Source organism: Macaca fascicularis, chromosome 2 (assembly GCF_037993035.2).
Source record: "Macaca fascicularis isolate 582-1 chromosome 2, T2T-MFA8v1.1".
Taxonomy (NCBI): domain Eukaryota; kingdom Metazoa; phylum Chordata; class Mammalia; order Primates; family Cercopithecidae; genus Macaca; species Macaca fascicularis.
The window spans coordinates 47,847,754-47,919,842 of record NC_088376.1 but is presented as its reverse complement, the minus strand read 5'-3'; the positions used below and the strand labels follow the sequence as shown (position 1 = coordinate 47,919,842).

At 35.7% G+C, this 72,089-nt stretch overlaps 1 long non-coding RNA gene across 1 annotated transcript; it reads left to right on the top strand.

Moving 5' to 3' along the window:
• The first annotated feature begins 33,892 nt into the window (after positions 1-33,892).
• On the top strand, positions 33,893-55,847 carry LOC135969499 (uncharacterized). The gene is made up of 2 exons (XR_010584760.1): positions 33,893-34,043; positions 55,133-55,847. It is a non-coding gene; the product is annotated as an uncharacterized lncRNA (long non-coding RNA).
• The last annotated feature ends 16,242 nt before the right edge of the window (positions 55,848-72,089 follow it).

Genomic DNA, 72,089 nt, shown 5'->3' with positions numbered 1-72,089 from the left:
ATTTTGAATCTTCTTTTTATAATAATTTATTTGAGTCATATATTTGCTTCTCTTACTTGACTGAAACCCTGCAGAGTGGATAGAGGCTTACTACCATCCCACCCTTCCATCTTACTTAGTGGCATGCTTTCAATGTGTCCCCTCCAAATTTTCCAGTGTTGAGACTTAATGGCTAACTGTGTTAGTATTAAGAGGTGGGATCTTTAAAAGGTGATTAGGCTGTGGGAGTTCATCCCTTGTGAATGGAATTAAGGCTCTTATAAAAGCGGCCTCACACAGTGTTTGGAGGCTAGCCCTTCCACTTTCTGTCATGTGAGGGCACAGTGTTCCTCCCCTCAGGAAGATGCAGTTATCACCAGACAACTGAACTTGTTGGCACCATGATCTTAAACTTCCCAACCTCCAGAGTTGTGATAAATGCATTTCTTTTATTATAAATTATCGAGCCTGTTGTATTCCAACTGCACAAAATGGGGTAAGACAGTTACTGAGTCTCCAATATAATCCCTGTCTTAGACATTTCATAACTTCTGTCTTTTCTCAAGCTTTGTTTTTTTTTTTTTCTTTATAAAATGAAACTAAAAGCAATCAGAAAGCTGAGGTTACCGGGAAGTCACTCATTTGAAATCTATGTAGAGACAAAGATAAAAGAACTTGACTACTTACCTGCCTGAGGAAGACACTGGATGATGCCATTCACACTAGTAAGAATCATTTCACTAAACTCTTTAACAAATTGTTAACAGCTACATGTGGCCTAGCTTGAGAATATGAAACACTTAGGAATCACTAATAAAAGGGAATCTACAGCTGTTCACAGGCTCTTCTCCAAATAACCCACCAAATACTCATTAGAAGAATAGAGGGAAGGTAAAAGATAAAAGAAAGCCTCCCTGGGAGTGTAGCATTGTCCAGGGGAACAGCAGCCACTGTGCAAAGGAAACAAAGCCTTATTTGGATCTTTCCCTGCTATCTTTCCTACAGAGAGAAAGCCTTAAGCCACTGGGGAAATGACAGAAAACTGTAGTACTCTCAGGGCATAGGTGAGAATACGTTGCATGCAGAGGAAGAAAAAAGGTAAAATAAAAAGATTTGCCTGAGAGGTGTTTTTTTTTTTTTGGAAAATGTCTCAAGACCATTATATTACCCCTATCTATTATAGGGTAGAAGGGATATAAGATCTCTGAGATGGCCCTTCCCGTGAGACCCAGCAGTATAGCAACTTTCTAATATATTAATAGAACAGAACAGGAAGAGAAGATAACACTCTTTTCTTGCCTTGTTCCCCATACCAGTGGGTTGACAAGTCTTAAGAAACAACAGCAATCTACTGATGTGGATAGACAAGAGTGTAAAGTAAGAACCTCTCTGAGATGAAGTCACAAAGGAAAGATCTAAAACAGGATGAAGCAGGCATTGAGTAAAATCTCTTCAGCAAACTAGCTCATACGCTAATGCTAGACTTGAAACATATGGTCCACAGAGATTAAATACAGCAACGACAAAACACAAAGCCAAAGCAAATCCTAAAAGATTCAGTCAACTTCCCACATTAAAGCCAAACAAAAGATATGCCCATTTCAAGGTATAAATAATTTATACCTTAGTCTGCACTGTACTACACAATATGTTTAGGTTTTAACCAAAAATTATGAGATACAAAAAAGTGCCCTTGTCAAGAGATATTTTATAAAATTAGATTTAGATGTAAATCAGAGATTGTAACTATCAAATAGGGAACCTAAAATTAATATAATATGTGTTAAACGTGCAAGAGGGAAAGGTCAACAGCATGCATAGGGAATGTCACACAGGGAATGTCAACAGAAAAATGTAACATCTAAGAAGAATCAAACTAGAATTCCAGAGATGAAAACACGGCAGCAGAGGTAAAAGGATGTTTCTGATCATCCCCAAAGTGTACTTGATAAAACTGAAAAAAGAATCAGTGCCTTAAACAGTAGATCAATGGAAATTTCCCAAACTATAAGGAAAGAGAAAAAATTAAAACAAAAACAAAACAAAAAACTAATGCATCTAGGAGCTGTGGGAAAATGTCAGACAATCTAATATATGTATATTTGGAATGCCAAAAAGGATGAAAATGATAGAGGAAAATTCTAAGAAATAATGGTGGATAATTTTCTCAAATTAATGTAATACAGCAAATTAAAGATCCAAGAAGCTTAGAGAATCTCTAATAGGATAAATACAAAACACAAAACAGACAAACACACACAAATAAACTTGGACACATAATATCAGAGTCGCCAAAATCTAAATACAAAAACAAAATTTTTGAAGGCAACCAGAAAAAAGACACAGACCATAAGAAGTAACAAAGCTAAGAATTACTTATAGAAAACTTCTCAGCAGAAATTATATTAGCCAGAAGACAATGAGGTGTCATCTTTCTAATGCAAAAAAAGGAACAAAAAAGAAAAACAAACAACTGAGAATTCTGAATAGAGCAAAAATATATTTCAAAATGAACAAAAAAACACTTTTCAAGTTAATATGTAACTGAAATAATTTTTACTAGAATAGTACTTAAAGAAATGTTAAAAAAGAAAAGATCTCGAGCTAGAAGAAATTGACACTAGATATTAAATAAAAAATTGTGTCATCTCAAAGAAATGTCATAATTAAGAATGATTATAAATTTCATTTTATTATTTTTAATATATCTAAACCTTAATTCACCTTATAAAGCAACTATTAGCAAAGTAGTACATGTTTACAGATGTAAAAATGTAAAAAGCAATGTGAGGTATGAAGAGGGGGAATTAGTATAATGTCGTAAGGTCTTTACACTCTGTGAAGTAATATCATTTGAAGGTGGACTATGGTTAATGAAAGGTGTATATTGTAAAGTCTGGGACAGTTATCAGAAAACATAATAAAAAATATAGATAATAAACCAATAGTTGGAAATGAAGTGTGAAAGTGATACAAAATTAAACTTTTTAAAAATTAAGAACTTCTTTTCAAAAGTTGCTATTTACAATAGGAGATAAAAAGCCATAAAATGGGAAAAAAAAAAACTTTTCTAATCAAATATTTAATAAAAGATTGTATCAAGAAGATAAAGAATGATAAAACTCCTTAATAAATAATCAAATAAAATATGCAAAAATCTGAAATACTTCAACAAAGAAAAACAATTGGCAAATAAGCACATGAAACCATGCCCTATATCATTATTCATTCGAGAAACACAAATTAAATACCAAAATGAGGTCACTATTTAAATGGCTAACAACAGCTACAGCAAATTTTACAAGGCCAAGTACTGGTGAACGTTGAAAACATGTACATTGCTCATGAGATGCAAAATGTTAACATTTTTGTAAATATTTTGACAGTTTCTCATAAAATTAAACTTCATTAGTATCTGGCTCAGCAATTTGACCCATGGGTATTTGTTCAAGTGAAACGAAATCATGTTAACACCAAAAGTTGTACCTGAGTATGTATAGTGATTTATACTGACCTCAAAGTAGAAACAGTTCAAATATCCTTTGCTGAGGAATGGACAAATTAAAGTCTATCAAATAAGAGAATACTAGTCAACAATAATAAGATACATATGGGATAACAAGGTAAGTTTCAAATGCATTATGGTAAGTGGAAGAAGCTAGACTCAACAGTTTACAGTCTTAACAATTCGTTTTATATGACATTCTGGGTAGAGGAAAATCTGCAGGAACAGAAAACAGATCAGTTGTGGCCAGGAGCTAGTCTGGCAAGAGTGATTGATTATAAAGGGGAGCAAAGTAACTATGTAGGGTAATAGGATTGTTCCGCATCTTGACTATGGTGATAGCTATACTGCCAGAGATATATGCCAAAACTTGCAGAGCTGCATGTAACAAAGGATAAATTTTACTGTATATAAATTATACCTTCTTAAATAAATGATACTCCCTAAAATAAATTTCACTTATCAAATACAGTAATTTTTATTGTTCCAGCCTAATTAATAGCGGTATTTCATCAATATCAATTAGACTATACTAACTAGTTTATGTCAGGCAATATAATGGCATAAAAACATAATGAAAAGAATAGCATGAAGATTTATAAAATTCAAAGCATTCTACTCAATGCTAATGTAATGCATATTTGATTTTCCTTGTTTTCATTATCCTGAAAACTTAAAAAAGAATCTCCATAAAAATTAACACGCTGCAGATCTAAAACATGTTATTCTTGCCCTCCAATAAGGTTCATGTGGGCTTGTGAAAAATACATTCAATTAGTAATTCTAGTCTTCGAATGCAATTATCATGCCAAATCTATTTTACCACTATTACTTTCAACAAAGTATTTCTAAATTATCTTGAATATTGCATTAATTTTAAACTTTCAGAGTGAGAATATTTTAAAACTGATATCATCTTTATACATATTTAAAGATATTCTCTCAGATTTTGTGATACAATGTATGGTTCAACTTCAGATTTTTACAAAGTCAATTTGGATTCTATAGAAAATAATTCTGACTAAGTTAAAGATAAAAGAAATCTACTGAAAGTAGATTGCCTAATTTACAAAACAAAAAAATACTGGAGAACTAGTATGAGACACTGGAATTTGGATCAACAATAGCATTCATGCGTACTATAAAAATCAGATCAGTCAGGGTGTCCTTGCTGCCTTCATTATTCTATTGACACTATACCCAAGGTAGCTCTGAGATTTCTGCCAATAGGCAGTGGATGCTTCCACTGCTGGATTTAACTCCAAAGCATTGTGGGTTTCTCTGCAACACTTCCTTAAAAATCCAGTGTTCTAAATGACTGTTTGATTAAATTATGTGCCTGCAACTTATATTCTAAAGTCTTTTCTCAGCCACCAGATCCAAAGGCATCTCTCTTAAGTAAAACTCTGATTGCAAGAGTCCTATCATTAGAATATTTTATTAGTTTTGAACTTTTTACTAAAAAGACTATAAACTCTTTTGCATATCATTCAAGCACTTCCATGATCTGGACAAAGGCTAGGTCTTGTTTACTAAACGGTCCCTCACATCTCAAGTTATGCTGAACTCCTTGCAGTTACTGTAATGTGCTTTGATATTTCACATCATCATACTTTCACTTATAATGTGTTTTCTACATGAAATGTCATCCTTTGACTCTCCAACCCCACTCTTTTTTATATTAACTGAAGTGTCAACTCAAAATGCATCTTGAAATTTCCTTCAATTCACAACCAGAAAAATTAATCATCATTGTCTTCCTTTCTCTGTATCTTATAAACACTACTGTTATTCTACTCATTTCACACTGTTTATCACTTCTGACTAGTCTTGAATTTCTTGAGGGTGAGTTTTCTGTTCTATTTAAATCCACATTCTTATTACCTAATACAATATTTGGCACATAATAGTGTTGCAAAAGACTCTATTCCAATTTAAAAGTAGGATAGAAGAGAAAAACATACAAACATAGATAACTTTAGGTCTGATTGGACACTTTACATTATTTGAGAATTACAGATAAAATTTTATGGGATTTCAGAAGCAGAAGAGATTAGTTCTGGCTTGGGGGAAGAGATCTTCAAACAGATGTTCAAACTAGTAAACACAACATCAAGGACATGCTCAGATACTTTGAAAGAAGATGTATTAAAAAAACACCAAGTTATAGTTGTGTCTGATGGATTAAGCGGAATAAAATATATATACAGAGGTGAATAAAATTGTTCATTACAACTTTGCAAACGCGAAAAACAGAAATTCTTGGAGTCAAAACCAAATAAATATTGATTTGGAATCAAGAAAGAGTGACTGGGAAAACCATGAGGTAATTGGAAAATGATAATGTCAGATAAAATTTATTGGTTTTTTAAAAATGGCTAATGTTAAAATTCTAGAACTTAAAATTCTATAAGTAAGCTGAAAACACTTTTTTGGCATAATCTAATAAGTTGTTTATTACATAAAGCATAAGCGTCTTTAGACTAAGTTAATGTTTTGATAGAACTTAGGGAGCATGTTATGGTCAAATATAAATTTTGCTAGATTATTTTACATAAATCTATCTTGTTTTGTTTTAAAGACTTAAAGCCTTATAATCAAGTGGAATTTCACAGACATTTAGCTTTATATTTTGTATGTTCCCACCTATAGTCCCCGAAATATTACATAATGAGCTGGTTATAAAGCAAACTATATTTATCTTTCTTTAACTGGCATCTTGTCAGCTTCTGACACTGTAGAGCATGTGAGGAAGAAGAAGTTACTCTTTCCTGTTTGGTCATTTTTTCTGTCAGCATCTCACCTGCAACAGGCAATCACCTTAACAAGGACAATTGATTTCAGTTTCTAGTTTGCTTCTGCTCCCTGCACCATCTCCATGTACCTTCTCAAAGATGCCGGTACAGCAACCCCTTCTGAGATCTCTGTGTCCCCCTCTAAGCTTCCGGGTTTAAAGAGCCCAAAAGTTTTTCATTTTTATCCTACAGCTCAAACATTGGTTTGTGCTTTCTGCAGTTACTGTGTTATTTTTCTACTTTTGCCATTTTAACCCTCTAATACGTCTTTAACCAACTCATTTCATTATTATATTCTCTGTTAGAATAACTGGTATGGTTTCTCTTTTCCTGAATGGTTCCAAACCAAATAAGACATCTTGGATCTTGACTTAATCAATAAAATTTATGAAATGATTCAGGGTTTTAATTAAATAAAATGAAATGTAATGAGTTTGGTCACTTAGAAATAGGCTGAAAAACTTCACTCAGAGATAGAAATTAATGAATATTTAGATAATTGAAATGGTATCTTTAGGGTCATGACCTATGAGTTTATGCCTAGCTTTTTTATTTTTCAAACTTCTAATCTCACATTATTATTGGTTATTTTTAGTATTACTACTAGAAATCAATGAGTAAAATTGGCACTGATTTCATAATTACTGTTCATATTAAACAACCATTGATCCAAGATATTTCAAAAGAATTTCTTTCTAGAGTGGATAGTCTTGATCTTTCTAAAGTCCAGTTAAGCCCATAAATTCCATGAACAATATAAATCTGAATTTGCTTTTTTATTTAAGAGACCACATAATTAGCTTTTAAATTTATGTTAAATAGGCAGCTTAAATAATAAAACAGGTAGCTCACTGGTCTTATATAATCTTGGAAAATAGTTGATATAAATCTTAATATTATGACTATAATTATGAGAAATACGTACAGTATACAATAGTTGATAAATAATATTAAGATTAGTGTTACAGTGGTGTGATTCTGTGTATTTTTTTCTCCATTTTCCTAAACACAAACCTGGATAGAGTTCCCCATTAAATTATCTAAAACATTAGCCCACTACTCTTTCTGGAACTGCAGTCTGCAGAAGAGAAATAAGACATCTATCTATGTTCCTATTAATACTTTCAACTTGAATATATTCCTACCATCCATATGAGTCAACTTATTTCATGATTAAAGTGTCTAAATTTGTAAATATTTCAGAAATATTACAACTGTTATAAACCTTTTATTTGCTTATATACTTTTCTTTCTTCATATCAACATACTGCAATGGAACACTCACCATCTCCATCTAATTTTGATCTTCTGGCATGGATATTATCAGATAAGATCTGGCATGGATCTGGAACTTGAAATCCCTGAATAGGTATAGAAAGAAAGGAAGTGATGAATGGCAGATGTGAGAGTGATTTTATATTTTTTCCTTGATTAAGGCAGCTTGTACATTCCAGAATTATAGGGAGAGTTGGAATGTTTTACTTTTACAATCAACCACAGTGTCCTTACTTGCGGGGCAGTGTATGAATAAGCATCATTGATGTTGCATTTTTACAAAATTTATCTTAGTCCTAAAATGTGTGACAGATACAGCAAACTGTTCAATAAAATTCATTCTCACCCATTATAATGAACCAGTTGGCAAGGAGCTGAGCAGTGTGCATGTTTCAGCCTCCCTGGCATCAGGATGGAGCCGCATGACTAGATTTTGCCAAAAGGATATGAGGCAAGGTGGTATCTGTTATTTCCTAAGGTGACAGAAAAGAGTAAGCACATTTTCCATCTTTTTTTATTTTTTTCTTCTTTCTTCTGAATTTATACAAAGTAGCATAGTGGCCTTGAATCTATTGTGTTGAACATGGCTTAGGCACAGGATGGAGGAAATCTGGTAGTCAGAGACACTACTGCTTGAAGAAGAGTGAGCCTGCCAGTCAGAAACACCTGTCTGGGCCCTATACGAGTGAAATTTAACTTTTGTTGTTTATGAGACGTTAGACAATTTGTAGACTTGGGTTTCTTTGTTAGTGTTATGTCAGCAGTATTGACTTTATAGCCTTACCTCACAACAGTGTTTTTTGCAAATTTCATCTAACGTTATTTTTTAAATATACCGTCATTATTTAATGCATCTTTAGACACATGGAAATAGGAAATTTAGAGAGGCCGTGTGGAATCTCTCTTAAATTAATCTGGACCTAGTCTAAGTACAAGCCCAGAATCCCATAGTCACATTTCTGAAATCCAAAGCCTATGAAAATTATGCTTTTGTTTGTTTTGTTTTGTCTTTTTTTTTTTTTTTTTTTTTTGAAACTCCTTTAGTGGAGAAAGTTGGCTTGACGTGAGCTGAATTGTTACTAACCTTAACTGGTATGAAGTTATATCCCCTATGAATGCTCATAAGATTTTTGTCATAGTAAGTTAATATGTCACATTGCAGGGTGCATCTCTAGTCCATGCTGACAGTGTTACATAATAAAGTACCTTATTTTTAAATAAACACTTTGAATTCCAAACCAATGCTAGGTCCAAGTATTTCAGATAAGATTTTGTGGACATTCATTTCCTTGTTGCCTCATGACAATTTCAGAAGGACATGTATCTCAACACAGAAATAAAGCTAGCTAGATGGATGGATAGATAGATAGATAGATAGATAGATAGATAGATAGATAGATAGATAGATATCCATTCCTAATCTGTGGAACCTGTGAATGCTGTGAATGTAACGTTTATTTAAAAAAAAAAAAGTCTCTGCAGATATGATTAAAAATCTTCCAAGATCTTGAGGAATTATTTGGGTGAGCCCTAAATCTAGTGACAAGTATCCTTCCAAGAGACTTGGAGAAGAGAAGACAGACACAGAGAAAATGATGTAAAAACAGAGGGAGAGATTGTAGTAAGGTGTCTACAAGTCAGAGAATGCCAACAAGTGCCAAGAGCCACCAGAAGCTGAAGGAACAAGGAACAGTTTCTCCCTAGAATTTTCAGAGGAAGCATGGCCCTACAGACAACTTAAATCCAATTTGCTGGTTGTATAGATGGATGAAATTTAACATTATTTTATAGGCTGGTACAGCCAAAAGTCTAAAATTTTCTCCTGTTTTTTTCTATACTTGCTGTATAGCACACAATATTAGCAAAATCTGTCTTCTGAAATAATTTCTGAAGGTAAGATGCTTTGTTTCCTGTTTGAAGATTTATGACAAGTTTACTTAGAAGGCAGTTTTTTGGCTTTTCTTAGAAATGTCTGCTATTATTCTAACGCTTCTAGCTCTACTACTGAAGTGATGATTGCTTAAAAATTCTTTTTAACCTGGCAAAGGTGGAGTAACATTTTCAAAAAACCATCTTCGGAACTTTCACCTAATAATTAGGAAGCAATTTTAATGCAGACTGAAACTTTAAGACAAATGCTCCAGTGTCATCGTTTTTCAAAACAAGGGATCTGAGCATCCTTTGGATATTTTCCAGCTGTGTGTACACCTTATGATTTTATATAAAATACTCTCTCCTGTTTATTTTAAATTTTAATGGGGATCCAAGTTTACATGGCTGCATATAATTCATATTATAAATTAATTATATCCTAAATAAAGTGACTATGTTACATTAAAGTAGGTTTCTATTTCTGTTTAGTTCTTAGGAATGTTTGCAAAACAGTAATGTCTTATAGTTATAATTTTTAAGTCACATATGCAGAATGATATAAATAGTTCATGTTTAATAGAACAAATGCTAATATTATGAAGAGAATGTTAATACATACATAGCAAATATATTTAGCATATAGTAACTTATGATAACATAATCTACTCTTAAAATATTATTCAATTTCCTCTATTCACTGAAGTTCTGACTGACTTCCTACACATTCTTAAGAAAGTCAAATTTCAGCTGGGCATGGTGGCTCACGTCTGTAATCCCAACACTTTGGGAGGCCGAGGCGGGTGGATCACCTGAAGTCAGGAGTTTTAGCCCAACCTAGCCAACACGGTGAAAACCAGTCTCTACTAAAAATACAAAAAAGTAACTAGGCGTGGTGGCAGAGGCCTGTAATCACAGCTACTTGGGAGGCTGAAGCAGGAGAATCACTTGAACGCAAGAGGCGGAGGTTGCAGCGAGCCTAGATCATGCCATTGCACTCCAGCCTACGCAATAAGAGTGATACTCTGTCTGAAAAAATAAATAAATAAATGAAAATTAAAAAAAGAAAGTCAAATAGAAAGTCAAATTTCTAATTTCAACTTGAGCTTAATTAGTTCATTGAGTTTCTCTTAATAAACAGTTGATGGTTCCAAGTATATTTCCTTTCTATATAGCTACCAGACAAGCCTAGATTGCATAGAAGTCTCAGTTGAACAAAGTTGTGAAGTATCTTCAATCTTAACAAAAACAATGGCCTTAATTACCCAGCTCCTGAGTCATGTAGGAATGACATTTGATCCAATACGTAGTATTCAATTAAATTTTATATTTATTCTGAAGGGCATTCTGGGTTTCAACTACTAAATGTTATTCAAACAGACTCCTAAGAAGCTTGCAGTTGGGATTAGTACAATCATATTTAAATGTATAATTGATCCTTGAACTGTATATCTGTAGCAATAAAACCAAATCCAGATGGACAAACAAAATACCTAATGGAAATACCAATTATATTTTGCATACTTAGTAATGGCATATAATGACCAGGGAACTTAAACACAAGAAGAGCCAGCTAACATATTATTTTTCAAGATGTTTGAAACACATTTTAGAGCTAATAATTTATCTTTTTTCTTTCTTTTCCTTTTTTTTTTTTTTGAAATGGAGTATCACTCTGTCACCCAGGCTGGAGTGCAGTGGCATGATCTCGACTCACTGCAACCTCCACCTCCCAGGTTCAAGCAATTCTCCTGCCACAGCCTCCCGAGTAGCTGGGACTACAGGCACATGCTAAAACTCCCAGCTAATTATTGTATTTTTAGTAGAGATTGGGTTTCATCACGTTGGCCAAGATGGTCTCGATCTCTTGACCTCGTGATCTGCCTGCCTCGGCCTCCCAAAGTGCTGGGACTACAGGTGTGAGCCACCTCGCCTAGCCCTAATAATTATTCTTAATAGGAATATCTCTAGTTTACTGTGCATTCTTCATTCCTGTCTTCTCTTCAATAAAGTAGGAGAGAAGGTTTCTATAAGACACAAAATCGAATCACCTAGAGGACCAACAGCATCAGCACCATCTGGTAACTTGTTAGAAGTTAAAATTCTCAAGCCTTGACCAAACCTACTGAATCTGAAATTCTAGAGGCACAGTCTAGCTATCTATGTTTTAGCAAGCCCTCCAAGTGATTCCGATGCATGCTAAGGTTTGAGAAGAACTAGAGTAATGAAACTAAACTAAATCTCCCAGAAAACTACGTGTAGTGAAGACAGTAATGGGTCAATCTCTGGCAAGTGCTCTAGCCTCTACAGGGCTCACAGGAATAGCTAGTAAATATAATTCATTTTTTGGGGGGGTTGTTTGAATAAAGATAGAAAATCCTACTTCTCTTCAGAAATAAAATGAGAAATGGACTCTGGTGAGACAGATACATTAGTCCCCTTTTATCCATGAGGGATGCATTCCACAACCCCCAGTTCCTGAAATCACAGATAGTACTGAGCCTAATTATCATTAATTGGAAAATGCTTCTTTTCAGGTCTTTTCACCACAAATGTAATGCTTTTCCCATCTTAGTTAAGCACTTGTCATGCACTGTGGTCATGACTTTTGTAGTTTCAGGTACAACGGTCAACCTAGCACATTTTTTCCTTCACAATTTCACAGACAGAAGATCCATTCTTACAAAGAATGAGTTAGCAACTTCAGCATACATTTTTCTTTTCTCATTAATGCAAGAACTTTCACCTCATCACTTAAAGGAAGCACTTTTCTTTTTGATATATCCAAATTACCAGCATCATGGCTCTTGTGCTTTGGGGCTGTTAGTAAGTAAAATTAGGGGTTACTTGAACACAGCACTGCAACACAGAAAAAGTCACTCTGAACTGAGTCCAGTCCTAAGTGACAAATGTGTGAGTGATGCCTACATTGTGGATATGCTGAACAGGGCTTAGCAGGACAGAAAAAGATTCCATCACGCTCCTCAGAATGGTGTGTAGTTTAAAATGTATGAGTTGTTTATTTATTTATGATATTTCAGAATTTAATATATTTGGACTATGGTCAACCCATGGTTACTAAAACCTTGAAAAGCAAAAGGGGAGAATACTATATGTGATTGGAGTGCTGAAGGGAAGTATGAATCTATGACAACAATATCTGGATGTGTTACATACAAAACCCAAGTTTCACCACTAAGATTGGCTATCTATAGAACATCATTTTTGCATAAAGATCATTTTGTACATCAATGTGTATATTCTTTATACTTAGAAACAACAGACTCACGAGATTTTCATGTTGTATAGATTTAGCAATTTAGCATCATTTCTGTTTGTGCCTGGCAAAATTGTACTTTTGAAAAGATGGGTCTTATGTTTTCTGAGCTTGTTTCCAAATATCTCCAACATATTATTAAAATATTATTCATGTATTTAAATTAATTATCACTTTCAAAATTTTGGCTTGTAAAATGGTCCTCTTAGTTGAGAAAACATACACACAGCATACTTAAAGATGAGGAACTTGTATTAATTGAAAGCTATCACAAGAATATGCATTGTGTTGCATCATTCAGAGTTTATCATATGATATGGTTTGGTTGTGCTGCCAGCAAAATTTCAACTTGAATTGTATCTCCCAGAATTCCCACATGTTGTAGAAGGGACTGGAGGGCAGGTAATTGAATCATGGGGGCCGGTCTTTCCCATGCTATTCTCATGATACTGAAAAAGTCTCACAAGATCTGATGTGTTTATCAGGGGTTTCCACTTTTGCTTCTCCCTCATTTTCTCTTGTTGCTGCCATGCCTTTTGCCTTCTGCCATGATTGTGAGGCCTCCACAGCCATGTGGAACTGTAAGTCCAATTAAACCTCTTTTAATTCCCAGTCTCGGGTATCTTTGTCAGCAGCATGAAAACAGACTAATACAGTAAATTGGTACCTGCAGAGTGGGGTATTGCTGAAAAGATACCCAAAAATGTGGAAGCGACTTAGCAAGTGGTAACAGGCAGAGGTTGGAACAGTTTGGAGGGCTCAGAAGGATACAAGAAAACGTGGGAAAGTTTGGAACTTCCTAGAGACTTGTTGAATGACTTTGAAGAAAATGCTGATAATGATATGAACAATAAGGTCCATCTGAGGTCCAGCTCAGATGAAGATGAAGAATTTGTTGGGAACTGGAGCAAATGTGACTCTTGTTATGTTTTAGCAAAGAGACTGGCAGCATTTTTGCCCCTGCCATAGAGATTTGTGGAACTTTGAACTTGAGAAGGATGATTTAGGGTATCTGGTGGAAAAAATTTCTAAGCCGCAAAGCATTCAACACATGACTTCAGTGCTATTAAACGCACTCAGTTTTAAAAGAGAAAAAGAGGATAAAAGTTTGGGAAATTTGTAGCCTGACAATGTGATAGAAAAGAAAAACCCATTTTCTGGAGAGAAATTCAAGCTGGCTGCAGAAATTTGCCTAAGTAGCAAGGAGCCTAATGTTAATCCCCGAGACCATGGGGAAAATGTCTCCAGGCCATGTCAGAGAACTTCACAGCAGCCCCTCCCATCACAGGCCTGAAGGCCCAGGAGGAAAAAGTGGTTTCATGGGTCAGGCCCAGGGTCCCCATGCTGTATGCAGCCTAGGGAGTTGGTGCCCTATACCCCAACGGCTTCAGCAGGGGCTGACAGGGTCCAACGTACATCTCTGGCTGTGACTCCAGAGGGTGGAAGCCCCAAGTCTTGGCAGCTTCCACGTGGCATTGAGCCTGTGGGTGCACAGAAGTCAAGAATTGAGGATTGGGAACCTCCACCTAGATTACAAAAGATACATGGAAATGCCTGGATGCACAAGCAAAAGTTTGCTGCAGGGGTGGGGCGCTCATGGAGAACCTCTTCTAGGACTACATGGAAGGGAAATGTGGGGTTGGAGCGCCCACACCGAGTCTCTACTGGGGCACTGCCTGGTGGAGGTATAAGAAGAGGGCCACCGTCCTCCAGACCCCAGAATGGTGGATCTACCGACAGCTTCCACTGTGTGCCTGGAAAAGCCACAGACTCCCAACACCAGCCTGTGAAAGCAACCAGGAGAGAAACTGTACCCTGCAAAGCCACAGGGGCAGAGTTGCCCAAGACCGTAGGAACCCACCTCGTGCATCTACGTTACCTGGATGTGAGACCTGTAGTCAAAGGAGATCCTTTTGGAACTTTCTATTTTAACTGCCCTGCTGGATTTTGGACTTGCATAGGCCCTGTAAGTCCTTTGTTTTGGCCCCTTTATCCCATTTGGGACAGCTGTATTTACCCAATACCTGCACTCCCATTGTATCTAGAAAATAACTAGCTTGCTTTTGATTTTACAGCCTCATAGGTGGAAGGGACTTGACTTGTCTCAGATGAGACTTTGGACTGTGGACCTTTGGGTTAATGCTGAAATGAATTAAGACTTTGGGGGACTGTTGGGAAGGCATGATTCTTTTTGAAACGTGAGAATATGGAGGGACCAGAGGCAGAATGATGTGTTTTGGCTGTGTTCTCACCCAAATCTCAACTTGAATTGTATCTCCCAGAATTCCCACAGGTGGTCAGAGGGACTCAGGGGTAGGTCATTGAATCATGGGGTTAGGTATTTCTTGTGCTATTCTCATGATAGTGAATAAGTCTCACAAGATCTGATGAGTTTATCAGGGGTTTCTGCTTTTACTTCTTCCTCATTTTCTCTGCTGCCATGTAAGAAGTGCCTTTCACCTCCTGCCATGATTCTGAGGCCTCCCCAGCCATGTGGAACTGTAAGTCCAGTTAAACCTCTTTTTTCTTCCCAGTGTCGGGTATGTCTTTGTCAGCAGCATGAAAACACAAAAGTGAAATGAAGAACATAAGTGTCTTGTATACTCTACATGGATTTTGCTTCTTTCTCCATTTATCTAGGAAGAATATTTCCACGGGTAAGTGTTAAATATTGAAAATCAATAGCCGAAAGCATGAACATCAAATACACCTTATTTAAAATGCATTCTATTTCCAATGTCCTGTGAGTGTTTAAGAAATATGTAGTTCAAGAAGGGAAAAGTAAAAGAAAAATCAATCATCCCTACTCCTTACTCATTTTACCTTATAAAGAAATCCACCAGATCAATCTTCATCTTCTATTGATTTTTCATATATTAGCCCCTCATAGGCAAATGGAGCTGAGTTTATGAGCTCATCATTTGTGGATTGCACCAATACTTCAAATTACTTGTGTATTTACATATCCACATTCACATAAACACAATGGGTCTCACAAGCCCCTACAACAAATAGAACTTAGCTTTAATACTTTTATCTCTGCAGTGGTAGCCAAAACCAAGATTTTTCTGTTTGAAAAAACATTACTAAAATTGATTTCCATGTAAAAACACTTCCAACATTCCAAAAAATTGGTAAGTTAAATTGATTTCACAAAAATATGTGAAAGATTCTGAGACAATTATTTCAAAGCATTTAGCTTTATGTGAGCAATTAAATTCATGACGATAATCAGTAGGAAACTGAAGTGATCATAACAGGAGTTGTGGGATTGCTTCAGTGACCAATTACTATTTGCTGGCAGGCACTGCATCTCTTGGACTGGTAAAGATATTACTAAGCATTTTCATGAATGCACTATATTTGGTTAAAAACAGATATTTCTAAATACTAAATAACTTAAAGGGCTCTAGGAGCTTGTCCAATTTACTCATAAAGTTATCAAAAACCTTTTTCTTTAAACAAATGTTTATTATCATTTGTGGTTGTTCTGTCATTTTCACAGAGGTAATATATGGACAAATATATATTTCTCTTGGTTGACACTTTTTAATGGTAAATAGTTTATCAGTCAGAACTGTAATACCTATAGATTTATAAAGCAAACCATAAAAGAACTATATTAGTGAATTGATTTTCACAGAAAACCATCATTTTAGAGCCAAAAAGAAATAGCAGTTTCATGGTGCCAACCTAAATAACAAAGAGGCAGTGAGTCTGTAAAAGGGAAAATGATGTTTATTGGAAAATAGACATTGCAATGGGAAGGCACACGTCATAGTAAACTATGTGCATATTCAGGGAGCTAGAGGAAAACAAAAGTTTTAAATAGAAAGTGGAGAGGATTACATCATTGTTTTCAGATAATTATCTTTAACTACAAGGATCAATAACAAGGGTGGCACCAGTCCAAAGCTGAACAGGCAGTTACTGGCTAGATGTTCTTGCAGAAGTATTTTTTCTGTGTCAGATTGCAATGGCCTTTGTGCAAATTTGTGATTTTGTAGTTTTTTGTAATATTTCCTGTTATCAGGTGTCTGTACATGAGAATCCTTCCTTAATGGCTTTCCCTGACTCAGTTTATCCAGGCTTTTACTGCAAATAAATTCATTTTAATTCTGATAACTTTTACAATGTACAGAATATTGTCCCCTTTGCTCTACCAAGACTCACGTGAATAATGCCAATAGCCAATGACCTGCTGTCATGGTTATACTGATTTAGTCAAAAACTAAACATTCAAACTAAACAAAAATTTTTAAATTAATTATAAGATTAACTGATAAACTTGACAGCAATCAATAGGATACTATTGTGTTCATGATGGGATAAGACTGGAGTAAGTTAAGCAGGGCTTTAACTTTATGTCTTTATTATGCGACAAAGTACAAAAAACAAAAATACCTGAATTTTATTCCTATTCAAACTAATTGAATAGGAATAGACTTTTCAATGAAATTCATAAATATGAGCTAGTCAGTTTATTCTTAAATGTTGGTATCTATATAAGATATATCGTGACATATCACTATATTATCAAGGTATTGCAGAGAGCCACTGATACACTCTAGGTATATAGCTGTACAATTTTTGGATATGTAATTTGGTTTAGGTATCTCACATGTGTTAAGACACTTCATTTTTACAAGAAATTATTGAAGGGACTCTCTAGTGTTCACTCTCCCACATTCATCACATTCATTTCTTTTCTTTTCTTTTCTTTTTTGAGATGGAATCTTGCTCTGTCATCCAGACTGGAGTGCAGTGGTGTAATCTTGGCTCACTGCAACCTCCGCCTCCTGGGTTCAAATGATTCTCCTGCCTCAGCCTCCTGAGTAGCTGGTACTACAGGTGTATGCCACAACATCCAGCTAATTTTTGTACTTTTTTTTTTTTTTTTTAGTAGAGATGGGGTTTCACTATGTTGGCCAAGATGGGCTCGATCTCCTAACCTCTTCATCTGCCTGCTTTGGCCTTCCAAAGTGCTGGGATTACAGGCGTAGGCCACCTTATCCAGCCCATTCATTTTTTTTCTATCAGATGACCACACAGAATTTTATTTGAGAAACCATCCTTTACTATGATTAACCATGTGGTTTGTGTAGGGTTGATCTTATCTCCCACTGGAAGAATAAGTCTAAAGGCAGTTTAACCCAATCAGCTTGCACCACTTTCTGGACATAAGGATTTTTTTTTTTTTTCCAGAGAGATGATCAAAATTAATTAGATGTAAAAAGATGTAAGATTATTAATATAATAATATTATATTAATATTATTATATTCACCTCAAAGAAGGGTGAAGATTGCTCTATTCTTCATATAACTTACTACCAAAACTATGTGAAACGTGGTGCTATCATAAGGGAAGGTAGTTTGAAGATAAAGTTGAAAAAGTCAAAAGTGTAGATGAAACAGAGACTGCATTAATGTCATTTGAATCTATTGGATCAAAGCACATTTAAAGGCAAGTCTGCATAAGGACTATCAGTTTCATAAACCAATAAACTGTTTTTCCTTCCTACATTCCTTATTTCTTTCCTTATTTCCTTCCTTCTTTCCTTCCTTCCTTCTTTTGTGTTTCCTAAACATTAAATGTAGTTTGAATTAAGTATTTTGTCTCTTGCAAATAAAAGATTCCTAAAAATTACAAAATACTTAATGTACATCTTTATCTCCATACTGAAGTTCAAAAAGTTTATATAACTTGCCACAGGTTAGGAGGACAATGGTAGAACTGATTTCAAAAATCTTCTAAAAATGATTCCAAAATGTAGGTTAATTCCTTTACACCACAGGGACTTTTTGCTATTAATTAAGCCTCCCTAGGGCTGAACAGGGGCAGAAACTTGTCTTCTGACAAATAATCCAACTGTTTTCACAACACCAAACATTATAACCAGACGTCATAAAAATTAATAAATATGAGCCACATGTGTAGCCAGTCGAACAGATGTTTATCTTTTATCTCTTCTTCTCCTAATATTTACATCTTAACCCTTTTATTTATGTACATGCCCTGAAGCTATCTCAGGGTTCCTTGATATAATATAATTTTTAAAAATAAAAATATGTCCACATTTAGCACATTAAAATATCAAAGTAGATGCTTGGAAAAATTTAGCCCCTATTACCTTTTATATAAAGCATTCCATTAAAAAATCAATCCCATTTCCCTCTTCTAATTATATAGAATTGAAATAAGACATAGTGGTGACATTTGGCAGAATGTAATATCACAAATCACAGGCATCCATGATAATAATAAAACTTAAGATACTGAAGAAGCAGTTCTCCAAAGTCTACAATAATTAAGCTAGTTCCACTGATTAAAATGTAGCTTAGCTTTGTAATAACACTCTGAGATTAAACTTCTGGTATCTTTAAGGCACCATTGCTTTAAACATGTAGTGCGTTATTTTTATTTATTTATTTTATATAGAGATGGGGACTCATTCTGCCTAGGCTGAAGTGCAGTAGCATGATCATGGTTCACTGCAGTCTTAAACTGTTGAGCTCAAGTGATCTTTCTAGGCTCAGCCCCCCAGTAGCTGAGACTACATGTGTGAGCCACCATGACTAACTTTTATCTATTTTTAATATAGCCAGTATGGAATAAACATAGTGTTTCAGAACAACTTGGCCTGTTGCCTTATGCCAGGATTGATACTTCAAAATTCACCTGGAGACATTTTATTTTATTTTGTTAACTGGTAACATGTAATTGGTAAATTGTGCATCTTATCTTGCAAAGAACAACCAAAACCAACTAGGAATAAACAAATAAAAAGAAGGAATAGCAAAAAAAATCCAGAGGAGATATATATTTTCGTTTTAATGTTATAAAACCATTCATGAACACAAATACAATAAACTTGAGGAGATTTGAGCCAAAGAAGGAAAAATACATTTTACATTTATAACCAGAATTATTTTTAAAAATCTTTAAAAACAAACAGCAGCACCAAAAAAAAGACTATCTCTTCAGTTATTTTGTGATTGACAAATATTCTTTCTCCCTAAATCCCAAAAGTTTCTTAAAATATCTTGACATGTGATACATTTATGGTGTCAAGAATTATTTGTCCCTTATCCTCTAAAACAACAAAATGGAATTGAAGAATGTAAATAAACTAAATACGTATTTTTACATAAAACTGTTTATTTTTATTATTAAAACATTTGACTTGTGCTTCTAGAATCTAGGTCATTATTTACATGAGGAAAATGTCTAAAAATTGTATTTAATTTTTGAATTGTTATCTTTAACCATATTCTACATGATGCCTGGAGACGAATATAACTTTTTACAGAAATATAGAAAATACAACATTATTATACACGTGATTATTTTTCTTTTGACTTCTAGTTTAATTTTGCAATACTGAGTAATTTAAAAATTTTAACCCTATTAAAAGTTGAAATAATATATCTCTGTAAATAAAAGAATCAAACAAAACATTTGAGGATTTGAATTTGAAAATAACAACAGCAATAACAAAAATAATTGGCATTGTTTATTTTTCTAAGATTTTGAAAAGTATTTCTCATGTTACAGTGGCATAGGGCATCCTCAATAGCTTAAATTTTTAAACAGTTGGAATGTCCATGATTCAAATAAATATAGAAAGTTATAGGTAGATCATAGTAATTTCATACAATGTATATGTGAAAACATGGAAAAGTAATTATTCAACTTTGATTCCTCACAAACCAGCTTAAATTGTACTGCAGTTAGACTAGGTCAAATATTTTGTCAACCTGAGTAACTTTTGCTTAAGAGAGGCCAGATTTCAAATCAGCATTTTCACTGACATCTGAACTAGTATACTCATAATTCACAACTTCCCAATATTACATATTAAAGGTTTATTCCAAGATAATATGTAACACCTTTTCAAATTTTTAGTTTTTCTTTACTTCATAACTGTTTTTACTTTTTTGTTACAGTAAGTAATTGGTATACTCTTTGTTTATGAGCAATTAGTCTAGGCATCTATATTAAGAAGAAAAAAAGGATTAAAGTAAGCCTGAAAATTTTGCTTCCATGAAGACCTGACATTAAGAAAAAAAATATATTCTTGTTTCACAAAGGTGCTTCCATTTCTTCAGTCTAAGTTAAAGACCAATGCTTTTGGCTAAGAAGTTGAGCCAAGGCACAGTTCAAATTGAACCAGTCTAACACTGTACCATTCTTCCCCTCAAAACCTGTGCCACCAACAGATTTCTCAGTTACAACTCCATCTCTTCTAGTTGTTTTAAATCCTGATGTTTTTGTCACAACCGAACTGCAATTATTTAGAAAATCCTGCCTCTCCTATCAAAGACACATCCAGATTCTGATAACTGTGCACATTACTTCCGTGGACTATCCCCTATTGGTCCAATCCCCAAGCCTGGAGTGTTGAGCTAACCACCTGTGGGTTTTATTGCTCCCACCAAACCCCTATATGTATTCTCAATACAAAGGACAGAGGGAGCTTTTAAAGTCAAATATCAGATGACGCCTCTGCTCTGCTCAGATTTTTTTTCCAGTGGCTCCCTATTTTATTCAATCTAAAAAGCAAAATCCTTCAAGGTCTTACAAAGTCTTATTTTGCCTCTAACTTACTTTCTTCTAGTCACAGGTGCTTACTTGTATATTATAGAACTGTCCAGAAAACTACTGCTTAAACGCTCTGGTGGTTTCTTCTGACTCAAAGCTATGTCCAAAAATATCCACATGGCTTACCTTCTTAAGAAAAACTCTCTGAAACCTAGAATAAGGAAAAACAAAGTACAATATATATACTTTCAATGTTATCTGGGGGCAATATATAAGAGGTTGACCCAGTGATTGTTTAGAGGAATGCAATTTGTTTGAGTCAATGTGTGCTATTGATTATTGACTATGGACTAATAAAGGTGACAGATTTAGCAATGTTACATATTGACTTGCATATTTTGACCACTAATTGGTGCACATAATTTCTTTTCAATAGAAAAGAAAGTCCTGCAGTTTATGGTTTGTAGTGGAGAGAACATTAAACGGTTTTGTATCTAACCTTGCAAACTTATTCTACATTCTTTACTACATCGTGTATGTAATTTTAAGCTCCCAAAATGATCTTTCATACACTCATCTTATTGATTATTCTATTAATGATTAAAATAAAATTATTGGTACTGGCACATTTTCTACTTGTATGAAGTCATGTTTAAATTTTGAAAAAGTATATTTTTATAAAATCTTATATTTTTCAAATGTTTGTGTGAGTATTACCTGCTCAGTGAGTCCAATACTTATCATCCTATGTTTAAATTGCTGCAAATTTCACCTCTAGTGATTTCTTTCTCCCTTACTATTTTACTTTCTCTTTTGTTATTGTCCTTTGGAGCATTTCTTAGCTTTTGATATACTATATAATTTACAGTTATATAGTCTATTTTCTCTCTCCCTCCTGTTAGAATATTAGTTCCATAAGGGCAACATTTTTTTCCTTTTGCTTACTAATGTATAGCCATTTCTGCAATAATATGGCATATTTATTCTCAAAGGTTATCACACTATGCTAAATTGTACAATAAAAACCACAGAGTTTGTGGGGAAAATGGGGCTAAGGACGTAACACTCAAAATCTGTGTCAATGATGTGTTTTTTAAAACCTGCATATTTACACATGTTAAATGGCTAAGAAACATATAAACAACAAAAAATATAGCACATTACCTTGAAGAGAACTAATGTTTGCTTGTGAAAGTCAGCTTTAGAAGGATTGCAGGAGATACATTATTGTGATGGCAAGTTGTAACATCAGATGTAGATGAGTGTGGCTCATAACATACTTGGTGACTGATATGGTTTGGCTGTGTCCTCACCCAGATCTCATTTAGAATTCCCACGTGTTTGGGAATGACCTAGTGGTAAGTAATGAAATCATAGGAGCAGATCTTTCCCATCCTGTTCTTATGATAGTGAATGGGTCTCATCAGATCCGATGCTTCTAAAAGTGGGAGGTTCTCTGCATAAGCTCTCTCTCTTTGCATACTGCCATCTATGTAAGACATGACTTGCTCTTCCTTGCCTTCCACAATGATTGTGAGGCCTCTCCAGCCATGTGGAACTGTAAGTCCATTAACCTTTTTTTTTTTTTTTTTGTAAATTGCCCAGTCTCAGGTATGTCTTTATCAGCAACAGAAAACAAACTAATACAATAAATTGGTACTGAGAGTGTGGTGCTGCTGAAAAGGTACCCAAAAATGTGGAAGCAACTTCAGAACTGGGTAACAGGCAAAGGTTGGAACAGTTGGGGGGCTCAGAAGAGGACAGGAAAATGTGGGAAAGTTTGGAACTTCCTAGAGACATGTTGAATGGCTTTGACAAAAAATGATGATAGTTATATAAACAGTAAGTTCTAGGCTGAGCTGGTCTCAGATGGAGATGAGAAACTTTTTGGGGATTGGAGCAAAGTTGACTCTTGCTATGTCTTAACAAAGATGTTGGTAGCATTTTGCCCCTGCCATAGAGATTTGTAAAATTTTGAACTTGAGAGATATGATTTAGGGTATCTGGTGGAAGAAATTTCTAAGCAGCCAAGTATTAAAGAGGTGACTTGGGTGTGGTAATGACATTCAGTTTTAAAAGGGAAACAACATAAAAGTTTGGAAAATTTGCACCCTGACAATGCAAAAGAAAAGAAAACTCCATTTTCCGAGGAGAAATCCAATCTGGCTGCAGAAATTTGCATAAGTAACAAGGAGCCCAATTTTAATCCCCAAGACAATGGAGAAAAAGCTGCAGGGCATGTCAGAGGTATTCATGACAGCCCCTCCCTTCATAGGCCCAGAGGCCTAGGAGGAAAAAATGGTTTCAAGGGGTGGGCCCAGGGTCCCCATGCTGTGTGCAGTCTAGGGACTTGGTGCCCTGTGTCCAGCTGCTCCAGCCTTGACTAAAAGGGACCAAGGTATAGCTCAGCTCATGGCTTCAGAGGGTGAAAGCCCTAGGCCTTGGCAGCTTCCATGTGGTGTTCAGCCTACGGGTGCACAGAAGTCAGTAATTGAGGTTTGGGAATCTCTGCCTAGATTTCAGAGGATGTGTGGAAATTCCTGGATGTCCAGGCAGAAGTTTGTTGCATGGGTGGGGCTCTCATGGAGAACCTTTGTTAGGGCAGTGTGGAAGGGAAATGTGGGGTTGGAACCCCCACACAGAGTCCCCACTTGGGCCCTGCCTGGTGGAGCTGTGAGAAGAGGGCCACCATCCTTCAGACCCTGGAATTATAGATCCCCTGACAGACTGCACTGTGCACCTGGAAAAACCACAGACACAATTCTAGCCCATGAAAGCAGCTGGGTGGGAGGCTGAACCTTCCAAAGCCACTGGGGCAGAGCCGCCCCAAGACCATGGGAACCCATCTGTTGCATCACAGTGACCTGGATGTGAGACATGGAGTCAAAGGAGTTCATGTTGGAGCTTTAAGATTTGACTGCTCTGCTGAATTTCAGAATTGCATGGTTCCTGTGGCTCCTTTGTTTTGGCCAATTTCTCTCCTTTGGAACAACTATGTTTACCCAATGCCTGTACTCCCATTGCATCTAGGAAGTAACTAACTTGCTTTTGATTTTACAAGCTCACAGGCAGAAGGGACTTGGCTTGTCTCAGATGAGACTTTGGTCTGTGGACTTTTGAGTTAATATTGAAATGAGTTAGGACTTTGGGGACTGTTGGGAAGGCATGATTAGTTTTGAAATGTAAGGACATGAGATTTGTGAGGGGCCAGAGGCGGAATGATATGCTTTGGCTGTCTCTCCACCTAAATCTCATTTTGTGTTGCCACGTGTTGTGGGAGGGACCCAGTGGAAGGTAATTGAATCATGGGGCAGGGCTTTCTTGTGCTGTTCTTATGATCATAAATGGGTCTCACAAGATCTGATGGTTTTAAAAATCGGAGTTTTCCTGTACAAGTCTCTCTCTTTGCCTATTGCAATCCATTTAAGATATGACTTGAGCCCCCTTGCCTTCTGCCATTATTGTGCAGCTTCTGCAGCCATGTGGAAGTCTAAGTCCATTAAACCTCTTTCTTTTGTAAATTGCCCGGTCTTTTGTATGTCTCTATCAGAAGCATGAAAACAGACTAATACATGACCTGAAGTAGCTGGTAAATGTTTGAGGTATGCATGAATATTTGTGAAGGAATGTATGTGTAATGCCTACTTGCATATTTTTCTACAAAGTTTGGTTTAGTTGAGAGCAGTTTTTGTATTTACCAATTATGTCTCATCAGCTAAACCACGTATAAGCAAGTACAAAGTTGACATAATGCTCAAATTGTTCTCTAATACAGTCAAGGAAATTCACAGTTTCAAAATAAGCATAATAGAAGAATTGACTACGTCCCCACATCCTAGAACACTGCCTAGTACATACTGTGCACTCTATGCATGTGTATTCAAGAAATGCCATGATAAATGATTTGGTACAATTTTTTTTTTTTTTTGTTTGGATCATGGCTTACACTCCCCAGAAAAGGATAGAAAAACAGAAATTTCTCACAGAAAATTTGGTTTCCTCTCAGGTAATGTGGGTATTATGAGCACACAAAATCAAATGAAGATCAATGCCTATATTACATCGATTGAGATATTCTACCTTAGTGATTAGTATTTGATGAGTGACATGGGAGACCTGGAAGTCCAGGATAGGACATATTTGCTTGAAAGAGCATATTCAATGTTATACTAAATTTTTATGTTTTGAAAACAGCAACCAAAACCAACTATAGTTATTTTTAAATCAACTACAAAAAGTTAAATGGAACAAAATTTTTGCAATTTGTGGTGATATTTACATATTACCTTCTTAGTTTCCCTCAAGGCTGCTTATTAGTCCAGATAAAAATGAGATTTTTTTTTCAATTTAACAGAAATGACACACAGTTTTAAAAAATGAAAATAACTCTTCTTAGCATAGGAATATGAAATACCACATTAATTAGAGCTAATTTCCTGTACATAAATGACAGCAGCCAAAATAATGAATAAGTATAAAAATAAATTATTCTGAAATAGATGTAACTACCACAATCACATGTATGAAAGCCAGAGGTTTATTCACTACACTGATCAGGTACTAATATATTAGTCAAGGTTTTGCAGAAAAACAAAATTAATAAGATACATAAGTGTACACACACACACACACACACACACGTGTGTGACAGAGAGAGACAGAGAAAGACTGAGATATATATTTAAGGAATTTGCTCATACAATTATAGAGGCTGAACATTCCCGTGATCTGCAGTTGGCAGACTGGAAATGCAGGAGAGGAGATATGTAGTTTTTATGAGTCCAAGGGCCTGAGAATCTGGACACCCAATAGTGTATGTTCAAGTTTGAGGGCAGGAGAAGAATCATATCCTACTTCTAACAGTTAGGCTAAAGAAGTTCCCTCTTCCTCAGCCTTTTAATAACATTCAGGTCTTGAACTGATTAGATGAGGCCCACCTGCATTAGAGAGGGCAATCTCTTTACTAAATCTACCAATTCAAATATTAATCTCATGTAGAACACCCTCTTGGATGCATTGAGAATAGCGTTTGACCAAATGTTTGGATACCGCATGGCACAGTCAAATTGATACATAAAATTAATAATCACAAGTTAATAATCACCATTTTAATTTGGCACTCATACACATCTCCTTCAACCATAGTTAGTTTACAAGTAAAGACAAGAGCAAGGTCATAATTTCACTGAATATTATACAACTACTCTGTGTATGACCCAAAGCACACTCACCCTTTCCCCAGAAGAGGAAGTTAAGTCCTGAATGATGTTTACTTTTCTGTTCTTCTCTTTGATAGCCCATAACTTAAATAATTATGATATAAAGCAAATACACGTTAGGTTATATGGTAAGAAAAGAGAGAAAAGATCCCAAAGATTATACACACACACACACACACACACACACACAAAACACATCCATCACAAAACAATTATGAAACATTCTTGGTAGTTATCATTCATGTTTCTGTAAGTTGCTACATGGTCACAGCTAGTATTTATAACATTTTCCCACTGTTCGTTCTGTATTCCCTTTGCCTTTAGCAGTCATGTTAGCTGGTTGTGTGTGTGTGTGTGTGTATGTGTGTGTGCGTATTTTATCTGTTTGGCAGACCCAAATCTTCAGACATGAAGAGTCTGAGCTATTGGTACTGCTACCTGTTACTGGTATTGAATTAGGTTGTTATCATTTGCCACTGACCTTAATCACAAGTCATTGTAATGCTGAGAGACACCCTAAAGGATCTCTTGTATTCCAGACATTGTTGTATTTCCTTCTGCTGTAGAGTAGTAGTCCAATTTTTCCATGGTAGTCAAGATCAATCACTGCAGCCAGCCCAGTTACTCCTTTCTTTGCTTGTTGATTTAGAGTCATGAGGACTCCAAAGTGGCCAGGAGATTGTCTTAATGTCCAGTTGAAATGAATCATTATTGTTTCTCCAGGTGGTAACAGTTCTTCCTTTAGAACTAAGACCTCTATGCCAGTAGAACCTAAATTCATGAAAACCAGAAGTAAAAATTTTGCTAGTAGGTTACTAGGGATAATAGTCAGTGTTGCCACTTGCGTTTTCACCTCTTGATTCATGAATCCATGAATCCCGGCTATTAGATGAACAGTATCATATATTAGTGCTGATTAGAACATATGCAGCTTTCTGAAGAACGTTGCCCTAGCTCTGAAAGGTATTTCCATGTAGCTTGCAATGTAACTGAGCATTCAAGAGGACATTCCACTATACTATCAAGCCAACTTTTTATGAATGGTGAGAAACACGGTATGACCAATGAATTGTCTGTACATTAGTCTACTGCTACACTTCATTTCCAGTGAAGTGAATTCCATTGATCAGAAGAAACACTGTGTGGAATATCATGATGGTGGATGATGCATTCTGTAAGTATACGGGTATTTTTGACAGCAGCATCGCACATATAGAGGGTAATCTTGTATTCAGAGTGTCTATTCCAGTAAAGATAAAGCATTGCCCCTTCCATGATGGAAGCAGTCCAATGTAATTAAATAAGCCAAGTAGCTGACTTGTTACCCCAAGTAACTTATTGTTACCCAAGTAACAATAACTCAGTGCTGCATATCTCTGCTCCTGATAGAATGAACACTCAGCTGTTGCTATAGCTAGGTATACCTTAGTAAATAGAGGTCCATGTTTCTGAGCTTATAAATAACCTTCATCTCTGACACCATGTCCACATTTTTTATGAGCCCATTGGGTGATAATAGGGGTGGCTAGGGAAAAAGGCTAACTGGTATCCACACAATGGCTCATTCCATCCTCTTGATTATTAAAATACTAGTCTGGAGAATTTTGGTGAGCATTCACATGAGCTGCATGTATCTTCGCATTGTTTTTCCCACTTAGAAAGGTCTGTCCACATGCCTTTTCCTCCAGGAGTTGGGTAAATTAGCATACATTTTCCAATAATGTTACTTTCAAACCTCTGATCATCCAGCCAAATTATCAACCACAGCCCATGAATCATTATATAATGGCTTGTCTGGCTAATTCTCATTTCAAGCAATGTGAACAACCAGGTGCTCTGCTCGTGGTTATGCCACTAGGAGGATTTCTCATCTCCACTGTCCTTCGGGGATGTCCCAGAATGAAGCTATAGTACAGCAGGTGTCCACTTTTGGGTAATGTCTGTCTATAATACTGACCCATCTGTAAACCAGGTCTGAGTCTTCTCTTCCTCTTTCAGTTGATCATAAAGAACTTCTCATGAGGCCATAGGTTCATGCTGGGAGAGAGAAGACAATGTAGCAAAAGTGGGAACCATGGACATTTGGGCAACTTCCTGTAACTTCTTTGAGCCTTCAGGATTTCTTTGGGCCTGATCATGTATATATGCGTTCTATTTCATGATGGAGTCCTGACATGCATGCTCAAGTTTATGGCTTAGGTCTTTGGGTTCTCCAGTGAGACAGAACCAATAAGATAGATAGCTGGAGAGATATATAGATGATAGATAGATAGATAGATAGATAGATACATACATACATACATACATACATACATACATGCATAAAAATATACGTGAGAGGTGATTTATTAGTGCAACTGGCTCATGCAATTATGCCAGCTAACAGAAGTCCCATGCTGATAGAAGCCAAGCAGAGAAGTCCCATGATAGGTTTTCTATAAGCTGGAGACCCTGGGATGCTAGTAGCATGGCTCAGTTTAAGTATAAAAGCCCCAAAGGATGAAAGTTATGATGTAATTCTCAGTTTGAAGCCAGATATCTGAGAATCCAGGGGGAGAGAACTGATGTAAGTCCAGGAGTCTCAAGATGGGAGAGCCTAAAGTTTTAATTTCCAAGGACAGGAGGAGAAGAAGAGTGCCCAGCTCCAGAATTGACAGAGAAGAAATCCTTTTTTAAAAAAAAAAAATTTTATTATACTTCAAGGTCTAGGGTACTTGCACACAAACTGCAGGTTTGTTATACATGTGTATATGTTCCATGTTGGTGTGCTGCACCCATTAACTCATCATTTACATTAGGTGTATCTCCTAATGCTATCCCTCCTCACCTCCCCCCACCCCACTACAGGCCCCAGTGTGTGATGTTCCCCACGCTGGGCCCAAGTGTTCTCATTGTTCAATTCCCACCTATGAGTGAGAACATGTGGTGTTTGTTTTTCTGTTCTTGCGATAGTTTGCTGAGAATAATGGTTTCCAGCTGCATCCATGTCCCTACAAAGGACATGAACTCATCCTTTTTTATGACTGCATAGAATTCCATGGTGTATATGTGCCATATTTTCTTAATCTAGTCTGTCATTGATGGACTTTTGGGTTGGTTCCAAGTCTTTGCTATTGAGAACAGTGCCGCAATAAACAAACGTGTGCGTGTGTCTTTAGAGCAGCATGATTTATAATCCTTTGGGTATATACCCAGTAATGGGATGACTGGGTCAAATGGTATTTCCAGTTCTAGATCCTTGAGGAATCGCCACACTGTCTTCCACAATGGTTGAACTAGTTTACAGTCCCACCAACAGTGTAAAAGTGTTCCTATTTCTCCACATCCTCTCCAGCACCTGTTGTTTCCTGATTTTTTAATGATTGTCATTCTAACTGGTGTGAGATGTTTTGATTTGCATTTCTCTGATGGCGAGTGATGATGAGCATTTTTTCATGTGTCTGTTGCCTGCATAAATGTCTTCTTTGGAAAAGTGTCTGTTCATATCCTTTGCCCACTTTTTGATGGGGTTGTTTGTTTTTTCTTGGAAATTTGTTTGAGTTCTTTCTAGGTTCTGGATATTAGCCCTTTGTCAGATGAGTAGATTGCAAAAATTTTCTCCCATTCTGTAGGTTGCCTGTTGACTCTGGCGGTAGTTTCTTTTGCTGTGCAGAAGCCCTTTAGTTTAATTAGATCCCATTTGTCAATTTTGGCTTTTGTTGCCATTGCTATTGGTGTTTCGACATGAAGTCCTTGCCCATGCCTATGTCCTAAATGGTTTTGCCTAGGTTTTCTTCTAGGGTTTTTATGATTTTAGGTCTAACATGTAAGTCTCTAATCCATCTTGAATTAATTTTCATATAAGGTGTAAGGAAGGGATCCAGTTTCAGCTTTCTACTTATGTCTAGCCAGTTTTCCCAGCACCATTTATTAAATAGGGAATCCTTTCCCCATTTCTTGTTTTTGTCAGGTTTGTCAAAGATCAGATGGTTGTAGATGTGTGGAATTATTTCTGAAGGCTCTGTTCTGTTCCATTGGTCTATATCTCTGTTTTGGTACCAGTACCATGCTTTTTTGGTTACTGTAGCCTTGTAGTATAGTTCAAAGTCAGGTAGCATGATGCCTCCAGCTTTGTTCTTTTGGCTTAGGATTGTCTTGGCAATGTGGGCTCTTTTTTGGTTCCATATGAACTTTAAAGTAGTTTTTTCCAATTCTGTGAAGAAAGTCATTAGTAGGTTAATGGGGATGGCATTGAATCTATAAATTACCTTGGGCAGAATGGCCATTTTCACAATATTGATTCTTCCTATCCATGAGCATGGTATGTTCTTCCATTTGTTTATGTCGTCTTTTATTTCATTGTGCAGTGGTTTGTAGTTCTCCTCGAAGAGCTCCTTCACAACCCTTGTATGTTGGATTCCTAGGTATTTTATTCTATCTGAAGCAATTGTGAATTGGAGTTCACTCATGATTTGGCTCTCTGTTTGACTGTTATTGGTGTCTAAAAATGCTTGTGATTTTTGCACAATTGATTTTGTTTCCTGAGACTTTGCTGAAGTTGCTTATCACCTTAAGGAGATTTTGAGATTTTGGACTGAGATGATGATGTTTTCTAAATATACAATCATGTCATCTGCAAACAGAGACAATTTGACTTCCTATTTTCCTAAATGAATACCCTTTATTTCTTTCTTCTGCCTCATTGCCCCAGCCAGAACTTCCAACACTATGTTGAGTAGGAGCGGTGAGAGAGGACATCCCTGTCTAAATTCGGTATCGATGGAATGTATCTCAAAATAATAAGAGCTATTTTTTGACAAACCCACAGCCAATGTCATACTGAATGGGCAAACACTGGAAGCATCCCCTTTGAAAACTGGCGCAAGACAGGGAAATCCTTTTGTCTCCTTTCTTTTTGTTCTAATTGGGCCCCCAGCTGTTTGGATGGTACCTGCCTGCATTGACGGCAGATCTTCTCCTTTCAGTCTACTGACACATGCCAATCTTCTCCGGAAAGTCCCTCATAGACACATCCAAAGTATTGCTTTACCAGTTCTCTAGATATTCTTTAATCCAGTCAAGTTAGCACCTAAAATTAACCATCACAGTGGGTCAGATAACACCCAGTTTATAATGGGAAACTCAGGTCTCACAGTACCTTGGTGTACCCATCTTTAAGCATTTACTTTTTACTAATCCTTAGTAGCAGGTAAAAAGCTGTTTCTCAAAAGAGTAGTTTTCTGCAGCAAATGGCAAGGCTTTGCTCCAAATAGTATCCGTATCTATGACTGGAACTTCAAGCAGCATTGGATCTAAAGGATCATGTGGCCCAAGTGGCAGGGCAGCTTGCACAGCAGCCTGGAACTGTTGTAAAGCTTTATCCTGCTTGAAACCTCACTCAGAACTAGCACCTTTTGAGTCACGCAGTAAATGAGCTGAAGTAAAGTACCAAGATATTGCCTCCAAAATCCAAATGGGGCCACTTGGCATTGTGACTCATTTTTGAATGTGGGATGAGCCAGATATAGTAACTTATTCCTCACCATGGAAGGGATATCCTAGCATTTCCTATACCACTGCACCCTTAGAAATATCAGTGAGGTAAAAGACCCCTGAATACTTTTCCAATTTATTTCCCACCCTCTGATATGTTAATGTCTTACCAATAAGTTTAATCATTGCCACTTCTTGCTTACTAAGACAAATCAGCATAATGTCATTAATATAATGGGCAAGTATAATATCTTGTGGAAAGGTAAGGTGATCTATGTCCTTGCAAACTAAGTGATGACACAGGACTGGAAAATTGATGTATCCCTGAGGCAAGGAAGTGAAAATGTATTGCTGGCTCTGACAGCTGAAAGAAAACTGCTTCTGGTGTTGCTTATGCACAGAGAAAGAAAAAAAGTAATATTTGCCAGATCAATAGCTGTGTATCAGCTACCAGAGAATGTTTTAATTTGTTCAAGCAATAAAACCACATATAGTACACCAGTTACAATTAAAGTCACCGGGAATTGAGTTAAGCTTACAATGATTTACTGTCATTTTCCCAGATCCACCTATCTTCTGCATAGGCCAAATACATTAGTTGAGTAAAATTATGGTGGGAATCACCATCCCTGCATCTTTCAAGTCTTTGATTATGACACTAATCTCTGTAGTCTCTCCAGGAATGTGATATTTTTTTTGCTTACTATTTTTTTTTTAAATACAGACAATTCTAGTGGCTTCCACTTTGTCTTTCCCAACTTAGTTACCCTCACTACACATTTGTCCTTTCCAAAACTCACTGAAATTTAATTTCCAAAGTGACACTACTGAGAGTCAGAACTTTCAAAAAGTCATTGCATTGGGTCAGCTGGGCGCGGTGACTTATGCCTGTAATCCCAGAACCTTGGGAGGCCGAGGTGGGTGGATCACCTGGGGTCAGGAGTTCAAGACCAGCCTAACCAAAATGGAGACACCCAATTTCTACTAAAAATACAAAATTAGCTGTTCATAGTGGCACATGCTTGTAATCTCAGCTACTCAGGAGGCTGAGGCAGGAGAATCACTGAACCCGGGAGGCAGAGGTTGTGGTGAGCCAAGATCACGCCATTGCACTCCAGCCTGAGCAACAAGAGTGAGACTCTATTTCAATAAATACATAAATAAATACATAAATAAATAAATACATAAAATTAAAAAGTGATTGGGTCATGAGGGCTTTTCTCTCATGAATGAATTGATCCATCCATAGATTAATGAACTATTGGGGCCGGGTACAGGGGCTCAAGCCTGTAATCCCAGCACTTTGGAAGGCCGAGGGGGGTGGATCACAAGGGCAGAAGTTGGAGACCATCCTGGCTAAACACGGTGAAATCCTGTCTCTACTAAAAATAAAAAAAATCAGCCGGGCATGGTGGTGGGTGTCTGTAGTCCCAGCTACTTGGGAGGCTGAGGCAGAAGAATGGCGCAAACCTGGGAGGCCGAGCTTGCAGTGAGCCGAGATGGCGCCACTGCACTCCAGCCTGGGTGACGGAGCGAGACTCCGTCTCAAAAAGAAAAAAAAAAAAAAAATTAATGAACTATTGTGTTAATGGATTAGTGAGTTATCCCCTAGAAGTGAAACTAGTGGTTTTATTAAAAGAAAAAGAGAAAACTGAGCTAACATACTCAGCTCCCTCACCATGTGATGCCCTGTGACAGCTTGGGACTCTGCCCAGGATCTCCACCAGCAAGAAGATCCTCACCAGATATGACCCTGTGATGGTTAATACTGAGTGTTTACTTGATTGTATTGAACGATACAAAGTATTAATCCTGAGTGTGTCTGTGAGAGTGTTGCCAAAAGAGATTAACATTTGAGTCAGTGGGCTGGGGAAGGCAGATTCACCCTTAATCTTGTGGTCACAATCTAATCAGCTGCCAGTGAATACAAAGCAGGCAGACAAACGTGAAAAGGAGAGAGGAGTCCAGCCTCCCAGCCTACAACTTTCTCCCACGCAGGATGCTTCCTGCCCTCAAATATCAGACTCCAAGTTTTCCAGTTTTGGGACTCAGACTGGCTCTCCTTGCTCCTCAACTTGCAGACAGCCTATTGTGGGACCTTGTGATCATGTAAGTTAATACTTAATAAACACCCCTTTATATATATAGGTATCGATCCTATTAGTTCTGTCCCTGTAAGGGAACCCTAGTATGGGCACCTTAACTTTAGACTTCCCAGCATCTATAAGTTTAAAAATCAATTTATTTTCTTTATAAATTAACTAGTTTTAGGTATTCTGTTATAAGCAACAGATAGTGGATGTAAATGCCTGTTAAATGACCATAGGTCCCTTTGGATAAAGCTGAAAGAAAGATTAACAGTATGCTTTTTTGGCAGGGTACTTGGGTCCCTCCTCAAGGGGAACTGGCCGTCTCTTCATTCAAAATGTTCTGACGTCTGTAAACTATTTCAAGTGTAGGAATTGACTGAGGGTCATGACTCTGGTGTTTTGCTTTTCGTTGTTGTTGTTTTTATTGAGGTTAGACTATTGTTCACTTGACTTACAACTATTCTGCTTATATAGGCCAAGTAATTATCTAGTAGGTTTCTTATCTGTTTTATTTCCAGAAACACCCTGATCAAGGAGTCAGTTCCATAAATCTGCACAAGTCAGAGTATTCTGATTGCTGCTTTGACTCTTTTGCTCATTACAGTCATCACAGCCACTTTGCTTTTGGTATTTGAGTGTCATAACTTGACCCATACTATCCCAAGATCCAATTATTCCCATTGAACTCAAGTTTATGCATTCAGTAAATGCTGTTGCAGCTGTATGATCTGGCCTACAAGAAAGGGCCATTATTGAGCTCCTCAAGGATGCCAGACCTCCCTGTGTAAATTTATTTCTCACAGTATTGATGAAAGATATATCTTTAAGGCTCTTTCAGTATAAGTAAATAGGTATTAAATGAAAAATCCACTCTGACTTTTCAACATTCCTAAGCCTTGAATCCTTTCCTCTACATCACACTAAGGCAGGGCTGACATTTTCAATATGCCCACTATAGGCTTCCTTGTTGGTCCATATTTCAGTCAACCAAACAACCAAACTGTTAGAGCTCTTTGGAACTCCCTGTGATGCAACATTGAAATCAGAATCTCTGCTTGGTGGGCCCAAATTAATATACTTACCTGATTCAATTTTATGTTCCTTCCACTATTATCCCACACCGTTAATCGTTATTTGCACACATATTCCCTGGATTTCTATTTGTATAAATTAGAAAACAAAGTAGTTTTTTTTTTTTTTTTGGAGTGTAGCAAAATTCCTTATGGGTCACACTTTGTGCTTCACCTTGAGGGGCCTAATTAGATTTGAATCTAGATAGGTGTATAAAAGCAAAGAAAGGTTGTGGGAGTGGATCCTGAGAAGACTCAGCATTGTCTTTCATGGCAACTATCTCAATGGAAATAATCACAACAGTTTCTTCAAGCACAGTTAATTCCTCAGATAGGGATGGAAAGACTGCTGTCGTTGGGAGTGGAGAATCTGCTCCTCTGGGGTTGTAGAAGTCACTCACATTGGGAATAGGGGGGTCTCTACCACTAACAAAAATGATCCATCAGAATCTAGAGGTTCAAGGTCTCCAGCTTCATCAAAGTCTTCACACACATCTCTTTTTGCAGTCTCAGGAACCCACTGCTTCCCAATCAATACCCTCACTTTAACCTCTAGAACTGCTCTTGATACCAAAATTTATACTGATGAAAGTTCTCTAAAGAAACAAAATTGATAGAATATATATACATGTTCTGTATGTTCTGTTATAATATTCTAACATAATATGTATATTCTATTATTTATTATTGATATTATATTTATACACACACACACACACACACACACACAGAACGAGAGAGAGAGACAGAGAGAGAGAGATTATAAGAAATTGGGTCATGCGGTTGTAGAGTCTGAGATGTCCCAAATCCTGTAATTGGCAAGCTGTAGGCCGCGGAGAGCTGATGACATGTATCAGCCTGGGATCAAAGGCCTGAAAACCAGGAAAGCTGATGATGTAAGTTTCAGTCTGAGGGCAGAAGACTTGTGTCCTAGCTCAAGTAGGCAGGCTGGGGAAGTTCCCTCTTATTCAGCCTTTTCGTTTTATTAAGGTCTACAATTGACTCGATGAGACCTGTCCACATAAAAAGGCCATCCCATCTCCTTTACACAGTCTTCTGATTCAAATGTTAATCTCACTCAGAAACACCCTCAAAGACATTCAGAATAATATTTCACCAAAAGTCTGGGTACCTCATAGCCCAGTAGAATTGACACATAAAATTAACCATCAATTCCTTAATTCTCTATATTAAGATTCATGGAATCTTTCATTTTAGACCTTTTTGTTCTCAAGGAGCATGAAGGTATTAAGATTTTATCCTGTCATTTTTCAAATGTTGCCAGCCAATAATTCAGTCTTTTTCAATAAAAATTCTCATTAACATTGTCCAACCTCCTAAATCTCCTAACTCCACTGCTTCTCTGCATCATAAAACACATGAGTCACTCATTCAGATATTCTACCTTTTTTCTTTCCATTAGTAGAGTAGTGGAATAAAATGTTTGAACAATAATCCCAGACACAAATCAGAGAAAACAAAATGTGCACATGAGTATCCAAATTCTTTGTTTTACTCCAGATGGTTAAAAATGTAACAATTTGTGATCAGTGGATAGCTTTTGGAATTTACAATAATGCCAACCACCTGCCTTCATTAAAACACACACACACACATAAAAATAATTGCTATTTCCAAAACCTATAAAAATTGCCATTTCTATTAGTCATACAAAATTAACATAAAATCTAAACAAGGATAGAATGTTCATTTATAAATGCAGCGTAAGCCCCTCCTTTTATCAGAATCCTAATTTTAAAACCTTCTGTATTAGGAGCGCTGGAGCATCCACTGAACACAATATTTGGTAGAATCAATCTGACAGATTTACCTTTTGTAATCAGTTGGTAGATATACTTAAATTTATGTAATTAGAAGTAAAATATACAATGTCTACTCATCATGAAATTTATGTTATATAGTTATTTCTAATTGCATTCTCTTAAAAGAATCTTTTCTTTTTAGTTTTGAATTTTCTAAACTTAAGTGTAATTCTTTCTGTAATAAATACACAGTGGTTGTATTGCTCTGATCATATGACGGCTTCTTGAAAGTTGAACAGTAAACCACATATGTACAAGGAAAATGTTCAATTTTAGCATCAGTTGCCTAGTAGAGATAAAAAGTGATGGTTTGTTTTATTACAATTGGCTTGAAGAATCTCAAGCTAATAAAGATTCATGGAATTTTGGTGATCTTGGCATCCTTAACTTAATGAAATGAAAACCCTATTCTGACCAATGAATAATAGAAAATATTTCACCGACTATGTACAGACATATAGATTCATCTCATTCTATTAAGAAAGTTAGTTTCTGGCCAGGCATAGTGGCTCACGCCTGTAAACCCAACCCTTTTGGGAGGCTGAGGTGGGCGGATGACCTGAGGCCAGGAGTTCAAGACCAACCTAACCAACATGGTGAAACGCCGTCTCAACTAAAAATACAAAAATTGGCTGGGTGTGAGGTCCACCTGTAATCCCAGCTACTCTGGAGGCTGAGGCATGAGACTCTCTTGAACTCAGGAGGCAGAGGTTGCAGTGAGCTGAGACAGGGCCACTGTACTCCAGCCTGGATGACAGAGTGAGACTCTTGTTTAAAAAAAAAAAAGTTAGTTTTTAATTCTCAATCAGCATTACCACCATGAAACCTACTGCCTTTTTATTTTTAATGCCTCATAATATTTTCATACAAACTACACAGCAAATTTCTTTACTGATCAGTGTTCTTTTGCCTAAAAAATTTATACATTCATTATGAAGTTGTTTTTAGCTCTGGTGATTATTATTTGATTGTTGATATATGCAAACTATTAATCTCACTGTAAATTAATCACTTTACAAATTATTTTGCTTTTAAATTGAGAATTGTTTTTCTCGAATTTTTAAAGCACTGTATTCTCATCAAACTATTAAAGAAAATTCAATGCACCATGTCCTTCTCCCAGCATCTTATATTGTACTGATGTCTACTGTTTTGTAAAATGTTACATAAATTATATGCCCTGCATAATTAACTAGAGATAGTCTTAAATTTACCAGTTGAAACACTGTAAAACTAGTGACACATTATTTTGGTTTTCATTATTTGACAGATATTCCTAACTGTGAATTTCAAGCCTCTCAAACCAGACTGAAGAAAAACAAAAAGCAAAAAAATTGAGAGCAAATATTGAAAACCAAAATAGAATATTTTTCTAAGAAGGAAACAGCTTTCTTCTTCTCTTTCTCTTTCTAAAGTGCTATTATTATTAATTCTCCCTTTGCTTTTAATATGTCAAAGAAACCTGAGGAATGAATATTAAGGTTTGTATTTTTGTCTGCATTATACTTATAGGAAAATCAAAGAAAGAGATGAGATGATTTTTAAATATAAAATTACTTTATATGTATTCCATGTTATTTAACATTCTAGAAAAATTATTTTATTTATCTATTTTTCTTATTGCTAAAATAATATGCTTTGTTCAAAGAATTTTAGAAAATAATATGTGTGTGTCTGTGTATGTGTGTGTCTCTGTGTGTTTATATATAAACAGAGAGTTGGGTTTGTCCCTTGAATATAGAAAGCTTGAAGAAACCTCACGTTCATGCTAACAATAAGAATAAATAAACCTGAGAATCATAAATTTTCTTAAGGCTCTCTGAGATTTAAGGTTTACAGGAAACCAAGTATCCTAAAAATCCAAGAAAAGTAGCTTCTCAAAGACGGACTATCTATTAGCATTGACTCACCTGTGACAGAGCACTGACAGAAGAGCAGTTGGGACTATAAAGGTAGGTGAGAATTCAAATCAATTTGGTGACAAATTAATATTAATCAAGTCTGGGCTCCCATCAGAGAATAGATCTCTAGAAATTACAGGCAACACAGGAGGACGTACCCTCTGTGGTCTTCCTCATGGTCCTTCACTGAGTTTTAAGGAGCAGGATGGTGAAGAACAAGAGATTGATTAAAGATGGCTCTCCTTGTTGCTGTACCATTGGAGGAGAGAAGTTGCCTCCACTGCAAAAAGGGAAAGAAGCCGTGCTGGGGCTTCTTCCCTATAGAACAGGAGTTCCTGATTTTCTGAGAAGTAGAAAATTCCATTACCCCCATGACCAGGGAAAGATCCATTTTGACCATAGGAAGAGTATTTAAAAAAAAAAAGTTCAGCTCTGGGGGAGGAATATTAAACAGTTTAAAGTTCAGGATTCTATTCCAATTGCAGCAGAGGTCTCTTAAGGCTAGGGAAGAGGTAGAAAATATTTTCCCACATAAGTCCAGCCTAAATTGCAGAAAGAGTTTGGTTGTCATGAGAAGAAGGACCAGGATAACTAGAAAATCTCAATCATAAGAGCAGGTATATAAGTTTTGACTAAGATTGAGGCTGGATCAAGACAAGGGAAATCTCTCTTTCCCTTCCACTACCAGGTTAACACGAATCGAATAACAAGCAACAGCTCTCCACTCCTGGTGGAAAGGTAAAAGTTTTGCGAAAGACCTTCTAAGTGTTGCAGGCACACAGAGAAGTCCAAATGTTGAGAATAAAACAAGGGCATTGAGAAAATCTGTCATCATACTAAGCACAAGGTAACATTACAGGAATAACAAGGAATATTAGCTATATTTGAAGTCCCTGGGCACTGAAGGTAACCAGAGCAACAATGAAATTCAAACTCAAGCCAATTCCTGACACAATGAATTCAAATCTCTACACTAATCAACTAAAATTTGAAGAGATATACCAATTCCAGGCAAATACATTATTTATCTCATTCTGTGCTACTCCAGACACAGCACCTGGCATTCAAACAAATAATATGTGACAAACAGGAGAAAACGAACACTCTGAAGAGACAAGGCCATCAACAGAACTATACTTAGAGATGATAAAAATGTTGAGCTTATCACAAAGTGAGTTTGAGATAACTTAGATTAGTATGTCAAAGTCTCTCATGGAAAAGGTAGAAAAGATAAATGAACACATGTTATGATCTTGAAAAGATATTTAGGCAGAAGGTAGAAACTATTAGAAAAAGTATAGCAGAAATTTTAGCAGGAGGGAAATGACCAATGAAGAATGCTTTGACAGACTCATTAGTAATCAACACAGAAAAAAAATTGGAGAATGTGAAGCCAGATCAATAGAAACTATCCAAGTTGAATCAAAAGGAGAAAAAGCAAACAAAACAGAACATCAATGACCTTTAGGACAATAGCCAATAGTCAAACACACATGTAATTTGAATTCCAGAGTAGAACATAGAGAATGCAGAGAAGAAATATTTGAGAAGATAATGGTCATGACTCTTTAAAAAATAATCAAAGACATGAAGCAAATCCAAAAATCTCAGATAATCCTGAGAAGAAGAAATACCTGATTCAATTTATACACACACAGATACAGTTGAAAAAATTGAACTGGACAATTGTAAAAAAGGTCAAGACAGATTTTATTTTGACTACTGCAGTAGGGCAGAGAGACTTCAGTGTGGGACTCATCTCAACTACAAATAAAGCAGGGTCCACTGGGGATTTCTAGCCAAGAGGGACTCAACAGATAGAAAATTAATAAGGGGGAAGTGTTTAGATATCAAGTGTGAGAGGAATTCTTGCTAAAGGGGATTGGCAGGATCTTTGTTGCACTGGACTCAGAGGAATTAGTCCTACCGCTGAGCATAGCAGGCCAAGAATAAGGCCTAGTCAAAAAGAGAGCTCAAAGGAACCTGACTAAAGTTTGGTCAATGAGAGATTTCTTGTCGACACACACATGCAACCTTTGACAAATCATAATCAAACTACTGAAAATCAATGATAAAGAGAAATACTAAATATACACTACATACAAAAGAAGAAACATAAGAATAACAATACGGTAACATAATTTCTCATCAGAAATGATGCAAGTCAGATGACAATGGAGAGATTTTGAATAAGAAAACAAAAATAAAATACATAGCTATCTAGAGTTTTAAAGCCAGCAAAAATATTTTTGTAAAGGATAAGTAAATTTTTTTTTGAAAAGCGAAGACTAAAACAGGGTGAGAGACTAAGTTAAGAGATGTGTGTTTATTTTTTGTTTTTCATTTTTTACATGGGCAACATGAATCATTTACTTGAGATATTTCGTATTTTATAACACAAGCTTTTAATGCTAAACGTTTTCCTTTAAGCAGAACTTTAGTTGTAGTCAACAAATTTTGATAAGTTGTGCTTTCATTTTCATTAAATTGAAAAATATATACATATATATGTGTGTGTGTGTATATATATATATTTTATTTTTTTTGAGACGGAGTCTCGCTCTGTCGCCCAGACTGGAGTGCAGTGGCTGGATCTCAGCTCACTGCAAGCTCCACCTCCCGAGTTTATGCCATTCTCCTGCCTCAGCCTCCTGGGTAGCTGGGACTACAGGTGCACGCCACCTCCTGCAGCTGGTTTTTTGTATTTTTTAGTAGAGACGGGGTTTCACCGTGTTAGCCAGGATGGTCTCGATCTCCTGACCTCGTGATCGGCCTGTCTCGGCCTCCCAAAGTGCTGGGATTACAGGCTTAAGCCACCACGCCCGGCAGAAAAATATTTTTTAAATTTTTCCTGTAATTTCTTCTAGATACATGGGTTACCTAGAAGTGTGTTGTTAAATTTCCAATTATTTGAGAATTAGGAACTTCATCAAAAGCATATATGAATGGGAAGTAAACCCATGAAAAGATGCTCAATATCAATATCTATTGTGAAAATGCAAATCAACCAACATGAAAATACCAGTACATAGTTTTTATTTTGGGAAAGCACAGGGAAAAAAAAAAAAAAACCCATAATACTAGCATCTGACAAAGTTCAGAGTAACTAGAGCTCTCATACTTTGCTTGTAGAAAATGCTTCGTAATATAATCATTTAGGAAATCAGTTTGGCAGTTTCTTATAAAGTTGAAAATTCCCATTTCACATGGCAAAAATTTCCAAATGTCAAAAAAATTCCAGGACCAGACAGATTCACAGCTAAATTCTACCAGACATTCAAAGAAGAATTGGTATCAATGCTGTTGACATCATTCCACAAGATAGAGAAAGAGGGAATCCTCCCTAAATCATTCTGTGAAACTAGTGTCACCCTAATGCCAAAACCAGAAAAGGACATAACAAAAAAAGAAAATTAGAGACCAATATCCCTAATGAACATAGATGTAAAAATATTTTACAAAATACTAGCTAACTGAATCCAACAGCATATCAAAAAGATAATCAAAAATGATCAAGTGTTTTTCATACTAGGGATGCAGGGATGGTTTAACATATGCAGGTCAATACATGTGATATACCACACAAACAGAATTTAAAACAAAAATCACATGATCATCTCAATAGACACAGCAAAAGCATTAGACAAAGTCCAGCATCCCTTTATGATTGAATCCCTCAGCAAATCAGCATACAAGGGACATACCTCAGTGTAATAAAAGCTATAACATTTTAATAAAATAAAATACATGACAAAACCCACAGCCAACATCATACTGAAGAGGGAAAAGTTGAAAGCATTCCGTCTGAGAACTGAAACAAGACAAGGATGCCCACTCTCACTACTTCTAGTCAGCATAGTACTGGAAGTCTTAGCCAAAGCAATGAGACAAGAGAAAGAAATAAAGGATATCCAAATCAGTAAAGAGGAAGTCAAACTGTCACTGTTTGCTGATTATATGACTGTATACCTAGAAAACCCTAAAAGCTGTTCAAAAAAGCTCCTAGAACTGATAAATGAATTCAGAAAAAGCTTTAGGACACAAAGTCAATGCACACAAATCAGTAGCTCTGCTACACACCAACAGCAACCAAGCTGAGAATCAAGTGAAAACCACTCCTAGATATTTGCCCAAGAGACATGAAAAGTTGTGTTAGCACAAAAACTTCCATGCTAATTCTTATAGCTGTTTTATTCAAAAATCTAAAACACTATATACGACCTAAATGTCTTTTCAATGATGATATATAAAAACACTGTAAAGCATCTGTACAATTGATTACTCCTCAGAAATAAAGGAAATAATCAATTGATATGGATGACAATGTTGATGAATCTCAAATTTATTACAGTAAGTAGAAGACATAATCAAAAGGTACATACTTATAATTCATTTAAATGACAAATAATTTTATGTATTTGATATTCTGGAAAATACAGAACTATAGAGACAGAAAATAAATGTCATTGGCAGGGAGTGTGGAAGAGGCTGACTGAAACAGAAAATGAGGAAATTTTGGGGGTTATAAATTGTTTTATATCATTAATGTTGTGATAGTTACACAATGATATGCATTTGTCCAAACTCACAGATGTCTACACTAAAAAGGATGAGTTTTAATGAGTGTAAATTGTATCTTCATAAGCCTGACTTCAAAAGTAGTTGGCTGGCGTGGTGGCTCACGCCTGTAATCCCTGCACTTTGGGAGGCTGAGGCAGATGGATCACGAGGTCAGGAATTCAAGACCAGCCTGACCAAGATGGTGAAATCCCATCTCTACTAAAACTACAAAAAAAATTAGCCAAGCGTAGTGGCGGGTGCCTGTAATTCCAGCTACTTGGGAGGTTGAGACAGAGAATTGCTTGACCTCGGGAGGCGGAGTTTGCAGTAATCTGAGATCGTGTAACTGCCTCTAGCCTGGGCATCAGAGTGAGACTCCATCTCAAAAACAAAATATAAAAATAAATAAAAACAGTTATCACATATCAATTCTTAGCAGCTTGACAGTCAATATGATTTTATATATATGCAAATGTCACCTAATAGGCTACAAATTTATTTGAGCCTTGTGTACAATATTTTCTCCAAATTAATATGCAAGCAATAATTTATTTTATTTTAAAAACAACCTTACAAGGAATGTACTACTGTTATTGCCATTTTATAGTTGAACAAACCGAGGCCTCAGGAGGTCTCACACAAGATTCCTGAATCTGCCTATGTCAACGCAAACATTTAAACACACACAATATATATTATATAAACACAGTTGATTCTTATTATCTGTAGTAAATTTTTATAAAGTTTCTACAAACATTAAACTATCAAATACTGAATCGTTACCCCAGGAGAAATGCAGGATTAGGTTTCTGTAAGTCTCTTGTCGTAACATTTTCATCAACTGTTACATGCTTTATTTTATCTGTGCTCCTATTTAAAAATTCCATATGTAAAATGTGGTATGTATACACATACAACTGAATATTAGTCATCCTTATACAATAAGGAAAGCCTGTCTTTTGCAGCAACAAGGATGAACTTGGAGGACATTGTACTAAGTGAAATATGCCAGGAATAGAAAGACAGTAATGCATGATCTCACATATATGTGGAATCTAAACTGGTCAAACTCTTAGAAGCAGAGTACAAGGGTGGTTGCTAGAAGCTGGGGAATGGAGGAAATAGGCAGATGTTGGTCAAAGTGTACAAAGTTCAAGATGAGTAAGTTCTGGAGCATGGTGGCTATACTTAATGATGCTGCATTGTAGACTTGAAATTTGCTAAGAGCACAGATCTTAAATGTTTTCACCATGGAAAAGAAAATAATAGCTGTGAGGTGATGGTTGTAATTAGTTTGATTACAGTAATTATTTCATAGTGTATACATATATCAAAATATCACATTGTACCCCTTAAATGTATACATTTTTCATTTATCAGTTATACCTCAATAAAGCTAGGAAAAAACCTTTATTTGATATATTTTATTGATTCATTAATATTGAACTCAGCCCACAGCACTGTAATTCATGCCTGAATGAAATTTAAACTTACCTAACACATTTAATTTGTCTTTAAGTCACATTACAGCCTTCTTGCATTTAGAAGCACTATACGGTATTTTCACACTATATTTGGGGGACATTTTAAACACCAAAATCACCAACCAAAAGCACAAAAATGAGAAAAATATGGCACAGGATTTACAGAGAAAAGGAAACTTGCTTGTAATATGATATGGTTTTGCTCTGTGTCCCCAGCCAAATCTCATGTTGAATAGTAATTTCCAATGTTGTAGGGAGGAACCTGGGGATCATGGGGGGATATTTCCCTCATGCTATTCTGTAATGGTGAGTGAGTTCTCTTGAGATCTGATGGTTTAAAAGTGTGTGCCACTTTGCCCCTCAGTCTCTCTGTCTCCTCCCACCATGTGAAGAAGGTGCTTGCTTCCTTTGCCTTCTGCCATGATTATAAGTCTCCTGAGGCCTCCCAGTCATGAGTCCTGCTAAGCCTGCAGAACTGTGAGTCAATTAAACCTCTTTTTTTTCCATAAATTACCCAGTCTCAGCTACTTCCTTATAGCAGTGTGAGAATGAACTAATACACACTATATGAGCTATAATAGGAAGTTAGAGCTTCATCTTGATCAAATTCTGCTAGGACAGTTAGGCAATTGAGTTACGCAATTGAGTTGCCTAACTGTCCCGGCAGAATTTGATCAAGGTGAAGCTCTAAAGTTAGGCAACTCAAATTTTTTCACGGTCCTGCACATATCCACGTTGATGAAATATCAAGAAAGCACTGAGAATATTCATTTTAGGATTATGAATAAATTTTAGCAAGTATCCAAATTTGCATATAAGTAGTCTAGTAATAACGAAAATAGACAGTAAGTGTTTGCGTATGGGAGAGAGGTGATATGTGAATGTATGTTGATATTTAAACACATATACATGTATCTGCATGTGTATCTATTGCATATATATAAAAAACATTTATACAAGGTTACATTTTAATTTAACTCGTTATGATATCATGAGCATTTTCATTTCCAAAATTATTTAAAAGCATGCTTTGAAATTTCTGTATTTAGTATATGACACTAGTATATTTTATATCAATTCATTAATCAGATATTTTCAAATGCTAAGAACTTTTTAAATGTTTTGATATTTTAATTATTTCAATAAACAATTCCTACTTTTTTTTCTTAACTATTCTAGCCTAGCCATGGATATTTTTCTGTTGGGTTTACTGTTACACTATCTCCTAAAACCATTCCCAGAACATAGTAGATACTCAACCAATATTTGAATGGAAAAATGCACACAACTAAACCCCTTTTGGGGTGAGGTAATCTGAATCCAGACTCATACTCTCAGAGAAAAAAAGTTATTCAATATATGCAGGAATGTAGTAGTCTTGAGTTTCAAATAAAAGAGAATTCCACAGTTAAGTAAATACTTAAGTTTATCATCTATCTCAGAGCATGTTCACCTGTATTAGAGCAAAGTTTGTCACAAAAGTACATTTTGAAAAACAAGAAAATATTTTGTGAGTGTGCCCATATGTAAGCATTAACACATCTGCATTGACATTAAAATTTTAAAGCCCTATTTAACAGCTTTTCACTATTTTCCAGAAAAATATGGTCTCACCTCAAGGCTAGTTAGCAATTAGTAGAAAACACAAATGAAGCTTATAGCCTATGTATGAGAAACTTATTGTTTTCCTTCCTTTTATTCTTTTTAAACAAAATACAAATAAGATGTAAAGGAGGCTGAGGAAGGGACTGAAACCTAATTGTTAATTCCCTGAAAGAAGGCAACTTGGGTTGTGATTAAACGGCAGACATCAGAAATGATTATTCCTGAATTCAGAGACTTAAATACATTTCCCAAATGGTTCCAGATTAGGGTTGCTTGTTTACAGCTTTTAAATTATTTATTAATTTGATTCTTGATTTGGCAGGTAAAGCAAAATAAATACTATTAGTCCCAGCAGCCTCACCTGCTTCTCAAGGAAGTGCTCCTTTATTTATAACTGAAGTGACACCTGCCCACCTTCCCAGTTTGTCAGACTCCTATCTTTATTAATGATTTTTACTTAATATTTTAGTTAATTGTTTGTTGGCATTGCTTCTGTCTAAAAGTTACTTTTAATGTTTCTAGTTTGCACCCTCCTTTTCTATCATGTTAGGTAATTTACAGGGGGAAACCATCAAACCTTTGCTAGATCAATAAATTGTATATTATGCAGTGTATTTATGTATCTATAAACACAAAGATAAAAAACACACATACATACATAGGTGATAATGATTAGGCTTTGTGTCCCCACCCAAATCTCATCTTGAATTGTAATCCCTATGTGTTGAGGGAGCGACCAGTTGGGAGGTGATTGGATCATGGGGGCAATATCCCCTACACTGTTCTTGTGATAGTAAGTGAGATCTCACAAGATATGATAGTTTTATAAGGCAGTTTTCCCTGCTCTTGCTCACTCTCTCTCACCTGCCACCATGTAAGATGTGACTGTTTTCCCATTCCACCATAGCTGTAAGTTTCCTGAGGCCTCCCCACCCATGCAGAAGGGTGAGTGAATTAAACTTCTTTTCTTTATAAATTACCCAGTCTTGGATAGTACCTTTATAGCAGTGTGAGAATGGACCAATACAGCATGCATATATTCTGAATGATACAAATATCTTCCCACTCTTTTTCTTCAACCATGATATTTCAAAATTATCAATGTCATTTCCCTGTTAGGACAGAACCAGTAGTTAAGCCATGAAATATATGAGCATTAGCAGTATGGATATACGACAATGGCAATATCCTCAAAACCGCATACCAAACATATCTGAGCATTATTTTAATAGGTAAAATGAATAAATGTAAAGTATAGGAATGCATGGTTTTCATTATATCACATGGACAAATATAGAGGGATTTTGTTTATTATGTATATTTTTCTTAGGGTAATGGGTTTCTCTGTAAGATTATGAAAGTAATTTTAATGCTTGAAATGAAACCATTAGAATAACAAATCAATATGGTTTATATTATTTGTAAGCTACTTGAATTTGTAATTTGCCATAATTTTCTAACAATACATTACATTCAGTATACATCAAACTCTGCTCTGAGAATGTGGGTTGCAAAGTAACATTTTTTTGTATTTATATACTTGAAAGAGGAATAAATATTTTTCTATGAAAATATTTATTTCTGAAACAATTGAAAATAATATCTAACATATATGAAGTTAAGTAGCGTTTAATGTCAATATCACAACATAATCTATTTACATATCTAGAAACTGTTTTAGCCAGATATGTAAGAATATATTGCTATATAAATACTACATATTCTTGTACTGTACATGGCAGTATAAATATAATTACTTGAACTTCAGGTTTAAAAAAAATGAATCTGACCAGGTGAACCAGAAAGAATTACTAAATGCATTTTTCAAGTAAGAAGAATGTCCCTAATGAGCAAGCCAGCTTGCACTCAACAACCCATTAGAAAGGGAAGTTTTCACATGGGTGGAACCTGCTATTACTGTTCCCTCTCAAAGGCTTTATTCTATGAATGCCAAATTACTAAGAAAGTAGGTCAATATGGTCAAGAATATTTGATTGAAACAATCAAATACAGTGTTTCATATTGATTGGATGACGGGTCTGTGTTTTGCTCTTGGAAAAATACAAATCCTTGCTGCTGCTTTAAACAATTTCCTGAGTTCCAACCCATATATCTCAAACTCTAGAAACATAACAGAAATGATTACTTATCAGACTCAAATGTCCACATTGAACTGACTGCAATTCAGCTTGGAATTTGTTTGAATATTTTGAGTATTTTCTTTCACCTTCCAGAATTATTATTATGAGAAAAACTGTTCAGTTATTCAGTTGGACTCTTTGATTTGCATAGAAAACAGTAACAGAAATATCACGCTTACAGTTGTCTACCATACTGAGCACAATAATGTGCTTTGTGACCTTGACTCAAAGTAGTTTCCATGGGTTAGTGAGGTAGAGTGAAACCAAAAGAGAACAGAAGGGGAAGAAATGGATTTAACATGTGCAGAAAACTTCAGTTAGTTTATTTATGAATATAAAGAATAGCTAAAAGAGGATAACAGCTGCAGATTTTTTGTTTTGTTTTGTTTTAAGCTTTCAGGATATCAGAGCAGGTCTGTATGCTTATGGGGATGACATGAAAGAAAGAGAAAAGGATACATAAGAATTCTTCTGGCCAGTAGCTCACGCCTGTAATCCCAGCACTTTGGGAGGCCGAGGGGAGTGGATCACCTGAGATCAGCTGTTCGAGACCAGCCTGGCCAACATGGCGAAACCCCATCTCTACTAAAAATATAAACACTAGCCAGGCATGGTGGCATGCACCTGTAATCCCAGCTACTCGGGGAGGCTAACACAGGATAATCGCTTGAACCCAGGAGGCAGAAGTTGCAGTGAGCCAAGATTGAGCACTCCAGTCTGAGCAAGAGAGTGAGACTCTGTCCAAAAAAAAAATCCGACCAAACATATTGCAGAAGGAAGTGGTCACAGTTCATTCTATTCCATTAAATAGTATTTAAAAAGTGTTATAGAGCATATACATTTCATATGACATTTTGGTAAAAACAAAACCAAAGAAAAGTAATGTAAACCATTTATAATTTGAAGAAACACTACCACATAGCTATATCAGTATTAAATTAAGAACAAAAAAATTGTGATTTTATCTTGACATTTTAAATTATATTTTCATAGTTTCAAAATGAAAATAATGCAGTGACCCAAATGTTAATTTTAATATATTTAATAAATATTCTTATCAAATAAATAGATTTAATTAATTTATTATATTTAGTATGTATGTATTCCTCTAAATAAAAATTAGATAGAAGGTTAACATTACTAGCAGTTGAAGGGCTCTAACATTATACTGTTGAAGCTTTGGTAGGATAAATATTCTGGTGAAAAGCAAGCTTTCAGGTAGATGCCCGTAGACACAGAAAGATTAGAAAGCTATTAAAATGTATGTACAATTCAAAATTTCTCCCTGAAGTACCTTATACCAATGGTACTATGAATCTAACTGACCAAACTATTATGCCTCCTTAGATTGCAATATTAGCATGGATGATGAGTGCATCCAATTAGCAAAGGACATTTTGAAAAGAAAATTGGTCTTTTCTTGAACACTGATGATTTACGACATTTCAATTGAAGCGATGAATAAGAAATTTTACATCTTAGATTTGCTCTAGAAGTATGCTGGATGGTAATAATCATGTTTATTTTCATGAATTACTGTATATAATCCAGGCTTTTTGAGGAAAGGGCAAAAGCTAAGGCATGAATGAATGGCAAATATGCCTTGGAAATTAGTGATAGTGAATCATTCTGGAAAGATTTGGAGACTTTTGTCCTTCAGAGCAATTTGCTCACATTCCAGAGTTGTGAAACTTAAAGAGATTATCCTCCTCATCCTTTTCCCATCTCTCAGCATTAGTTTCTGTTCCAGAGCAAAGATCTCTCAGTCTCTTTCATTCATTCATTCACTCACTCATTCATTTTCTCTCTCTCTCTCCCCTCACTCACCTGCCACCACTTTTTCCATCTGTCCTCAAAGAGGAAAAGGGGCAGATAACAATACAATATCTGAGTATGAGTCTCTTCGTTTCAGTATTGCTGTAGCGTGTTGCAACTTCATTGCACATGCAAGGTAACATGAGACCCTCATACTCTATGAGGATTGGGGATCAGGGAACTGACACTATGATGCTCTGAGAATAATAAACCATCTGTCCTCTGGACCAGAGACCTGGTGTTTCCTGTTGGAATATGAATTGCAATGAACAATTAGTAGTTAGTTGGAAAAAGACATCAGAGAAAGGGGCTCAAAACTGTGGCCATCTACTTTTGCTTAAAGAGGATCTTTTCTCCAAAAGAAAATATCATTACATAAAGATTCCACCAATATTTTTATATTTTAACTGATTTCTCATTTTTGTATGATTATATAAAATATTTTTCCACCATTGAGCTAGCTAACACCTATCACCTAATTCTCATCTGGCTTAAATGCTATTATGTACTCTATTAATTTATTTCCAGGGCTGGAAATTATGTGAATGTATAGTCATGTGTGATTTTGGTCTGAAACTAAAAAAAGTAAATGCCTCGGATAGCTTTCCTTGGGTTTTGCATAGATTATTATATATTGTATTTCCTTATCTATTCAGAATTTTCTTTCTCTAAATGTTTCTTTTACTTCTTTGTTTCTAGATTTGAAAACACTTACTGAGTCCTATTATCATTTTTATATCTTTATGTTTTACTAAGCAAATTTATTTCTACAGTCCCCAATTTTACCACATTTTTGACAACAGTATTGACAAAACTTTCTTTGACACAGTTATAACTTCTCAGATGAAATTAGTATTTAGGTAGTGAACATCAAAAAACATATATATACACATAGCACAGAATTTTGTATTTCAACTTATTAATTTATTTATTTTAAAATAAATTAATATTAGGCTTGTACCAAACTATAATAATATATATTTCATAATTTCAAGAAAATTGAACTATTTAATTATTTCAAGTAGGTAAAATTATCTTCACAGCAGCAATATTTATTTTAAATATTTATATTTATAAATGAACAACTTTCTATTTCACTTTTTAAAATCAATTACAAGATTTTAAAGCTTGGTAGCACAAACCTTTCATATTACTGGTTTCTTAAATCTTGGTAGAATTTTAAAACTTGAAGATACTATTTGTAGTATTATATTTACAAATTCTATTACTATCTGTGTCAGCAAAAATTTGTTGAAAATCTAAAGAAATCTGATTGTTTCTAAATATGCCATCTGTCTTAACATTATCTGTAGCCCTTTAATAAGAAATATGAAACTTCTGCCACAAATGAGTAGATACATTTCATATTATGTTACCTGAATTATTTGGTCTTACCACCTTGCATTCATCATATGAGTTCACGCTTGGGGCAAAAAACTTAGAAAGTTGCTAACAGTACAAAGAGTGAGTTTGCTAAGAGTACAAATAGAATATTGTATTGTAAACGGGGCAAGGCCTGTTGTATTAGTCTGTTCTCACACTGCTATGAAGAATTGCCCAAGACTTGGGTAATTCATAAATAAAAGAGGTTTAATTGAATCAGTTCTGCATGGCTGAGTCCTCAGGGAACTTAATGTCATGGTGGAAGGGGAAGCAGGTACGTCTTACATGGCAACAGGCAAAAGAGAGCGTGTCAAGAGGGAACTGTCAAATACTTATAAAACCAACAGATCTTCTGAGAACTCGCTCACCATCATGAGAACAGCATGGGGGAACCACGCCCATGATCCAATCACCTCCCACCAGGGAGCTCCCTTGACATGTGGGGGTTACACGGATTAAAGTTTGAGATGAGATTTAGGTGGGGACACAGAGCCACACCACCACATGTGTTGGGATTTAGCTTTCCATGGATGTAAACATTAATCTCACCCACAAAGAAAACAGTTTATTTTCATCCCAAAATATCACACTTCATTGTACTTTGGTATCCATGTGTCATAATATGCAAGATATTGTATTTAAATGAAAAAAAGTAAGAAAATATCTACCTCAGTTGCAGGGTTTGAGAAGCAGCAAGATACTTTGTACCAAGTTTGAGATCCAAGCTCTGATCATTCTGATCAAAGTCCAATCATTATTTATGGACTCAAGTAATGAGTGTGAAAGACAAATAACTATTGCAATCCAAATCTCCTTCAAAACATTTATTATTAAAAGAGAAAAAGTTTGCCTTTGTCATTAAAAAAAAAAACTATTTAAGAACATTTCCACATATTAACTCATTCTATTCTTCTTTTTCCCTTATGTTTTGTAGGGCTGATACCATTACTTGTGTTATACAAATTAAGATTGGTGAGAATACTTCAGAATCATTAGTGGTGGGACTGGGGCCATCAGTATATTTCTTCTAGTATCTTTAAATTACTAAACAAGGCTGAGCATTTGGAGAGAGAGTCTGTTAAAACCTTACATTCAAGCCAAGTCCTACATTCAAGTTAAGAGCCTGCTTGAAAAGAATTTGTACACGTTTGTTCCAGGGTATCAGGTTTGTTCCAGGATGTTGGTTTTCCCTTTTCTGTTGTATATAGCTCTGTGATGATGCTTCCTACTCCTGCCTCATCTACTTCCTCTTTTTCAACTCTCCTTTCAGATACCACATTCACTTTTACCTTAAAACTTCTAAGAACAGCAAACTAGAAGTAATGCAAAAGTCTTGGTGCAGTAAGTAACAAGGGAACAAATAAGGTTGTTGTGCTATGTTATAAAGAACAAGGAAAAAAGATGAAGACATAGGATGAATCAGGATACATACATATGGACTTATCTCCTGCAGTTAAGCAGTGCTTTATTGTGTATTATGGTTAAAGGTTAAAAGTATAAGCATTAAAGCAAGTGAGGCGTGAGGCTGCTCAGGATGAGCATATCAGTATACATCAAAAGAGCTTACCTGGAGGTGAGAAGGACGAACTAATCATTAAATGGGAACTCCAGATCAGAATTTAAGTGTATCCTCTCTCTTTAATGTCACATAAGGGCAATGGGCCAGATACTAATGTTGGCAATTCAAAGATTCCTTAATAAAGTTTCTTCAGTTGATTTTTTCTCTATTAGGACTGACTGTTGTATCTACAGTGTCAACTGAAGACAACATTTTACATTCTTGGCCCTTCTGTACTAATACATCTCCTTTAAATGATACCTGTGATCCAGTCGATCCAGTTTGCTGTCTTTCTTTTTTTAGGGAAATCATATTATTCAGTTATTTCAAATGGTGAATTTATTTTCTCCAGAGATACAGTATTCAGGCTGTTACTTTATATTGGAAGAGAGCTAAAAGGACTTATTCCCTCACTTTAAGTAGAGGAGAAGTTATGAGTTGGAGTGATGAGAGCCCCAGGCATCATGGAATCACTAGACAGCACTCCAGTTTGCTGATTCTTCTCGGGTCAGGATCTCAGCCTTAAACACAGTATGTTACAGTATGTAGCAGCTTCATAAATATTAAACCCTATCTGGTAATTAACAAGTCCTGGTAGGAAGAGAGATTTGAGAAAGGGGAATTACTACCGAAGGACTGCAGCTCCTCTCACATGAGTATATTGAGCTACCCTGAGGTTTGTCTATGGACTTCAGTATCAAGAAATGGCCAGGGTTGTTGACGTGATATTGTAACCTGAAGGTACAAGTGACAATGGTCTCAAGGCAACAGAGTAAAAGAAAATGTTGCTTTAAAGAAGGGTTCCTCATTTTCAGTATGAGGAAACTGAAGATTGAAAAGGTTACCTTACTGATTTCTTAGTAGAAGCAGAACCATAACCTAATTTTTGAGCCATAGTTGAGTATTTTATTTTCAAATCTGCTCTATAATTTAACTTCCTCATGAAATCAACTCTCTGATAAATGTTTATGAAATTAAGAAGTAGTTTATAATCAAAATGTATGTTCTTATACCAAGAACATAATCATGTCACCCTCTTCTCTATAGGAAGACAATATAATCTCTTACATTTCTCAAAGCTTGCTACAATTCAGTAATATGGTTGGATAAACAAAGGCTAATACCAAATAATCTAATGCCAAATCAATAAGGGAATAAATGTCAGAAAAAAATACTTTTGTTTAATTTTTAATATTTGTGTGATTTTCTTTCTTAACTCTGTACAAAGTACTTGTCATTGCAAAAAAGCATAATGAGTAATATGGGGAAAGTACCTTGAATTTGATATCAATAGACATATAAATACTTTTTAGACAAAATACAATTACCCTCATAAGTGACAGGCTCAAAACCTTATGGCTCTAAAGAGAATGTGTTATTTCTAATTTTGCAATTTCCCAATTCCTAATTTCTGGAATCAACTGGGAACTTAAATAGCTATAGAATTTCAGACTCTTGGAGAATTTAAATTCATACTCATGTAACCATATGTGACAAAATCTACCAGTTGCCTAATAATTATCCATTCATCGTGTTTTCTTTGGAAAGACCATGTTAATCAGCATGGCCCATTACTGCTTAGAATAAAAGTTTCATTTTCTGCTCCCATTGCAGCCAAGTGTCCATTTTAGACAGGTCAATGAAAATGAGCTTTAAGACAGATTATTTCTTCATTCATCAAATATGTGAGCCACCCACTCCTAGATCCAACTTTGACACTTGTCTTCTGGGTCCAAGATGATACTAATTACCAAAATATTTCTTGCAGGAAGAAGCAGATGGTGCCCTCAAGGGGATAATTTTTTTGATGTAATGAACGGAACAAAAGAATTATTGCAGAGGTGAGGTCAAGGTGAAAGGACCCAAAGAAGACATGATGAAGCACCCAGATCCAGCAAGAATAGAAAGTCATTACTTCTCCTTTGCTTGACATGACAAAAAAAAAAAAAAGACAGATGATACCAGAACCTGATAAGAAGCAAGAGCATGATCACAGCAGAAGGGTCACTCAACAACATCTGAAATTGTAAGGAGAAGGATAGAACTACTGCCAAGGACTAGCAGGAAGATAAAAAATAACTTGAACACAAAGACAATCAGGTGATTATTAATGAATAACTTAGTTTGTCTCTGGCTACTTTTTCCATTCAGACAACAATTTCATAGCTACTGCCAAGGCCTAGCAGGAAGATAAAAGGGGAGAATACTCTGGCTACTTTTTCAATTCAAACAATAATCTCCCCCCTCCTCTCTCCCTCCTCTGTCTACAAATCCCCAGTGTTTCTTGTTCCCATCTTTATATTTATGTGTGTGCATGTTTAGCTCCCGCTTGCAAGTGAGGAAAAACACCCACTGGGTATTATGCTCGCTACCTGGGTGACAGGATCATTTGTATCCCAAACTTCAGTTTCACACAATATACCTACAAACCTGCATATATACCATTGATCTACAATAAAAGTTTAAATTATTAAAAGAATAAAGTGAGTCACACATTTTTTTGGTTCCCCAGTGCATGTAAAAGTTACATTTTATTTTGGTCCATTAAGCATGTAATAACACTATGTCTAAAATACAATGTACTTACTTTAATTAAAAAGTACTGTATTCCTAAAAAAAAAAAAAAAAAGAAAATAACAATTTCCTGCCAGCATCTCCAATTAACTGGACCCAACTAAAATCTAGAGGGAAAAGGAGCTGGGGTGAAGCAGTGTGTAGAGATATACCTTCCTGGGCAAGGAGCAAGAAAAAGATGGAAGAAAAGATCTAATGAACAAGCAAAATAATCAAGAGAGTCACTATTATTAATGGAGTCTTTTCAGGCAGCTAAATGCAATTTGAACTGACATATCTTAACTGGCACAGTGGGATAAACACAATGCTAAAGGTATGATCAAACTGTTGAGAGGGCAAAGGAATCAGTTACTCACTCTGCCAATTAGTGTTGGAGAATGTTCTAGAGAGAAACAATGTATAAAAACTTGATACTGGAAGGAGAAAAAATAACTTGAGCACAAAGACAATCAGGTGATTATTAATGAATAACTTAGTTTGTCTTGAACATAGAATTATTATAATAAAGGAGTATTTAGAAAGGGGCAGCATCACAGGCTTTGTGGTCAAAAATATATGTTGAAATTAGAGTCTAATGAATTTTCTATTTTTTTTTAGTATTAAGAGGATTGAATAAGAGGGTAGAGAGATGAGACATTATAAGATATTGTGATAGTGTAGGATGTAGTAAGAATGATTTCCAGGAAATGAAGCATTCTGATTCCTGAAAATATGTAAAATTAAACTTATTTTATTTATTTTTATATTCATGCATATAGTGTAGTTTCTGTCACATGGTAGGTACCTAAATTATAATTGGAACAGGTATGAGTCCATGTTTTGTGGGGTATGTATATAAGTTAGGAAAATATGTTTAGAAAAACAGAATACAAATTATGAAAACATTAGATATCTGGCTTGAGAGGAGGTTATGCAATTAAGTGGCCCTGAAGTTTAAGCCTCATTAGCCTCATAGTAAATCTGCCTCTGCTCTGGATTAAATAAATGGACACTGTCATATTCATAGGCAATTACAATACAAGTAAATTATATAATAGATAAAAAATACTGTTTAAGCAAAAGAAGCATGCGATACTTTCTTTCATTATTAGAATAGAGGGAGGGGTAAGAAATAATTGTTGAAATGTTAGGTAAATGGTTGGCTGTTACATACTTCAATGATTCCAAAAGTATTTATGAGTGTATGTAATGTACCAGGCATTAAGCTAGAGCATACAGAGAGAGAAGATATAGTCAATAATTTATGAATATCACATAAGAATGAGAGAAACAAGTAAGTATAGGTTACATGCTGTGGTTGATAAATGAAAATGGTGCTAGAATGATACAGAGAAGGATTATCTACATTAGTCTTGGTTCTCTGTGGTTGGAAGCATGACATAATATTAAATGGGAGATGTAAGCCAGAGCTCTATCATTAGGGAACTTATATGCTCACATTTTTGTTTTGAAAAAATCTCTAGCTGCACAAGAGAGGATAGATCAATGATAGTATAAATGAGGAAACTACTGCAGCAAATGGTTAGGGGTGCTGTAGGAAAAGATTAATAAACATAACTAAAATATGAAAAATGGGTATTGCTGAAAGAGAGAAAATTTTAGTGGAATCAACAGAACTTAATTAAGTTTTATTGTGTTTTGTTTTTAAATATATTTTTAAATTTTTAATTTTTGTGGGTCCATAGTATATATATATATATTTACGGTGTAAAAGGGATATTTTGATACAGGCATATAATGCATAATAATCACATTAGGGTAAATGGGATATCTATAACCTCAAACATTTATTCTTTATGTGTATTGCAAGCAATCCTCTTTTAGTTGTTTTAAAATGTATAATAAACTATTGTTGACTGTAGTCACTCTGTTCTGCTATCAAATACTAGATCTTATTCATTCTATCTAACTACATTTTTGTATTCATTACTACCCTCTTCCTCCCCAATATCTACTACTCTTCCTAGACTCTGGTAATCATCGTTCTACTCTCTATACCCATGAGTTCAATTTTTAAAATTTTTCCAACCTTAAATAAGTAAGAACCTGCAAAATCTGTCTTTCTGTGCCTGGCTTACTTCCCTTAACATAATGACTTCCAGTTCCATCCATGTTGTGGCAAATGATGCGATCTTACTATTTGTTGTGGCTGACTAATACTCCACTGTGTATATGTACCACATTTTTGTTATCCTCTGTTGATGGACACAGATTGCTTCCAAATCTTGGCTACTGTGAAGAGCACTACCAAAAAAAAAGAAAAAAGAAAAAAAGAAAATGCAGATATCTCTTCAATATACTGATTTCCGTTTTTTGGGGGGTATATACCCAGCAGTAGAATTGCTGGACTATATGGTAGCTCTATTTTTAGTCTTCTGAAGAACCTCCAAATTATTTTCCCTAGTGGCTGTACTAATTTATGTTCATAACAAAAGTGTACTAGGCTTCCCGTTTGACAGAATTTAAATTTGGATTGAACAATCACATGACTGGAAGAGAAAAATGAAGGAATACTGTACTAGTCCATTTTCACACTGCTGATAAAGACATATCCGAGACTAGGTAATTTATAAAAGAAAAAAATGTTTATTGGACTTACACTTCCACATGACTGGGGAGGACTCACAATCATGGCCGAAGGCAGTAGGAGCAAGTCACATCTTACATGGATGGCAGCAGGCAAAGAGAGAACTTGTGCAGAAAAACTCCCATTTTTTAAAACCACCAGATCTCATGAGACTTATGCATCATCACGAGAACAGCATGGGAAAGACCTGTCCATGATTCAGTCACCTTCCACCAGCTCCCTTTCACAACATGACGGAATTATAGGAGCTACAAGATGAGATTTAGGTGGGGACACAGAGTCAAACAATATAATTCTGCCAATGGCCCCTCCCATATTTCATACCTTCACATTTCAAAACTGATCATGCCTTCCCAACAGCCCACCAAAGTCTTAACTCATTTTGGCATTAACTCGAAAGTCCAAAGTCGAAAGTCTCACCCAAGGCAAGGCAAGTCCCTTCCGCCTATTAGCCTGTAAAATAAAAAACAAGTTAGTTACTCCCTAGATACAATGGGGGTAGAGTCATTGGGTAAATGCAGCCATTCCAAATGGGAAATTGGCCAAAAAAGGGGACTACAGACCCCATGCAAGTTCAAAATTCAGTGGGACAGTTAAATCTTAAAGCTCCAAAATAATCTCCTTTGACTGCATGTCTCAAATCCAGGTCACACTGATGCAAGAGGTGGGTTCCTATGGTCTTGTGAAGCCCCACCCCTGTGGCTTTGCAGGGTACAGCCTCTCTCCAGGCTGCTTTCATGGGCTGGCATTGAGTGTCTGCAGCTGTTCCAGGCACACGGTGCAAGCTGTCAGTGGATTTACCATTCAGGAGCCTGGAGGACGTGGCCCTCTTCTCACTATTCCACTAGTTGGTGCACCAGTAAGGACTCTGTGTGGGTGCTCCCACCCTACATTTTCCTTTTGCACTCTCCTAGCAAAGGTTCTCCACAAGTACCCTGCTCCTACAGCAAATTTCTGCATGGACATTCAGGCATTTACATACATCCTCTGAAATCTAGCCAGAGGTTCCCAAACCTCATTTCTTGATTTCTGTGCACTTGCAGGCTCAACACCATGTTTATGCTGCCAAGATTGAGGCTTGCACTTTCTGAAGCCATGGCCAGAGCTTAACATTAGCCCCTTTCAGTGATGGCTGGAATGGCTGGGACACAGGGCACCAATTCCCTAGGCTGTACACACCATGGGATCCCTGAGCCCAGCCCATGAAACCACTTTTTCTTCCTAGGCCTCTGGGCCTGTGATGAGAGCGGATGCCGTGAAGACCTCTAACGTTCCCTGGAGACATTTTCCTCATTGTCTTGGGATTAACATTTGGCTCCTCGTTACTTAGGCAAATTTCTGCAGCCAGCCAGCTTGAATTTCTTCTCAGAAAATTAGATTTTCTTTTCTATTGCATTTTCAGGCTGCAAAATTTCTGAACTTTTATGCTGTTTCTCTTTTAAAACTGAATGTCTTTAACAGCACCCAAGTGACCTTTTGAATGTTTTGCTGCTTAGGAATTTCTTCTACGAGATACCCTAAATCATCTCTCTCAAATTCAAAGTTCCACAAATCTCCAGGGAAGAAGCAAAAGCTACCAGTCTCCTTGCTAAAATATAGCAAAAGTCACTTTTACTCCAGTTTCCAACAAGCTCTTCATCTCCATCTGAGACCACCTCAACCTGGATTTCATTGTCCATATCACTCTCAGCATTTTTGTTAAAAGCTTCAACAAGTCTCTGGGAAGTTCCAAACTTTCCCACATTTTCCTGTATTCTGGGCCTTCCAAACTTTCCAACCTCTGCCTGTTATTTAGCTCCCAAATTGCTTCCACATATTTGGGTATTTTTACAGAAGCGCCCTACTCTACTGGTATCAATTTACTGTATTAGTCTGTTTTCACACTGCTGATAAAGACGTATCTGAGACTGGGTAACTTATAAAGGAAAAAGAGTTTATTGGACTTACAGTTCCACATGGCTGAGGAGGCCTCACAATCACGGTGGAAGGCTAGGAGGAACAAATCACATCTTATGTGGATGGCAGCAGGCAAAGAGGGTTTGTGCAGAGAAAATTCTGTTTTTAAAACAACTGTATCTCATGACACCCATTCACTACCCCAAGAAAAGCACTGGAAAGACCTGCCCCCATGATTCAGTCATCTCCCACCAGGTCCCTTCCACAACATATGGGAATTATAGGAGCTACAAGATGACATTTAGGTAGAGACACAGAGTCAAACCATATCAAATACCAAGTGGGTACCCTTTTATTATGATTGATTGGGTGTTTTATGGTGCCTTTAACCAAAGTACAGAATGTAGAATGAAGATAAGATTGTGGATAAATGTTAATGAGTTTGAGTTGAGAGATATATGCTGTATCCGATCTTCCTGTAAGATATTAGTGTAAAGATAACCAGTAGGCAATCAAATACATGAATGTGCAGCTCATCAGCAAGGTGTCAGTCCAAGACAGAGATTTGGGTAATGGGTCTACACATCGCAGTTGTACCTACGAGCATGAGGGAAATCACTGAGCAAAAGAGAGATTACCTTTGGCTATAAGTAAGAAAATCTGGGCCGGGCGCGGTGGCTCAAGCCTGTAATCCCAGCACTTTGGGAGGCCGAGGCGGGCGGATCACAAGGTCAGGAGATCGAGACCACAGTGAAACCCCGTCTCTACTAAAAATACAAAAAATTAGCCGGGCGCGGTGGCGGGCGCCTGTAGTCCTAGCTACTCAGGAGGCTGAGGCAGGAGAATGGCGTGAACCCAGGAGGCGGAGCTTGCAGTGAGCCGAGATCGCACCACTGCACTCCAGCCTGGGCAACAGCGTGAGACTCCGTCTCAAAAAAAAAAAAAAAAAAAAAAAAAAAAAGAAAATCTGATAAAAATGGCTTACATAATAATGTTGATTTGCTTTTACAATAAAGTTTAGAGTGATTCGTTCCAGAGTTTGTTTGACAACACTAATCAACAAAGTCTCCGGTAATCCAATGTTTCAATTTATCTGGCTCTGCAACAAAATTATTCCAAAATGTATTGGTATAAATCAAAAATTTATTATGTTCAGATTGTGGAGGCAAGAAATTTGGATAGTCACAGTGGGGACAATTTTTCTTTACTCCCAAAAGTTGGGAGAGTTAACTCAAGGATTCAAAGGCTAGGGGCTGGATTCACATATGTGATTTAGATTTCATCTAAACATCTCTTGATGTGCTTTCATGTGTGCTTTGTCACAGCATGGCAGCCCAGTCCCAGGAATAAAATAAACCCAGAAGCTTTCTTTCCCTTTATGACCTACCCTCCAAAGTCTTGCAGTGTAACTTGTGCCACACTTTATTCATCGAGGCCATCAAAAAATTTGACCCAGGTCCCAGTGGAAAGGAAATCATTTTGCCTCTTTAAGGGGAGTGACAACTGTCATAGACAATAAGATCTGGAACAGTATTTGAGATCTGAAATCTTGCTGTATCCTTTTGGAAAATAGAATTTTTTAATAGCCTGGATCCTTCCAGTGTAATCATTTATCATCTGCGTGGTATGATCCTTACCCCACTGTGCAAAGTTTCCTCTTCACTACAGGTATTAGGATCCAGAAAGGATGTAGCTAGAGCTCTCCTAAAAAAGTTCCCAGAAGTCTACACAGAAAAGATGCATTTATATCCCACTGGCCACAAGGTAGTCATATCTTCAAATCTAGCTTCAAGACAAGTGGGGAAACGTGTCATTCCGGATGACCATTTTCAATGGCTAAAAAGTAAAATATATGGAAAGATAAACAATTAGCAATCTCTAGAATAAATCTCTAGAGTATAAAATTAATAACTATATGAAAGTTGCTTTGCTACCATATATAATTTTTAAAAATTACTACACTTTCAAGACAGTTACATTCAAAAATAGCTTTAGCTTTTATTTTGATTAGAAATCAATTTTTTACAGACATATAGCTTCTATTGTAATGTGTAGACTAATGAAAATTATGATATTCATCATTTTAAAACAAATTATTCTTCAGAATGTCAGTTTTACTGTCTGTTAAAACTTGACTTCCCTGCTTCAGAATCCTGCTTATTTGGTTTGTTTGACATTGAGTCAAATCAGTATTAAAGTGAAGATCGTTGACAGTGGCATAGGTCAATTTTGAAAAATCAATTCGAAATGAATAGATTAAAGAAAGAAGTTTACTGTCAAATATTTTTTACTCAGGTTTGGCATTGCTATAATTGATTCCAGTGAGGGCTAAAAGCACTATGCTCTTTTCCATATAAAAGCATTTAAATTGCAGATTTCTGAACATTCAAAAAAGGTAAATATAATGGAATAATAAAACAGACTCACATCTCCCTAGTATTGAAAATGATGGACAAGATTATACTGAAACACATGACTGGCTCTGTTTTCACCTCTACAATATTATTCTACTCGTGTCCTTAGGAACCCTGTTTCCTTAAGCTGTTAATATGGAACACTATAAAATAGAAACTGAAGTTATACATTTTTGATATTGCACGATTTCATAGAACGTTGAAGATGTCAATAAATATAATAAATATCCAATAAAAGATGCATTTGTCAATATTTTCTAAACCTATTTGTTCACAGAATGTCTCTCACACACAGCATCTTGAAAGAAATAAATTTACCTTGCTTTCTATGCCTTTGGGAATGAGAAAGATGTTTTCTCAATGCTTGCCTCTCTCTGTTTTAGTTATAAGTGTAATCCCAATCACATGTAGTTATATTGATACTTAAAAGATAATCATTCATGTACAAAATGTACTAAATAACAGGTGCTTGATAAGTGTTGGAAATACACAAATTTATCTTCAGCCCCTATCAAAGAACTCACTAAGTGTAGGGTAGGCACATAAACACAGATACTTATATATAATAAAGATAATTTTACAATAGAAGAATATGCAGGGAGCTATGAGGTCACAGAAGAATGGCATTTTGCTGAAAACAGGAATAGGTTGAGAAAAAGACATTGAAGGCTTCCTGGAGGAGCTCATGATTGATTTGGATTTTGGAAGATCAGCATGAGCTTAGTGATTGGCAGGATAGAAGGATAGAGGATAGAAGATAGGAGGGAAAATATTTTAGATATCAAGAGAAAGAATCATGAAGTTGTAAAACATCATGTGTCAGGCACAATAGGGAAGAATAGAAACCAAAGCTGAAGTTGTGTCATGGAGGAGCTTGGATATAATTTCAAAGACCCAGAACTTCATTCTGGCATGTGGGTCATTGAAGAAATTCAGCAGTGATGAGGTTTGACACTGGAATTAGGCTTTTGGAAGATCATTCCAGCCATAATGGAGAAAATACATATAATTCTGCATATCTCTGCCTGATAACCAGCAAAAGAATTTGGTAAAGAATGATAGCTCACAGAACCATTGAAATGCCTAGAAAAACAGGCTTCAGATTAAATTTACTGGAGAAGTACTCTGAACAACACTACAAACTTGGCTGACAGTTTGTGATACTGATACTAATCAACTCAAGACTGCAAAAGAACAGCCTGACATTGAAAGCCATGCTGCTTTCTGCCACAACCTGTTACAGCAAAACAGACACTTTACTTTTAACTTCAGAACTGAAAACTTGATATATGTTTGATTGATGAAATCTAGATAATACGTCTGCATACTGGCTGCAAGGGAGACTAGGAAGTAGTAGCTTTCTATCTTTTAAAGGAAAAACTTATAAAGTGAGATATACTCAAAAGGATAAAAAATAAAATTATTCAATTTTGACGATGACAGGGAAGGATGGAAACTATAAAAGGGATACAAAAAATTGCAGTCAGATAGGAGGAATAGGTTCTAGGATTCTATAGTGCTGTAAGGTGACTATGGTTAATGATTTATTATATATTTTCTAATAGCTAGAAGAGAGATGATTATAACCAAAAGCAATGATAAATATTTGAGTGATGAGTATGCTAAATATCCTGATTTGATCATTTCATATCATATACATGTATCAAAATATATCACAGTGTATCACATAAATATATATATATAATTATTTCAAGTCAGTTAAAACGAAAATAGAAAAGATGTCCATTTAAAAAACTACAAGTGGAAGATGTTACAACAAAGAAGGAAAACAACAGTCTAGGCACGAAAAGTGGATGACCAGGACTAGCACAGTGAGTATCAGGGTGCTTAAGATGATGAAGAAGGGAAAAAGTCAAGAAGTAGTTAAGATGTAAAATAGTCAGTAGGTTATGAATGATATGTGGTAGAATATATGCCTGACTTTTCATTTTAAAATTCCAAGGGATAGTAGACCTTTAATAAAAATAAAAAATAGGAAAGAATGCAGCCTATGTGAGGCATATCGAAAAGGAAAGAACATAATTACAAAAGTATTTAATATAATGATATTAATAAAAGTATATGTGAATGTCCAATAAAATGTAAGATAAACTTATTTTATGTAATGTATAAACCATATAAAATAAGTTTGACACATACAAGTTCGATACTTAGCAGCGCACTCAGGGATAAGAGAGTACATTAAAATTCAAAAACATATTAGTGGAAGTTAAAACCTTAAAAATAAATGCAAAATCCTGATGAACGTGAAGTGACTTATAACAATTGAAATTACAATAAATTAAAAAGTTATAGGACCTATTGTTATATGTATATAGTTAAACCAATCACTGGGTCAGAAGGACATGTGGGCTTATAGGCTCATTTAGCAGCAATTTAATACCTTGAATCAATGCAAATTTATTCCCTTACAGTTCTGGAGATCGGAGGTTAAAAATGGTTCTCACTAGGCTGAAAGCTAGTTGTCAGTGATGCTGTGTTCCTTTTGGAGCCTTTAGGGCAGAATTGGTTCCTTGACTTTTCCAGTTTTCAGATGCTGCTCCATTTCTTGACACCTGCTGTCTTCTTCTTAATCAGCAGAGTAGCATCTTTAGGTCTGTAGATTGATTCTTCTGACTCCTTCTTCCACTCATAAAAACCATGGTGATTACATTGTGATAACAACATTTGACCTAATAACCTAATAATTACATTCTAACAATAACATTCTGATTATTCAGAACAATAGCCTTATTTTGAGGTCATCTGATTGGCATTTTAAATTACACATGCAATATTAATACCCCTTGCCATAGTCATACAACATATTTACAGGTTCCAGGAATGAGCACATGGACAGCTTTGGGGGTTCAGGGACATTGTTCTGCCTATCAGAGATGGTAAAGGCTTAAATCTTTCGATGGTACCCTACTTATTGATTTGCTGCTTTAGTGTTTTCATTTCTTCTGTGACCACATGCTTGCACTGAATCTCTCCCTGCTTGAATTACACATAGAAGTTTCTGTATTCCTGATTGAGTACTAACTGAAATAAGGAATTGAGCCCTGGTTTTATCTGGCCAACAACAGAACCGTACAAGGAGAGAAAAGAGTTGGGACAAATTCCTTGAGGCTTGAGATGATGTGGTGTATTCAAAGACATGCATGAAAGGGGGTGGAGGAGGACGGCGCAGGGCAGATGAAAGCACAGGGAAGGACTTTGGGTTTACTCTGAATGAGACGGAAAGCCAGTGGAGGGTGTTGGTCACATAAGTGACTTGAAATGAAAGTGTGTAGATTGAAATTTTTAAAAAATAATTCCTTAGATTATATGGAGATTAAACTTCAGTCGTATACGTGTTTTAAACTTCACAGTTTCTCCCCATTTTTATAATACAGTTATAGTATGTAACTGTACTCACTCTAACCTCAACAGCTTTTTCCACTCTCATTAGCATCAAAATTCTTTTAATATTTTATATGATTTGATTTTCTAAATGCTCTTGTGGTTATTAAGTGGCATTGAAATTGAAAGCACAAATGTCTTATGCCTATCATGTACCTTTTCTTTTCCATATATGTGCAGCTAAGTTATGTGCTAAAAAAAAAAAAAAAAAAAAAAAACCCTTACTCTGTCTTGCTCCTCTTTCACTCTCTAAAGATGTGAATAAAAATAAAAATACAACACATATGTAACAACCCCAAGAAAGGCAGTGATTAGCATCTGTAAGCTTCTCAAGTGTTAACATTCTTAGCATAAAGTTAGGGTGATTAATTCACCTTAAACATAGAAAATGTTTATATGTATTTTAAAATATTTTTGCTAATATCTCTTATCTGGGATAAAGTTTTGTCACCAAAATTTTCGAATTTCTTTTTCCAAAAAAACATTGCTTACTTGGTAATTAAAATTCAATTAACTTTCTTGGAAAAATATTTAAAAGGCTCAGATTTTTACTAGAATAGGAAACAAAAGAATGCTCACTTGAAAATAAATTTATTAGACAGTTACATTTTATCTCTTTTTATTATCTCTACTAGTCCATTTTATATAAAGCATTGTATAGAAATTCAATTTGATAACTATATCCTAATATTTCTGTCTTCTTTACAAGGCTGTTGCAAAAATCCATTCATTTTCATGCTGTATTTGAAAATGAAAAATTAAATATAAGTTGAGTCAATTTTAATATGGTAATACTGATGCAACATTAATAGACATTAAGGTATTTGAAAGGTTATAATTGAATTGAAAATGTTCTGTATTGTTAACATTAATTTTATAACAGTACTTAACATATTTGCCACCCTATATTGAGAATGAGTTCCAAAGAGTTACTTATAGATTTCCCCCAAAAGACTCATAAAGTCAGGAAAAGGTCAACACAGTAAGTCTCATCTTTTCTGGAAGGGCAAACTACAAGAACTACTTTTCTCAAAGGAAAAATAAACTTGCCTCTAGAATTCAGTATGTTGATATGCTAGTTCCTGTCAGTCTATGCCCTCGTCTTACAAACTCAATTTGAGGTCAGCTATTGGATTTGAACTATAATAACTATTTACACTGCACAACACATTTCTTAACTGTAGATTTTTGTACGCTTTGAATTAATAACTAAATCTATACTACATCAACTGTCTTAGTAATATAAATGATACATTTAGTAATATAAATGATGCATTATGTAACACGATCTAACAGAGTATCTTTAAAACTTTTCAACAAAGGCCATGAATTAGCTCATTTTCCTCATATGTAATATAGGCATGGAGGCATTCTAGTTAATATAATTCTCGCAGCAGCATTTAATATATAAATATAAATATTTATTCTTATATATATGAGATTTCATAAAAATCACTCTCAGTTTTCACTCAATATGGAAAAAATCACAATTTCTCATTTATGATTTATCTCAGTTGCATTTAATGATTAAAAGGTTATAAAGAGAAATTTCTTCTCACTCTTTTAAGGGCCAGTGCCATATAATGTCATCAATTATCACTTCACAGTTAAATGTTTTCTTTGTTTTTTGCTTTTCTCAATTATTATTATTGTTGTTGTTGCTGTTGGTTTTTGCCTAGAATTTTTAGCCTGGGCACATGAATAATTAGATCTTAAATGACAAAAATGTCTATTTAATCACATATAAAACACATCAATGTTTTCATGGAATAACTATAAAGTGGTAATTTTTTTTTCTAACTCAAAGTGTGTCTATTTTATTATATTTAGTCCAACATCATAGAAGATTTTTTAAGAGGGAAGTGTTTTAAAGTGAATTTAAAAGCATATTTGAAGTAATACAAAGAAAATGAGAGTATTTGAATAAAATTAAGCAATATTGGGGGAGTTTTGAAAAATAAAAGCCATCAGCTCAATATACAAGCATTCCTATTACTTGTAGTGCCTATAGAAGCTTCTGCTCTAACGTTTTCTTAAAATTGCTGTTACTTGTGTACCTGGCAAATTGAATCAGAACAACATAGGTGCAGTATTTAGTCTAAGGCAAGAAAGGCCCTTTCATAAACCATAAGGAATTCTGTCTGGATAGAAAGTAGAGTTCCTGTGGTCAAGAGTATGTGGCCACCCTGAGGCCATACTCCCCGCTCTAAACCACTGCCTCGGCTAGGAAGCCAAGCCTCACTGTTCAAACAGCATTGAGTCTTTATCCAAAGACTACAAGTGTCTCTACAGCAGGTCCTTGCTTATAAGCCTGGATCATTGATCTGGTACCAGTCATACTCCTAAAGTCTAAGAGATGACCAGTGAGCATCTCTTGTTGCAGAGGGCTTGAGTATAAACAGACCAGGAATATTCAGTGTGGGCTATCCAAACACTTTGCATGGAGCCTTTAAGATGCTAGTTGGAGATGAATGAGTCTATGGATTCTAAAATTCGATTATGTTTCTCAGCCTCATCTTACATTAAGAAACTTAAAATAACAATGCAGGTGGGGTGACTGTGAAGTATCATTGCTGGGAAAGAAAATACATGAAGAAAAATCAAATTTGGGATCCAGACATTCCTTTCATTTTTAGGGATATACTTAGTGTGGAACATAACCAAATCATAACTTTAGGTTTGTCTCTTATTGTTGTTTTAATGTTAATTAAATGAGAGAGTTCTGCTACTACCTCAGTATAAATGCACTGTTTCAGAAAGGTCTTGTTTTCCTTGTTTCGTTATGTTATTTTAGATATAAACAAATCTTTTAGATGCAACAAAGAGTCTCAGTTTGGTAATGTGTAGTTTTGAATATGTTAGTTAATTCGTTAATCTTCACACTTTTCCCTATCCCTTTATATTAAGCAAAAAGTATCTGACATTCCTCTGACTCTTTTTAACTTTTATTTTAGTTTAAGTGGATACATGGGGAGGTTTGTTACATGAGTGTATTGTGTGAGGCAGATGTCAGGGGCCCAATTAATCCCATCACCCATATGTATTTTAGAATAGTTGTTTTTTTCTAATTTTATGAAAAATGATGTTGATAGCTTGATGGAACAATGTTGAATTTGTACATTTCCTTGGGCAGTGTGACCATTTTAACAATATTGATTTGATTCTTCCAAATCCATGAGCATGGAATATTTCTCCATTTCTTTGTGCCATTTATAATTTATTTTAGCAGTGTTTTGTAACTAACTGTCCTTGTAACTATCCTTGTGGAGGTTGTTCAACTTCCTGGTTAGATGTATTCTTCAGTATTTTATTTTTTGAGGCTATTGTAAATAAGATTGAATTCTTGATTTGGCTCTCACCTTGAACATTATTGGTGTATAGAAATGCTACTGATTTTTGTACATAGGTTTTGTATCCTGAAACATTATCATTATCAGTTCCAAGGGACTTTTGATGGAATCTTTTAAAGTTTTCTAAGCATAGAATCATATTGTCAGTGAAGAGAGATAGTTTGACTTCTTTTCTTGTTTGGGTGTGATTTACTTCTTTCTTTTGCCTGATTGTTTTGGTTGGGACTTCCAGTACTATGTTGAACAGGAGTAATGAGAGTAGGCATTCTCATTTTGTTCCATCTCTCAAAGGGGATGCTTCCAGCTATTGCCTGTTCAGTATGACGTTGGCTGTGAGTTTGTTATAGCTGGCTATTATTATTCTGAGGTATGTTCCTTGGATGCCCAGTTTTTTGAAGGTTTTCATCATGAAGGAATTTTGAATTTTATTTATCAAAAGCTTTTTTTTTTTTCATGTCTATTGAGATGATCATATGGTTTCTGTTTTTAATTCTGTGAATGTGGTAAATCATATTTGGTGATTTGTGTATGTTGTGTATATTGTGTGTTGAACCTTGTGTTTGTGTATGTTGAACCTTGCATACCAGGAATGAAGCCTATTTGATTGTGGTGAATTAACTTTTTGAGGTGCTGCTGGATTCATTTTGCCAGTATTTTGTTGAGCATTTTTGCTTCTATGTTCACCAGGAATATTGGGCTGCAGTTTCATTGTGTCTTTGCCAAATTTTGATATCAAAATGATGCTGACTTTGTAGAATTAATTTTGAAAGAGTTCTGCCTCCTCTATTTTTTGGAACAATTTTAGTAAAACTAGTACTAGCTCTTTTTTGCAAGTTTGGTAAAATTCATCTGTGAATCCATCTGGCCCAGGGCTTTATTTTGGTTAGTACATTTTGTTTTATTACTAATTGAATTTCAAAACTCTGTCTGTTCATGGTTTTAATTTCTTCCTGATTCATTCTTGGGAGGTTGGAGATTGTGTGTTTCAGGATTTTGTCGACATCCTCTGGATTTTTAGTTTGTATGCATAGAGGTGTTTACAGTAGTCTCTAAGGGCTTTTTATATTTCTGTGGGATTAGTTGTAATGTCACCCTTGTCATTTCTGATTGTGCTTTGGCTTTTCTCCCTTTTTCTTTTAGGTTTATCTAACTAGCAGTCTGTCAATCTTGTTAGTCCTTTCAAAAAACCAACTTTTTCATTTGTTGATCCTTTTTATGGATTTCTGTGTCTTAATTTTGTTTGGTTCTGCTCTGGTTTTAGTTATTTCTTTTCTTCTGCTAGTTTTGGGGTTAGTTTGTTCTTATTTTTCTAGTTCCTCTAGGTATGCTATCAGTTCATTAATATGAGATCTTTCTAATTGCTTGATGTAGGCATTTGGCCCTGTAAACTTTCTTCATACTGCTGCTTTTGCTGCATCCCAGAAATTTTGGCATGCTGTGTCTCTGTTTTAATTTCTTTTTCAAGAATTTTTTTAAATGTCTGTCCTAGTTTCACTGTTTATCCAAAAGTTGTTTAGGAGTAAATTGATTAATTTCCATGGAACTCTGTGGCTTTGAGAGATTTTCTTGTAATTAATTTCTATTTTTATTCCATGCGGTCCAAGAGTATGGTTAGTATATATTTTATCTTTATATTTTTGAAGTTATTGAAACTTGCTGTATCACAAAGCATGTTATCAATCTTGGAGTATATCCCATGTGCCAATTAGAATGTATATTCTGCATTTCATGGGTAGAGTATTCTATAGACATCTATTAGGTCCAATTAATCAAGGCCTCAATTTAAGTTCAGCATTTATTTGTTAGCTTTCTGTCTTAATGATCTGTTTAACACTGTCAGCGGCATGTTGAAATCACCCACTGTTATTGTGTGGTTGTCCAAGTCTTTTCATAGGTCTGAAAGTACTTGTTTTATGAATCTGGATGCTTCACTTTGTGATGCATATATATGTAGAATAGTTTAGTTTTCTTGTTGACTTGAATCATTTGTCATTATGTAATCCCCTTCTTTGTCCGTTTTAACTGTTTTTGGTTTAAAATCTGTTTTACCTCTTCTCTTTTTTCTCGCTTTCTATTTGCATGGTAGATTTTTCTTCAACTCCTTACTTTGAACCGATGAGTGTCTTTACATATGAGATGGGCCCGAAGACATCAGACAATTGGGTGTGTTTTTACTTAATCCAACTTGCCACTCTGTTCCTTTTCAGTGGGGCCTGGCTTTGGAAGGCTGAGGGTTTGCCTTATATGAACCCTTTAAGATGCAGTCAAGATACTTGAAAGGGACTCGAGCTGGCTGAACAAACTATTTGAATTGTTTTCTGCTTGCTTGCCAATAAACATATGATTAGTAAATGTTGTAGGTGTGGCAGAAAATTTGTTTTGGGACTTGTTTTATCATAATCTGTTGGGCGGTTTGTGGGAGAGTAATTTCACCCACCTCAAAAATATTTTTGAGCCTATAATTAGCCAGTTAGTTTTGAAACACAAGTAAATCTTAGA